Source organism: Uranotaenia lowii, chromosome 2 (assembly GCF_029784155.1).
Source record: "Uranotaenia lowii strain MFRU-FL chromosome 2, ASM2978415v1, whole genome shotgun sequence".
NCBI classification, from domain to species: Eukaryota; Metazoa; Arthropoda; class Insecta; order Diptera; family Culicidae; genus Uranotaenia; species Uranotaenia lowii.
The window spans coordinates 11,570,132-11,642,220 of NC_073692.1; the positions used below are offsets into that span (position 1 = coordinate 11,570,132).

At 36.0% G+C, this 72,089-nt stretch overlaps 5 protein-coding genes across 5 annotated transcripts; 2 read left to right on the top strand and 3 right to left on the bottom strand.

Moving 5' to 3' along the window:
- Positions 1–3,152: 3,152 nt before the first annotated feature.
- On the bottom strand, positions 3,153–3,928 carry LOC129749721 (titin-like). The gene is made up of 2 exons (XM_055744776.1): positions 3,790–3,928; positions 3,153–3,704 (listed from the first exon to the last, which is right to left on the bottom strand). The coding sequence occupies exons 1-2, from the start codon at positions 3,793–3,795 to the stop codon at positions 3,153–3,155; spliced, it is 558 nt and encodes a 185-aa protein (XP_055600751.1). The 5' UTR covers positions 3,796–3,928.
- A 3,541-nt stretch (positions 3,929–7,469) lies between these two features.
- LOC129749343 (fibrinogen C domain-containing protein 1-like) lies at positions 7,470–8,459 on the bottom strand. The gene is made up of 2 exons (XM_055744283.1): positions 7,820–8,459; positions 7,470–7,757 (listed from the first exon to the last, which is right to left on the bottom strand). The coding sequence occupies exons 1-2, from the start codon at positions 8,446–8,448 to the stop codon at positions 7,589–7,591; spliced, it is 798 nt and encodes a 265-aa protein (XP_055600258.1). The 5' UTR covers positions 8,449–8,459; the 3' UTR covers positions 7,470–7,588.
- Positions 8,460–15,697: 7,238 nt separating this feature from the next.
- LOC129749378 (titin-like) lies at positions 15,698–16,421 on the bottom strand. The gene is made up of 2 exons (XM_055744342.1): positions 16,314–16,421; positions 15,698–16,249 (listed from the first exon to the last, which is right to left on the bottom strand). The coding sequence occupies exons 1-2, from the start codon at positions 16,317–16,319 to the stop codon at positions 15,698–15,700; spliced, it is 558 nt and encodes a 185-aa protein (XP_055600317.1). The 5' UTR covers positions 16,320–16,421.
- Positions 16,422–17,653: 1,232 nt separating this feature from the next.
- On the top strand, positions 17,654–18,297 carry LOC129749380 (uncharacterized). The gene is made up of 2 exons (XM_055744345.1): positions 17,654–17,686; positions 17,746–18,297. The coding sequence occupies exons 1-2, from the start codon at positions 17,681–17,683 to the stop codon at positions 18,295–18,297; spliced, it is 558 nt and encodes a 185-aa protein (XP_055600320.1). The 5' UTR covers positions 17,654–17,680.
- An 8,366-nt stretch (positions 18,298–26,663) lies between these two features.
- LOC129749379 (titin-like) lies at positions 26,664–27,318 on the top strand. Its single transcript, XM_055744343.1, has 2 exons — positions 26,664–26,709; positions 26,767–27,318. Exons 1-2 carry the CDS (start codon positions 26,704–26,706, stop codon positions 27,316–27,318), a joined length of 558 nt encoding a protein of 185 aa, XP_055600318.1. The 5' UTR covers positions 26,664–26,703.
- Positions 27,319–72,089: the final 44,771 nt, after the last annotated feature.

Here is a 72,089-nt window from a genome sequence, read left to right on the forward strand (position 1 = left end):
AATTATTATTGGTGAAAAATAAAGGACGATAAATTCACGATACTGCTTCGACGACACATTTTATCAAAACATTCTTTAGCTCACTTATCTCGGGGTGAAAATCAAACAAAACATACTCTTAAGTTAATCTAAGAAGAACAAAGATTTCTGGACATAAGGGTCATGTCCCGATTAACTTCATGATTTGAGGGCCACAGAACATTTAGTTAAAATAAGTATATCATAGTTCGAAGCAGTTTGAATTAATTGTATAATTTTTTTTTTGACTAAATCTAGTTGAAAGAAACTTTCACCATTTTTCAAGCTTGGAGAAATGTCACATCACTGTTTGAAGTGATTCCAGAAACACTTGTCATGGTTTGAAATTTGAATTTTTTTTAGGCTTCAAATAACTATTTTCTAAATTTAGTCAAGGGACATAACTTACTTATACTCAATGATCTCGCGTCGATTCTCCGGCGCGTAGGGCCGAGATAAAAGACCTCCACTGTCGACGATCCGGAGCGTCTTAATTGGGTCCCATTCAAGATTTTCACCGAGGGTTCGGATTTCTGGGAATTCAGCCCGTGACGTGAAATCGCTTTTCCGGACTTTTCTGAACTGTTATCATTCTAGAAATCAACCAATTTATTTGAAAATGATAAAAAAAATGTAGCAAACGGTTGCAAATTAAATTTTCTTTCAAATGAATATAATTTGGTCATTAAAAAAATTCAAGTTGTTTTTGTTATGATCGATTATTTTTGTGACGTGAATTCACGCTAGTATTGACTATTTTTTTACTTCAGTACTTACATCTTTGATTTCCTGTTCTCTCTGTGGAAATAGAATATCGGTGTCTTGGAATGAGTTGTTGAAAGAACAATAGCCCACAATTTGATGTGCTTAACTTCACGATTGAACAACAACGAACGGAGTTATGCTTATTTGAAGTTGTGACGTGAATTCACTTTGTTTAAACAGAACAGGATATTTAATCGAATTCATGTCACGAAATATCAGAGCCTTCAAATTATATGTGCTTTTTTTAAGACGATATTTTGTTGTTCCGACTTTTAAAATCATATATTTTCAGTATTTTTACCTAAATTTTTCCTTATTTTGAATGGCACTTGAATAGCGACATATTGAGGGACCATACGTTGAAATTAAAAAAAAGACATACACCGTCTTAGCCGATTTAGGCTTTACAGACTGAATAAATGACGTGGACAACTTAAGATTAACATTTAACACCCAGTACCGAGATGGGAATCGAACCCATGCCATCAGTGGACCAGCGATTACCGTCTTACCACGCTAACCACCCGACCACCGAGACGTACAAATATTGTTTCTCGCAGTCTTCATTTAAAGATTTACAAAAAAAAATAAAATTATTTTTTTTTAATTTTTTTTGCATTTTTATTTTAAAATAACGAATCTATTAAAAAATCAAAAACTTTGCTCGATTTGTAAAAATCCGACCATCTGAAGGGTTAAAACAGCTTACAGAGCATATTCTTCTAATGAAATTTTACAAAAAATTAAATTTTGTGAAGTGAATTCACTCATTCTCGCTATTGTAACAAAGCTAGATTCCAATCGATTTTTATAAAATTTAGTGTTTTAGAATTGTCCTATCATTTTCAAAGAAGATCTCATTTTTTATGTCAGAAAATGTCTAAGTTTTCTCCAAATATTAAAAAGTTTCCTTTTTTTGTGACGTGTTTCCAAAACAAATTTATCCATATATTTTATTGAATTATTTTGGAAAAGTTGTCAAAATCACCACTTTCAACAAAAAATTTAATTTTCAAAATTATATAAATCATGTTGAAACATTTTTTTCTCTTTTTTCCGTTGGTTTTATGTGATTTGAATTATTAAAATTATAGACAAGTTTAAAATTTTGTGGAACGTGAACGAATGAAAATCACTTTTGAGCAGTACAAGCGTGCGGACTGTGTCTTAGGAGTTCTGTTCCTGGCTTGAAAAAAACATTTTCTACGATAAACCACACCATTATGCTTCGGAAATCGAATGATCTAGGAATCAGGGGTAACACGAATGCTCTTTTGCCAGTTATCTTGCTAATCGGAACCAGTTCTTGCGAACAATCCAAACTGCATGTTCGATTTCCCCAGGGCAGTAATCTAGTGTTTCTTCTCTCCATTCTATAAGTGAACGATTTGTACAAACTACGTTTGCATGGTAAGCCTAAACTGTTTGTTGACGATACATCGTTGTCATACGAACACTCCGATGTTAGGACAATAATTCCCCGGATGACAACGAATTTGGAAAAGTTGAAAGCTTACTTCAATGCCAACCTCCTTTAACATAACCTGGATAAGACCAAGTACGTCATCTTTAGCTCAACCAATCGGCTCTCTTCCTACCATGACCACTTCCATCACAAAACCACCCCCCTACAGCTAAAAGTTTATAAAAATAGAAGAGAATTGTAGAAAAGAAAATTGTCTAATCCAAGCATTGTAAAATTTTTGGAATAATATTGAAAGAAAAAAAAAATTTATGTGAGGAGGATATATGCCTTCGGGAGATTAGTTGGAAAAGAAGACTCCCGGAAGGTTTTTTTCCTGCTTAATTACAAAAAAAAGATATAATTACCCTTTAGAATCCAAGGTATTTCTCTCTGGAAATTCACAGAAGTTGTTTTTTGTGATAAGATAACAATTTTTTTTTACAAAAAAGGACATTGATGAAAATGTTTGATTTATCTAACAAAATATTTGAAGGCAAATTTTTATCTTATCATTTTTGACAAACTTCGGTTAGATTTTTTTTTATCAATCCAGCATCTTTATCACATAAATGGCTAGGTATATGAAAATATTTTTTTAGAACGGCAAACTATATGGCACCATGTTTTATGAGGTTTAAAAAATCATGATCGTAAGAAGCGGTTAGAAGATCCTGTGTTCTAATTATTACTTCTAGGATGATTTGAACTAACAAGCTTTTTTTAAAAACCAGCCACGTTTTCATACAGAACATATTGAAAATTCAGGATTTGTACACCAGGTCTTTGGAAAAAGTTTCACAAATTCTATGGAAAACGGTTCAAAACGATGCTAACAAATGCATTAATGAAAAATCTTGTGTGCTATTTACAAAACAAAACGAAATATATTTCGATCTTTAACAGTTTAGAACAATCCCCAGCCCTTCTTTTCGTGATGATGTTCCTTGACCTTGATGGTCACCGGAACATGCTTCTCGACGTAAACTGGCTTCTGGATGTAGACCGGGACGGGTTTCTCGACATGAACTGCGTACGGTTTCGGCACTTCGACGTACTCCTTGTGGACAACTGGCACTTTGACCTCGACTGGATATGGAACTGGACGATCGACGTGGTATGGAACCTTCTTTTCGACGACATACGGGATCTTCTTCTCAACGATCACTGGGACCTTCTTCTCGACCTCGACCGGGTAGGGAACCTTCACTGGAACGGCGACATGCTTCTCGACCTCCACTGGATATGGAACTGGGACTTTCTTGGTGATCGTTGTCACCTTCTTGACTTCCTTGTGACCCAGATGATCGAAGTGATGATGGTTGTAGTTGTCCAATTCCAGACCATGATGGTTTTCGTACGATCCCAATTCCCACAGGCCACGTTTGTCCTTCTTGGCGGATTCGTCAACTGCGGCTGCTGATGCAATGGCCAGGGCCATGGACAACACTACGAACACCTGTCGATGGAAGTTATCACACTGATTGGTTAAACAACAACTTCGATAGGTGCTCAGCTTGGCTTGACTTGGCTGTTAAACTTACCTTCATGATTGAATGCTCCGGTTGGATTGGTCTCAACAGATGAACTGTTAACAAGCGAATGATAACTCTACTCGATCAAGAGGTGTCTTTTATATGGTTCTTCTTCGCATTTCACGGCCAAAGCATCAATTAAGTCTGCTCATTGGGCTAAATTTTTCTGTTATCAATTGTATTCCTTCCTTTGGAAATCAATTTCACCTGTTTTGGTGAGGTTATAACGAAGAATATTTTCAAGTTACACACGAAATGAAGCATGGTATGCAAAACTGCTGATAACACTTGACTGTTATTTCAGAAACAATTTTTTCCGAATGAAGAGAATAGAAAGACGTGAAAATATTCAGTATTTGTAAACCTTCTTTAATAGAGCGAAACGTGAAGTAAACTTTCCCCATTCCTAAACCAAAAGGAACAGTTCCTATTTAAACAAAATTTCAATCCAGTCTCTCAAAGGATATTGCGCAAGACGAGACAGCAACGGGTGTGGTGCGACTATAAAAAGGTAATTTATTTTGCACTTTTTATTACTTTTTCGGTTAGCGTTTTTTGCTTCCTTCCCAACGTGAGATATTTCCGTTACAAGTCGTTCGAAAAACTCGGAAGCAGTTTTTCTTTCGATAGAGCGGGTGGCCCATGAATGGGGACTCTAGCTACTGCAAAGTGTGATGAGTCAACTTTTGGCGATCGAACCCTGAATAAGCGACGGATGTCTTCCGCTTGAATCTTTACCAATTGCGATAATGCAAAGTATGCAAAATACACCTTTATTTGTGTTTATTGCCTTTATCCCCGGGACATTACTTGGAAATATGTTTTTGTTTGTATTGAAAGAATGGTGCCGATTAAGGTGAGCAATATTCTTAAATTTGACCACAAACAGACAATTTTGACAATTTTGACAATTTTGACAATTTTGACAATTTTGACAATTTTGACAATTTTGACAATTTTGACAATTTTGACAATTTTGACAATTTTGACAATTTTGACAATTTTGACAATTTTGACAATTTTGACAATTTTGACAATTTTGACAATTTTGACAATTTTGACAATTTTGACAATTTTGACAATTTTGACAATTTTGACAATTTTGACAATTTTGACAATTTTGACAATTTTGACAATTTTTACAATTTTTACAATTTTGACAATTTTGACAATTTTGACAATTTTGACAATTTTGACAATTTTGACAATTTTGACAATTTTGACAATTTTGACAATTTTGACAATTTTGACAATTTTGACAATTTTGAAAATTTTGACAATTTTGACCATTTTGACAATTTTGACAATTTTGACAATTTTGACCATTTTGACAATTTTGACAATTTTGACAATTTTGACAATTTTGACAATTTTGACAATTTTGACAATTTTGACAATTTTGACAGTTTTGACAGTTTTGACAGTTTTGACAATTTTGACAATTTTGACAATTTTGACAATTTTGACAATTTTGACAATTTTGACAATTTTGACAATTTTGACAATTTTGACAATTTTGACAATTTTGACAATTTTGACAATTTTGACAATTTTGACAATTTTGACAATTTTGACAATTTTGACAATTTTGACAATTTTGACAATTTTGACAATTTTGACAATTTTGACAATTTTGACAATTTTGACAATTTTGACAATTTTGACAATTTTGACAATTTTGACAATTTTGACAATTTTGACAATTTTGACAATTTTGACAATTTTGACAATTTTGACAATTTTGACAATTTTGACAATTTTGACAATTTTGACAATTTTGACAATTTTGACAATTTTGACAATTTTGACAATTTTGACAATTTTGACAATTTTGACAATTTTGACAATTTTGACAATTTTGACAATTTTGACAATTTTGACAATTTTGACAATTTTGACAATTTTGACAATTTTGACAATTTTGACAATTTTGACAATTTTGACAATTTTGACAATTTTGACAATTTTGACAATTTTGACAATTTTGACAATTTTGACAATTTTGGCAATTTTAACAATTTTGACAATTTTGACAATTTTGACAATTTTGACAATTTTGACAATTTTGACAATTTTGACAATTTTGACAATTTTGACAATTTTGACAATTTTGACAATTTTGACAATTTTGACAATTTTGACAATTTTGACAATTTTGACAATTTTGACAATTTTGACAATTTTGACAATTTTGACAATTTTGACAATTTTGACAATTTTGACAATTTTGACAATTTTGACAATTTTGACAATTTTGACAATTTTGACAATTTTGACAATTTTGACAATTTTGACAATTTTGACAATTTTGACAATTTTGACAATTTTGACAATTTTGACAATTTTGACAATTTTGACAATTTTGACAATTTTGACAATTCTGACAATTTTGACAATTTTGACAATTTTGACAATTTTGACAATTTTGACAATTTTGACAATTTTGACAATTTTGACAATTTTGACAATTTTGACAATTTTGACAATTTTGACAATTTTGACAATTTTGACAATTTTGACAATTTTGACAATTTTGACAATTTTGACAATTTTGACAATTTTGACAATTTTGACAATTTTGACAATTTTGACAATTTTGACAATTTTGACAATTTTGACAATTTTGACAATTTTGACAATTTTGACAATTTTGACAATTTTGACAATTTTGACAATTTTGACAATTTTGACAATTTTGACAATTTTGACAATTTTGACAATTTTGACAATTTTGACAATTTTGACAATTTTGACAATTTTGACAATTTTGACAATTTTGACAATTTTGACAATTTTGACAATTTTGACAATTTTGACAATTTTGACAATTTTGACAATTTTGACAATTTTGACAATTTTGACAATTTTGACAATTTTGACAATTTTGACAATTTTGACAATTTTGACAATTTTGACAATTTTGACAATTTTGACAATTTTGACAATTTTGACAATTTTGACAATTTTGACAATTTTGACAATTTTGACAATTTTGACAATTTTGACAATTTTGACAATTTTGACAATTTTGACAATTTTGACAATTTTGACAATTTTGACAATTTTGACAATTTTGACAATTTTGACAATTTTGACAATTTTGACAATTTTGACAATTTTGACAATTTTGACAATTTTGACAATTTTGACAATTTGGACCCTTTTGACAAGAGTCCGCTCTTAATAGACTTTTGTTAACAAAAGTTTTGCATGTACTAAAAAGTTCCAAAATAATACATTTTTCTTCATTTCCTTCGTTCTCCACCTAGAATTTCCTTTCTTTCTTCCTATCTGTATGTTTTCGGTATTCAAAATATTTTGAATCAAAGTATAGAAACTTCATCAAGATTCCCTTGAGATAATCAACAGGAACATGAAATTGTAATTTACTATCTTATTAGTTGATGGGATTGGTTTTTAGTTGCTGTTTCTGGGATTGATTTCGAGCTTACCTTATATCTCTGCAAGTTTCGATACTTCAGGTTTAGTTAGTCTTTTCTATTTGTATTTTTTTAAGTATGTTTTGTTTTCCTAGACAATAGGGGTTGAAAGCGTGGACTTCAACTGGCTTCATCAAAAATTATCAGCTGCAAAAGCAAATTTTTGTTTACAGAGACGCAGATATAATATCAGCATATAGTTATAACACAGAAACAAATTAAACTTAAAAAAAATCATTAACTCAAGGCTAATTTGAATTATAAATTAAATTTATTCATGTTATCTGAGTATAACTGTTTCGAAAAGCTGCACTGATTACGAAATGTTCTCTAACATTCAAAATGACAGTGACAAACAGTGTTCAGATCTACAAATCCGTCCATTGAGGAACCACCGGCCAATTTCTCTTCCAGGGGCGGATCATCATGCGAACATTCTTCAGGGGGCTATAAGGCCAGCCAAGTCCCTTCCAGCAGACGACCATTCCACATTTCCATTCCGGTTTGATTTCCTTAACGTACCACCCATTTAGATTGCTATAAAAAATAGAGTTACCAGTTAGAATCAGATCGAATAATCCCCACTTCGCTAAGCTCACCTATCATGACAGCTGCGATGCCACCATCCACCCAAATACTTCTCGGCGCAGTTGAACTCCGGAACCAGATCGTTATCTACATCGTTGGTGGAGAATGGCATTTCGACCAGGCCACTTAGGGAATCGCCAGCAGTTCCGGTGTAGTTTCCAACACTTTTCAAGCGATAGGCATCGCTCGATTCACCGACCACGAAGTCGCTGTATCTGGCCTCCTTCACCAAGCCCTGGACATCTTCCAGAACGATCCGGAGCTCCCAACGCTGTCCATAGGTGAGTTGATGGATCTTTTTCAAACCGAGCCAGAACTCTCCCTCGATATCACCGAATCCGTTCTCATAGGCCTCCCAGTTCCGGTTGAAGTGAGTCCAGCCGTCCATCCGTCTCTGGATCACGATCCATCCTCCTTCCCAAGACCATCCGGGGGCACTATTTTCTCCTCCACTCACCCAGTCCTGTTCGCAGTAAACTTCGTACGGCTGGCCGAAACCACGATTAGGGTTGATCAAGTAGATTCCGGTCACGTTGACATTTACGCAGGACTTTGGAACCACAGGCCACACTGGCTTATTACCGGATGCCTCCGCGTGGACGCAAAGGAGCGCGATCGCCAAAGCAATGAAGGTTCTCATTATAGCTGGAGATTCTGGAACTGATAGGGGATTGATCGTCGGGCATCGCCATTTATAGTCTCGATGCGTTGCGTCCCGTCGTTCGACCTTGTGCGTTATCAGATTGACACTTTATTCTAATAGCCGATGTCCTATTGCATAAACCAGTGATTCTTGGTACTGAGCTGGATGACGCGAATCACGCGTGAAGCTACCGGAGGTAGGTGATCTATTTATTGATTCTTCTTGGAATCTGAATTGTGCGTTATTAATATACCATTTAGAAGATTATTATTAAAAGTCACTGATAATGCTTATAACAATTCAAAATCAGAATAATTAGGAATGTAAAATAGCCACTTCAATGATCTGTTGGAATCGTTAACAAACACAAATAAATATCCGGTTGATTACTGAGCTTCTTGTAAAAATCCATAGTAACAGAACGAAGAAACTTCAGTTTAAAGCAGAGGTTTACCGAGACAGATTCCATCCTTAACAACATGGACCAATATGTCTTGGAAAAATAGATAAAAGACAAATTCATGGACAATATAAAGTTTCAAGATTTGAGAGCAATTAATTTCTCTAATAAAATAATCTTTCCAAAAATCCAGTCATTCCTCAAAGCGCTTGAGGAACCATTTTATCTGGATTTTTGTAACCATATTCCATATGAATTGATCGAAGTAGTCATCGCCTGAAGAATGACGTGTTTTTTTATCGAGCTGTTAAATTTTAAGTTAATTTCAAAAGTGAAAATTTTAAAATATTAAGAATAATCATCATTATGCCGATCCTTAATAAAGAATCCCAACAAGTTTCGGAGGATTCTTCCGAGCCATAAGCACCGCCAACCACTACGGTCATTCCAACAAGCGGTCAACTAGTGTTGGCGGATCGCAGTTTCTTCTCAACGGACTTTAACAAACGGTACATGGGTGTTTGTTGCAGCATCTCGGTCGAATTAGCCAACGATGGACAAATGGATACCTGAAGCGATTTTGGAGCTTGAAACCAAATTGGTTCATTGATCAGCAGTATCAGTACAAAAGCTACATAAGTATTCGTGTTTATTTTATTTTCTTCTGCGTCTAAAGTGTTCGTTCTCTCAAGGAACATTTATAAAAATTCGTTCATCAGTACATTTGATTGAAGAAATGATCAAAATTCAATTGGATTATATGGATACAATAGGCGAATCAGTTGAAAACTTGAAAACGAAGCCATTTAGGAAGTAAGATAAGTACCCTTTCATTGAAGAAGTTCTAGTATCCTTTTAAAATGGTACGAGGTAAGATATTGAAAATGTGCAACTTTTTTTTATTATATTTCAATAATGAAAATAGCTTAACTCTATTTATGGGGATGTTGGGGGTTGGCAGGGCATCGAATGATCCGAAAACTGATATACAAATTTACAGCTGGTAGCACTGGTTCAGTTTAAGCCTTCAAGTGACTTTTGCGAAATGATGCTTTTGTTTACTTTTCGTAGTACTTTACTTGTCGTTTAAGTGGTTTATTGCGTTTAGTTTTAGTGAGAAAGCATAAGAATTTGTTCGAAACAATGAAGTGTTTTGCTAAATATTGCACAAATAAAACAACACCGGGATTCAAGAACATTGGGTTCTTTCGATTTGCAGCGGATGAAGACCTGCAAGTTGCATGGAAAAAGTTCTGTGGATTCCCAGATCATTCCGAAAATTACAGCTAGTTTAGAGTTACCATACGTACTTTTTTTTAGAGTACATGTACTCTTTTTCGATCAAGAAATGAGCGTACTCTTCTTTTTGTGAAATTTTACCAAATGTATTCTTTTTTTGGTGAAAGACATTTGATCAGAAAAACCTACCATTTCATGAGGATGTTTCAGACTTAATGCAAAAACTACGAAAGGAATACAGCTTAGAAGAAATTGCTTTACCATCTTGTTTTCATTAACATGCATATTTAGTCGCAATAAAGTGAGCGCGATAAGCGCCTTAAAGTACGCAAACAGTAATCAATATGTACACAGATCTCAAAGAATGATTGTGAAGGAAATGTACGCGTCCAAAAAAGGGACAAATGGAAATGGACTGTTTTATAACGTTTTTGTGGTTTTTCAGCATCAGCAACATCTAAATACTGCTTTCTCTTCGAATAATTCAACTTTTGCATAACCCCAAAAATTTACAGTATTTAGTTGAATTGAAATATCTCGGTTTCCAATTACAGTAAAACCCCGCTTATTCAAGGTAGTAGGGGCCTCCTCAGCAAATACGTGTAGAGTCGATATCAAATATTATGCGAGACTTATTATTTACCTCTCGCAGTCTTGTCAAAGTAGGCTGGAGAAAACATGCGAAGCAAGAAATGAGAGAACTAAAACGGACCATCCATCCTAAACATTTTATAAGAAAGAGAGAGAGAGAGAGAGAGAGAGAGAGAGAAACATGCGAAGCAAGAAATGAGAGAACTAAAACGTTCAGTTGACTGCGGACAGCGAACAGAATCAGTGCTATCAGAAGAACGTCCTACTGATTGGCATAGTTTTGAAGAACTACCAAAAGGCGGTTGATTGTCCATACTTGGAAGGACTCTACAATTTGGCGCAGCCGGTACGATGGTAAGCGTTTATTTTTTTTCCTAAGCACATCTCTGTAAAAAGGCATTGTTTTCAATTCGATCTCGGCGACGGCGGTGTTGATATTTTCAATGTGTTGCTTACCGCAGCAGAAATTTTATTTATTAATCGGGGGAGGAATGGATGTTAGAAGAAAACGAACCCGGTTGTTCAACTTGATGACGATGGAAAAAAAGAGAAGCTACTTGAACTTCAAATCAAAAGATCCGAGTCCGGCTGAGGGCCGAAGCGGCAAATTAAAAAGATCCGAGTCCGGCTGAGGGCCGAAGCGGCAACTGAAAAAGATCCGAGTCCGGCTGAGGGCCGAAGCGGCAAATGAAAAAGATCCGAGTCCGGCTGAGGGCCGAAGCGGCAACTGAAAAGATCCGAGTCCGGCTGAGGGCCGAAGCGGCAAATGAAAAAGATCCGAGTCCGGCTGAGGGCCGAAGCGGAAAATGAAAAAGATCCGAGTCCGGCTGAGGGCCGAAGCGGCAACTGAAAAGATCCGAGTCCGGCTGAGGGCCGAAGCGGCAAAAGACAGAAAGCGGAGGCACCAGAGGATAAATGAAAAGAGCCGAGACCATCATAGTGCTGAAGAGGCAACTGAAAAACGGTATGTGAAAGAGATGACTGAAAGCAAAAGATGGATAAAATGTTACACGAAGTTAGAATGGATAGACTTAATTATTGCGACGAAAATATATGTTGATTTTCAGTGGCAAGACTTTTGGGTTGAACTTGTTTCATTTAAGGTGAATTCACAAATGCTCAGAAGAGGATAAAGAAATAATAATGCGACAGTTTTGACGATTTGACGTTTCAAATATTTGCTTCAATTGTGATCCCGAAGATGTTATTTTGTCGTCTGTAGGGTGAAGCTCGTGGCGGTGTAGGCTCACGCTATTGTGACTGTAGACCTGGTCAAACTATCAGAATTTCAGATAGCACCATTGAAAGACTTGAGTTTCCTTTTATTGACAAGTGCAATGAATGTGGGTGAGAGCCGGTTATCAAAGTGGTTGACCTGGTCTCGGATGGATCCTACTGATCTTCAGACCAAGTGATGTTGAAATGAATAAAGAAGAAAGGATTTGAATAAACATAGTTTATCGACTTATTTGGTTACGAAATAAGGGTGCTTCAAAATTGTTTGCTCTCTTTAATTTTCGTCAGTGCATGGCCAAAAAATTTAGTTTTGGATGTATGTTACCGATTTTGAGGTTAAGTGTATAGAAATCAAATTTAAGTTTAGTACAACTAATGATGGAAGGTTTACGAATATAAAAACTACAGAATTTTCCTGTTTTGAAAGTTTGCTGAATGGCTAAGCATTTATTGATATTTTCGATAATGTTATAAATCAATTAACTTTTGATTTTGGATTATCAAGCAAATATTGAACTGATTGTTATACCATTTGTAGACCTGAAGGTTTTTAGATTTGTGCATCAATTTTTGGAACGCGTTTTCATGAAAGCCTAAGTATTGTCGCCGAATTTTCAAATCGGAGTGTTTTGTTAACATCAGCGACGGCGACATCACTGATGACATTTTATGTTGGCCAGATATCTATCAAACATCTTCCAAGTGTCAGAACCAAACAAAAGAAAGGGTTGCCGATTGCCGTGGTGTTTGATTAATTCTTCATCGTCGCTGATTGGCAAGGCTGCCAATCACCAGCGCGAAAACTTTGGATTTCAACTGTTGACAATATTACTCGGATCGGAGGTTTTGGTAGTTTAGTTGATGGCTCCATCTTCAGTGATTGCGCTGAGAGGAGTAGACTAGTAAATTGAAGGACCAGTGTCAAACGAAAGTACCCAAGAATAAATGAAGTTCTAAACTACAAAGGTATTAGTTGCGATCCGGACTGGAATACAAAGATTTCATAAATATTTGTGGCACTGAAACATATCTGGTTGGTTGAGATAGGTGAAACATAAGCAAAAGAAGGACCCGTTACACTCTGGTGGATCAACTGTGTGAGTAATTTTTTAAGTCAGTGTCAATGTAAGAATTACAAGAAATATTTTTAGGTAATTATGGTAGAATGAGAAACTAACGGCTCCAGAGAAGGCAACTTATAAAATATGTACCTACGATGGAAGTGATACTTATTGGGAATATTGAAATCGTTCTTGTCTTGCTGGAAGGGACATTTCAGTTAGTTGAAAATGGAAATTTAGTGTGTATAGAAAAAAAAAAGTTTGCGTTAGTGTTGTGTGCTTTTAAAGTTGTTTGAAGAATGGCAAAACTTGGGGTAGAACTATCATTGATTCGACAGTGAAAAAGAAAGAGAGAGAGAGAGAGAGAGAGAGAGAGAGAGAGAGAGAGAGAGAGAAGCTTTTGATCCTGAATTGAAATAAATCGAACGAAGTTTGATTTACAGATTAAAGTCTAAATACCTCAGATTTGTGAATACTTTCACTGGTTAAACTAAAATCGGCGACATTGTTGAATAGAGTCTTAATTGAATTACATTCAAAGGAACCCAGAGTAGATTCGTTGCGCAATCAGTCTTTGGAACATTCAAAGAGCACCTTAACAAATCTAGAAACTAAATTTGAATTTCTTGCCTTTTGTAATCTCTTCCAACGTTATATAGTTGCTTTTAGACGGACAGAGTTCTTAAACGAAAACCATATGTTTTAGGTACAATTTATGAAGAAATTTGAATCATAGGATTTTGATTTTTTTTTTTATATCAAGTTGTGTATTTTTTTGGAGAAGAGATGAGATGTAGAGTCGATATCAAATATTATGCGAGACTTATTATTTACCTCTCGCAGTCTTGTCAAAGTAGGCTGGAGAAAACATGCGAAGCAAGAAATGAGAGAACTAAAACGTTCAGTTGACTGCGGACAGCGAACAGAATCAGTGCTATCAGAAGAACGTCCTACTGATTGGCATAGTTTTGAAGAACTACCAAAAGGCGGTTGATTGTCCATACTTGGAAGGACTCTACAATACGAAATATGTACATCATTTTCCTTTCGTTTAGCATACCATCCGGCATAAGTTCCGGGTGCAAAGCTCGATAATTAAACGGACCTTGAATCAACCTGATGGCTGGGAGCTCAGAAAACCGGAGTTATATCGTTTCTCCTGAATTTTTGGATACATGATCTCAATGTATTCTTTTTGATGTTGCATGATCTGGTAACCCTAAGCTAGTTGTCGAGTGTGCAGCGTAAGTAAAAATCGTTGAAACATAATGAGCTAACTAAATATTTGCGAAACACAGTTCCACTTTCCAATATTTTCCTTCCGGCAAAGGAAAAATTATGCGGCGACGTACGGCAGTCCCAGTGTACGATTGAGTTCCACAGATTGCCGACTTTACTCTCGAAGAAGATGACCTGAGCAAAATAGACAAGCAGCAGGATAAACCCTTTCGGCAGTAGTTTGCAAAACATCCTATCAATATCAATCCTATCTAGCAATCTAGGGATAATACAAATATGGACCTTTTAGGAGCAAAAAGGTCCTAGATTTATTGCGATAAATTAATTAGAAATTGAACAGTCAGTTGCTTGAACAAATTTGAAACCGCCACAGTCTCCTTCGAAATTTCCAAAAAACCCGAAGGGAGAAATAAATAAAGTTGTAAATGAAGTATTTTATGAAAACTTCTAAAAATTTGTCAAATATCAAAATGTTGAATGTTTTCGATAAAAAATTACTTGAAATATAGGTTTTGTGCAATGATGTAGTATGCAATTTTGTTTGCATACAAGCTTTTCTGCAATTTATTCCAATTCATTAGTTTTTGCATTATTTTTCAATATCGAGGGATAATCGTGACTGTGGAATTTCAAACGGAAACAAAAATATGTATGTTTCTGATAGGTGTTATTTGGATACAAAATACTTTTTTTCTCGTTTGGCGAGGACGTTCCTCAAAGTACGTCCTCTCGCTGGCACTGTCTGTTCGTGAATGACAAAATACTTATAAGTTAATAAAAAAAATTAAATCTTTGCTCAGAACTTCTGAAAAAAATCTTTAATTTCCTTAAGTTATTAGCTGAACAGTCCTTCTTGCCGTTGACAAAGTTGGTTTAGAATACTGGAAATTTTGAATTTCCAAACTTGAGAACTCCCAACCACCAAATCGAAGTGAACATTTTAAGGAATATTTTTTGTTGAAAATTCTTATTGTAGGAAGATTTTCCCAACACAAGTGTTAGCGGAAACCTGCTTTTTGGGGAACATTTTTATTCCTTCTTAATTTGTAGAATTTCTCCCATGTATGTTGTTCGCTTAATAGAGATTTTGAACAATGCCTCGGTGGCCGTGTGGTGAGCGTCATTCGATGATAACAGCAGGTTCATTGTAGGTCTGGGTTCAATTTCCATATCTGCAGTGTTTTTTTTTTTTTTTAATTTGAGGGTTTCGATTTTCATTGCGGTACCAGATTTTTTGAGATAAACTGCTTAACTTACAGCTGTGCTCTTATAGGAGAGCTCAAAAAAGTTATAAAACAAAAATTGGTGAGAAAATTTATAAGTTTGGATATATTCGAGGCTCAGTAAAGACTCCAGTTATCCTTACTATTTTCAGTAGCATTGAGTATTCTTCACTTAGCCACTTGAGAAACTATAAACTAAACAAAAATAACTTAACTATTAACAAAACAAAACGAAATATATTTCGATCTTGAACAGTTTAGAACAATCCCCAGCCCTTCTTCTCGTGATGATGTTCCTTAACCTTGATGGTCACGGGAACGTGCTTCTCGACGTAAACTGGCTTCTGGATGTAGACTGGGACGGGTTTCTCGACATGAACTGCGTACGGTTTCGGCACTTCAACGTACTCCTTGTGAACAACTGGCACTTTGACCTCAACTGGGTATGGAACTGGACGATCAACGTGGTATGGAACCTTCTTTTCGACGACATAAGGGATTTTCTTCTCAACGATCACCGGAACCTTCTTTTCGACCTCAACTGGGTAGGGAACCTTCACTGGAACGGCCACATGCTTCTCGACCTCAACTGGGTATGGCACTGGTACATTCTTGGTGATCGTTGTCACCTTCTTGACCTCCTTGTGACCCAGATGATCGAAGTGATGATGATTATATTTGTCCGATTCCAGACCATGATGGTTTTCGTACGATCCCAACTCCCACAGGTCACGTTTGTCCTTCTTGGCGGACTCGTCAACTGCGGCTGCTGATGCAATGGCCAGGGCCATGGACAACACTACGAACACCTGAAAAAATATTAAATATTTTATTTTTATATTCGTTTTGTTTAACTGATTTAAGTGAAGTCACCTTCATGATAGATTTAGTCACAATTGTTCAACTGAAAGATCGTCAACGAATGATATGATTCGAAAATTTAGGTTGCATTTTATATGATTTGAGGAAACATTGTTGAACTCGCATGTTTTCAATTTGTCGACAATTTTCTTCGCGGCCTACTGATCTGCTTCAGTGGTTTCAGTTTCGCTTTTGGCTTAGTTGTCATCATTATTTTTTTCCTTCTTCAGACTTGTTATGGAAAAAATGTACACAAACAACCTATGGCTCTGTATCCTACATTTAACGATGTTGGTTCGAAATTCTTCTTCCCGAAACGTGACATTATTACCGTAGCTATCAATAAAAGATGAAAAAATACTCTCGAATAGGGGATCAATTCGTAATCCACACCTGTTCAGCGAGGGAAGAAAAGACGCATCACCAAACGACCAAGACGTCTGGAAGTGGTAAATAAACTTGGCAGAGTTCTATCAGCAGCGTGTATCCCCAAAACGTTCCCGGGGATCAAATTGGCTTCAAGAGAACGAGGAGAAAAAACTCCTTCCGGAAGCATCAGTCCATTGGACGAGGCGATAAAATGTGCTTACCTTGACGACGACGCCGCCAACTAAGATGAGTCCGAAGACTGGAGAATAAAAATAAAACACACGTGTGTGTTTGCGCAAACATGCGAATATCATCCATCCCTTCCCACCACCTGGTGACAAAAGTTCATTTTCAAACTAGTAGGTACCTTTATCGAAAATGAAAAAGACGAGCCAGCACAGACAAACACAGCGCGCCGCATATTGAATGTTTATTGATTTTTTTTGTGTGCCCCGGAGGCAAGCAAGACGACGAGAATCGACGAAACGTCATCCGGAAGTCGTTCTCTGGATGTGATCCCGAAGGTGGCATCTTTGGCCAGTCAGTGGATGTTTGATGTTATTTTTGGCTCTCGAGAGGACCAAATATGATGTGGTGCGGCCTATGAGCTGATTATGTTCATATGCCAATAAACCAAACCTGGCGTTGAGGAAATTGTAAGTTTTTTTTTATCAAAACATGCATGTATAATTTTTTTTTTTGATTTTTCGATTTTAAGTTTTGCCTTTTCAACTTATAAATTTGGTACTTTTCTATTTTGGACAATGTTCATAAAAGAAATTAATGAAATCATAATAAGCAGTGAAGCACAACATTTTTCAAAAATGAAATACAAACGACTTCCTGCTTAAGCCAATAAGCAGCCGTGATCTTGAGCTCAGTCGATCCAGAAATAGCTTTTGATCAATAACCGAACAACCATTTAAAAGTGAACCGAAAATGGCAATTGTTATCCATTCGATTTCTAGCTCTTCTGACGCTGACAAGTAGAGATCCGTTGGTTTTCAATCATGAAGGTAAGTCAATCAATTGAGTTGAATTGAAACTTTTCGAAATTATCGTCCAATGTTTTTAGGTGTTAGTAGTGTTCTCCATGGCTTTGGCCATTGCATCAGCAGCCGCAGTTGACGAATCCGCCAAGAAGGACAAACGTGGCCTGTGGGAATTGGGAACGTTCGAAAACCATCATGGTCTGGAATCGGACAACTACAATCATCATCACTTCGATCATCTGGGTCACAAGGAAGTCAAGAAGGTGACAACGATCACCAAGAAAGTTCCAGTGCCATACCCAGTTGAGGTCGAGAAGCATGTGGCCGTTCCAGTGAAGGTTCCCTACCCGGTTGAGGTCGAGAAGAAGGTTCCGGTGATCGTTGAGAAGAAGATCCCTTATGTCGTCGAAAAGAAGGTTCCATACCACGTTGATCGTCCAGTCCCATACCCAGTTGAGGTCAAAGTGCCAGTTGTCCACAAGGAGTACGTCGAAGTGCCAAAACCGTACGCGGTTCATGTCGAAAAACCCGTCCCGGTCTACATCCAGAAGCCAGTTTACGTCGAGAAGCACGTTCCGGTGACCATCAAGGTTAAGGAACATCATCACGAGAAGAAGGGCTGGGGACTGTTCTAAACTGTTGAAGATCGAAATATATTTCATTTTGTTTTGTAAAAAGCACAAACCACACTTTTTTTATTTTCCAGAGAAATTTCATAACTGAAATCTTAAGAATGAAATTAATAATTGGATATAATTTTTCTACTTCTTTCAATGAACATTACCCATTCCATCAATCCTAGTATGCGCTGCTCAATTTGTCTCCCGCAAGAGTAATCTTCTGATCAAAACAAACCCCTTCAATCCGAGTTACCAATGCAAGTTCACGATTTTCAGAAAAGCATGAAAAAAACCATCATCCCACCCTTCAAAAGAGCAATCAATCCATCATAATTTGCCGGCTGCTTGCCAGCAATGGCATGCTTCGATTATGTCGAAACGAAAATTATGACACAATTTTAAATGTGTTTTCTTAACATTAACATACCGGCTCACGGACTCACCCTCGTTGGCTGTCGAACATCGCACAATAAACGTCAAGCAGAGCCAAAAAAAAAAGGATGAGTTTCCAAACAGGAAGGGAGGAAAAGTGAAAGATGAAAGTTCGTGTCATCTTTGAAATGGATTGGAAACGAGTTGTTGCAAAACTGAAGGAACGAGGAAACGAGAAATGGATGCCTGCCGGGATCAATCTCGTCGTCAATCGATACCCCATACCGGAAAATTGGATGCAATGCAAAGTGGCAGCTTTTGGCAAACGGGATTGAGGGAGTAAGCTGAGAAGAGTAGAGAGTTTATCAACTTTTTCGATTGTCTGGAAGCAACTCCCCTTTCAAACGCTGAAGAATTATGCTGCCGGAAATCGGAGAGGAGGTGGAAAAACGCAAAATGTCAATTCTTTACACAACTTTTTAGCTACTGCTCCTCGATAAAGACTGAAGTTTCTGAATGAGTATTTATATTCCACATTCGATAAAAAAAAATAAAAAAGTGCGAAATTCACTAAAAAGTGACAAATTTCAGATTATGAAAAAACAGACACGGCGTACAAAAAAAACATAAACACAAACAAACATTTTTGTAGCTATATTCGCATGCTGTTCACGCATAGTCACGTTCCACATGCATTTCAATTCTCTAGCGACGAAAACTACAACAATTGGGCGTTATTCGACAGCTTATTCGTACCTATCGGAAGAATGCAAAAGAGCGCAAAATTTTGCTCTCATAGCCTTCAAATCCTCGCTAGCGACAATATTTTCCAGTTCTCTCATTGGTCAATATTACTCGATTCCCATCTGTTTTTATCCATTTGAAAATTTACAAACATGCCGAACTTTCTATCAAATCAGATTGAAACTTCCTTAGATGACATTTTAAAAGACATACACCGTCTTAGCCGATTTAGGCTCACAGACTGAATAAACGTGGACAACTTAAGATTAACATTTAACACCAGTACCAAGATGGGAATCGAACCCATGCCTCAGGTGGTCCATGCGATTACCGTGTCACCACGCTATCCACTCGGCCACCGAGACGTACATTTTATACGATCTTTTTACTATGCAGATGGAATTGCAATTTTTAACATCATTGTAAACGACTTAAATTATCATTTCTGATACGAATATATCTGAACTTCATCAGCAAATAAATGAACTGAACAGAAATCGCAAACTGATAAGATGTCGGAAACAAGCTTGCGAACGCCCTTGAAGGTAGGATTTGGAAAAATTATGCTTTAGGGACAGTTTCCGAACAAGTTAAGCATGTTACTATCCAATCGAAAGCCTTTGAAAATCTAACAAGAGTTGTAGAGCATTTCTTTTTTTTATTTTAAGCTAGTGCTATATCGTTGAACTCTTTCATCTAGTTATTTCAGTACTTTGATAAGACCTGAAACCGGAATGGAATAAAGATTAAAGATTTAATTTATAAGTTTAGTCATCTGCTACAATGATACCATCATTTCAAACGCAAATCAGTGCATAGTTTTTCGCTTTGCAGTTTAATTAATTTTTTGGGTCGAATACAGACGTGTTTGCTCCTTGTTCGTGTGTTTTTGACGCGGAATGTGCTTGACGTTTTTCAGCGGTGTACCCGAGAAAATGGATCTGGATATTGGAAGTGAGGAGCTGATAATTTAATTGGTTTTGTGTGTGAATTGTGACATTCTTGAATTTCGAATTCCTTCGAATTAAATTATGAAGGCCATTCAAAGCATGATTGAACGAGTTCGTTTGCAGTTGAAGTGTTACGCAGCCTACTTAGATTTGGTGAGGAAATTCCAATTATTTTCTATCGCTGTCCCCTTTGTTTTTCCGTTGACATCTAAATTTATTTATTTCACTTTTTTCTACGAGTGCAAGGGAGAAAAAGTGTAGGAATTTATCTGAATTATGGTTGGGAAGAGTTCCATTAGTCCTTATCGCTGGAAGCACCTCTTTTTCTTGGGGAGATCTGTGTTTCGAGTGGTTTCTTTTATTCCTATTGGGACTATTCTCAAGTAACAATTTTAGCTTTATTATGGTCAGCAAAATTTCGTTTGGACTATAGCATTAATCTTCATAAAAAGCTAAAGCGCATTCTATAACATCACCTGGACTCTAATAAAGCCAAAATTAGGCCCTACCCTAGAAACTTCATCATGACATATCATTGTTGGTCATCAATGTTGGTCACCAAAGCTTTTAAAAGGCTGATATTAAACATGTCAGGAATTTTTGTTTTTTTCGATTCTGTGAGTTCTCGGAGTTTTATTTTTATTTTTTCCAGCAACCATAATGGTTGATGAATGATGATTGCATTATTGAGATATTTATGATCTGGTAAAATTAATAGCCAAAATACCAAATGTTTTAACCATATTATGAGCTTCTTTTGTACTGCCAGTCAAGATTTTAGGTAAAATCTGTATGAAATGGTATCTTAAAATAAATGTGCCTCGTCAAATCTGTGATGGAATTGATGGAAAATGGGCCTGAAAAAATATTTTTCAATGCTTGCATTGTGAATCCATCAAAATGGCGTCATTTTGTGCCCTTCGATTTTGCAACCAACATGGCGTTAGTCAATTCGATTTGACGTTTCTCTCGTAAGCCAACCAATTACACGCTTAGGATAAGTTCCTCATTTCTGAGTTGTTAATCCTTAGTACAGTAAATGAGGACAGACATTTTAAATAAAAACGGATTGGTTGTTAATCACCCATGGAATAAATAATGAGTTGAAGTCAAATTTCGTTGTCTGACGCCATCTTGAAATCCAAGATGGCGGCTTCCGCTGATCTTTCAAATGTTGTAAATGACTTAAAATCGCATTAAACCCCATCAATATTGGTATTGGGTGAAAGGGCTAAACGAGTAGAAGTTGAATTTCGCTATCAGACGCCATCTTGAAATCCAAGATGGCGGCATCCGCTTAACTTTTAATGCTGTTAATGACAAAAAGTCGCATTCAACAACCACTATATGGGTATGGGTTAAAGGGCTAAACTAGAAGAAGCCGATTTTTTTCTTTTCGACGCCATCTTGAAATCCAAGATGGCGTCTTCCGCTGAACTTTGAAATGCTGTTAAACACTGAAAATCGCATGAAACTCCCACAATATAGGCATTGTGTGAAAGGACCAAACGAGTTAAAGACGAAGTTTTCTATCAAACGACATCTTGAAATCCAAGATGACGGCTTCCACTGAGCTTTAAAATTCATCAAATGACTAAAAATTGATTTACAATATTGATATTCGTTGAAAGGGATAAACTAGAAGAACCAGACCCTGATTGTTTTTGGCAACCCGCTCGAACATTTTGTGTTGTCAAAATCGAACGATTTTTTTTCCCAACTTTTTTTTTACTTAGTACTACATTTTTTATCATATTTTGGATGCATTTAGCACTTTTCGTGTTTTGTCGATAGTTTTTGTTTTTTGCCATATTTGCTATTTATGTTATTGCTGATCATGCTAATATGTCTTAATTGTATTGGTCCTATTAAAGCGAAAACTATAAGGTTATGTTGTTTCTGTTATTTGTTTGATTTGGGGACATGTGCCAAAATCGGATGTTTCCAAAATCGAATGCTGCCAAAAACGATCGGGGTCTGTATTGTGGTTGCTTTGTGCGATTTTGGGTCACTTAACTACAGCATTTCAGAGTAAAGCGAAAAGAGAAAATCGACTACTACTCGTTTAGCCCTTTTACCCAATACCATTATTATTGGGGTTTCATACGATTATAAGTCATATACAACATTTTAAAGTTCAGCGGAAACCGCCATCTTGAATTTGGATGGCATCAAATAACGAACTTCGACTTTTACTGGTTCATCTTTTTCAACTAATACCCATATTGTAAGGGTTTGTGGCGATTTCAGTCATTAACAGTATTTTCAAGTTGAGTGGTAGCCGCCATCTTGGAATTTAAGATGGTGACGGACAAGGAAGTTCGACTTCTACTCGTTTATTACTTTCACCTAATAACAATATTAGTAAGGTTTCATGATATTTTCAGTTATTTACAACTTTGAAAATAGAAGCGGAAGCCGCCATCTTGTATTAATGATGGCGTCAAGCAAAAAATTTTGTTCCTCCTATTTGAACCCTTTCACTCAATACTCATATTGTAGAGTTATTCATACCACTTCCGGTAATTCGAAGTTTTCATAGATTTTTATAATTTTTTATTATTTTAACTCAAAATCAACACACAGAACTTATCAAAAATGTGTAAAAGTGGAAATTCCAATTCAAATATGTGCTATCTAATCTAAGCGTGTCCTGTTTTGACATCTTGATCGAGAACTAAGTTTTATGGCGGTTTAATAATCAGGCACTGAGTGCTATTATAGAACATGCTAAAGAAAGCTTGGAGCAAACTTTTAAGTTTGTGTTTTATTATAGTTTAAACGTAGCATTCCTAACTTTTTCTAAATAACTAAAACAGTATGTTTAATGGAAGATTTATGAGCGTTTTCAAAACTATCTGAAAACAGATGGTCGATTCAAGAATATAAGCATTTTGCATTACCATAATAAAACCATCATAAAACGAGCTGCACAAAAAAAAGCCATAATAAAACCATAATATAACATCGAAATGCTAGTTAGCTTGATCTGTGTTACTTGGGTTGGTAATGGTGAGTACTGAGTTGGAGGCCTCTAGGTCGTACGCGTTGAATGTAATTAATGAAATGTAGGTATTTTCTTTATTCAATATATTATTTTCAAGAGTGCGAGGCGGATGGCAATAACACTTTTCTCAGGTTGCATAAGTTTCCCGTGCTTTGAAGAGCGAAATATGAGATTCCACTGGTTTTATTTCTTGCCCTGGGTCAATTAATGATGGTCAATGTTTTTTAATGTCATGGTGGGAAATCATCATAGTAAATTCAGAAAAAGTGGTTTGTTTCTATTTTTTTTATCACAGATATTTTAGTTTCTTTTAACTCTTCACGGATTAGAACTCTTCGCGTGATCAATTTTACCAGAATATTAAATAGCTTCATATGTCAGCCAGGCAATTTTGTCAAATACTATCAAAAGTGTAAATTTTTACATAATCTGCTGTTTTACATGGAATAGTTAAGTCTTCCAATTTTAAACAAATCGAATAAACGCTTCTATATCGGTGAGGACTGGGGTTCAACCAACAAATTTTGTCAAAGGCTTCAATAATTGAGGCCAAGTTCAGATAGGGACACATAATTGCTCTGAATTAGGTTTAAGCCTTATTAGTCTAATTCACTATTATTATTTTTTCTAATTTAAAGTGTGACTAATGTAAATAATCATAACTTGCCGCCGACTGTGGACTAGAGGATGGCATTGAAGTTTTCTAAGCCAGAGGTCATGAGATCGAGTCTCGGTCACGGCATACACAGCACTCTTTCTGTTGGCTGGAGGTGTTAGCATTAGTAAGATGTTAGGTGGATTATATTCTTGAAACATGTACGCTTTACTCTTAAGTAGATTTTAGTTCTCTTTAAAGAAACATTAAGTTTCACTGAGACCCTATATGTGTGATCGTTTTTTTAACTCTACTACAGTATATCTCACATTTACGCTCATACTTTATATCTATTTTGGATTCTATATTTATATGGCCCCCATAGAAGTTGTTAGGAGTTTCAATAGGAAACATAGAATTCAGGAGGTGTAGGAGCTTAGGTTTCAAATGGCCACATTACTTACCATAGTGATTTCCATGCCATACCTTTACTACCTTTACCCCCAAACATTCAGCGTGAGATAAGTGGAGGGTTATCGACTACACGGACTTGGCTGGCGTCGTTATTGGTTCATTTGAAAGTAAGAGATCCTCAAAATTGTACAGAAATGATGATGGGTGTGCCTAAATAGAATTAAGATTTTTTATTTCTAGCCTGCTTGCGAAAGCCGAAAGCCCTACTCTTCTATGATAATCTTTAAAGTACATTTTCTTTAGTACTATATTATTCAAGTCAAGGGTTATGAATAGAGGTTTACATTGATTCATAGGTTCTGACTGATTGAAAATAACATTTGAAATTGTATTTGTTTTTCACCATGCAGAAACAATCATAGGATATTGAAGCATAAAAACTTGTCCATTGATAGCAGTTAGATAAGGTAATTAAAAGAATCGACAAAAAAATGTTAAACTGCAAAATTCGGGAAAATATTAGATCAACCTATTGTTTTAACATTGTTTGGGGTACTTCTGATAACCAAAATGATTTAATACAGTTTCAGAAAACTTTACTTCCAGTTGCAGGCATGGTTTCCATCTGGTGAAGGATATAGAGTGCAAAATCGATAAAAACTTAATTTGAAAAACCCTGAGTTCTTTTAACAAAACGAGGTATATTTCGGAATTCAACAGTTTAGAACAATCCCCAGCCCTTCTTCTCGTGATGATGTTCCTTAACCTCCGGCACTTCGACGTATTCCTTGTGGACAACTGGGACTTTGACTTCGACTGGGTATGGAACTGGACGATCGACGTGGTATGGAACCTTCTTTTCGACGACATAAGGGATCTTCTTCTCAACGATCACCGGAACCTTCTTCTCGACCTCAACTGGATAAGGAACCTTCACTGGAACGGCCACATGCTTTTCAACCTCAACTGGGTATGGCACTGGAACTTTCTTGGTGATCGTTGTCACCTTCTTGACTTCCTTGTGACCCAGATGATCAAAGTGCTGATGATTGTAGTTGTCCGAATCCAGACCGTGATGGTTTTCATACGATCCCAACTCCCACAGGCCACGTTTGTCTTTCTTGGCGGACTCGTCAACTGCGGCCGCTGATACAATGGCCAGAGCCATGGATAACACTACGAACACCTTGAAGAAAAAAAAGGTTGATAATATTGGATTTATTTAAAAAAAAAAATTGATTGCAGTGTAACGATAATACCTTCATGTTTGGAAATCTATTGATCTCAACCTTATGATCACTGGAGAGTTTGAATTCGAATGATAGCTGATGGAAACTGTTGTTCACTTTAAAATGGTTCAACAGTTTTTCGCCACTGTTTTTTTTTGTGCGGAAACGAGTCTGTAAAAGCTCACGAATTGGTCTAAATAGGAAGCAGCGTTTTTGTCTCTTTGAGATGCTGCCTTGGGATGCATCAGTAGGCCTTGTTTCCAAACATTCAAAAACAACCTTGTGCTCGAAACGAAAAGCTGGAATCTAACAGTTTCGAAAAGATGTTCCCGGAATTGAAGATAAAAAAACTGTTTCTGTCGGATTTTCATGAAATAGGTTAAGAATTATCGAAATAAACTGAAATCAAATGAATTTTTGATTTACGTTTAATTTTTTATTTGTGTTCAACCAAACCATTTTCCAATTCAAAACATCTCATTTTCAACATGCTTTAAATAATTATATAGTTTTTTTTGGGTTACTCATAAAACGTGTTTGATTCAGTAAAATTTGCATTGTTGTGTTTATAGTTTTTCAGTTATCCTTGTGCAACAGTAGAATGTCTTCAGAATTCAATCAACGCTTAGATTAGTGGCTTCAAGATTTCAATCAGGCAGGATTTTACAACGTTGCATTTGCTGAAAATTATAAATCCACAATTTTATCAATTTACGTTACATACAACAAGTTTTGCTGCATCCAGTTAAAAGTCTGATGTTTGATTAACAGATTTTATATTTCTTGAGTGTCAAGTAACGTTATTTTGAATATACATTACAGAATCAATAGCCAAATACTGCACTCGCAACACTAGAAGGAATCATATTTCTCGATTTTAAAAACTACGCCTACTGCTCCATCCTCAAAGAAAAATCTTCTCAAGCCGGTTTCTTACGCCTTCTCGAGCCAATCAGTAGCCATAGTACATCATGCGTTCAATCAAACCAAAAATAGCTTTTGATCAATAACCGAACAACCATTTAAAAGTGAACCGAAAATGGCAATTGTTATCCATTCGATTTCTAGCTCTTCTGTCGCCGACAAGTACAGATCCGTAGGTTTTCAATCATGAAGGTAAGTCAATCAATTGAGTTGAAACTTTTTAAAATTATCGTCCAATGTTTTTTCAAGGTGTTCGTTGTGTTGTCCATGGCTTTGGCCATTGCATCAGCAGCCGCAGTTGACGAGTCCGCCAAGAAGGACAAACGTGGCCTGTGGGAGTTTGGATCGTACGAAAACCATCACAGTGTGGAATCGGACAACTACAATCATCATCACTTCGATCATTTGGGTCACAAGGAAGTCAAGAAGGTGACAACGATCACCAAGAAAGTCCCAGTGCCATACCCAGTGGAGGTCGAGAAGCATGTGGCCGTTCCAGTGAAGGTTCTCTACCCGGTCGAGGTCGAGAAGAAGGTCCCAGTGATCGTTGAGAAGAAGATTCCTTATGTCGTCGAAAAGAAGGTTCCATACCACGTCGATCGTCCAGTCCCATACCCAGTTGAGGTCAAAGTGCCAGTTGTCCACAAGGAGTACGTCGAAGTGCCGAAACCGTACGCAGTTCATGTCGAGAAACCCGTCCCGGTCTACATCCAGAAGCCAGTTTACGTCGAGAAGCACGTTCCGGTGACCATCAAGGTTAAGGAACATCATCACGAGAAGAAGGGCTGGGGACTGTTTTAAATTTTTTTTTTTAAACCAATTTACTTAAATATAGGTTCTACGTTTTGTAGATATTAGAATTCGTGCTTTTGACTTCAAATTTCCATGATTTTTTTCATGTGAAAGATCCACGAATACGAAATTGATAAACTGTTAATAAAACGTAGCTTTAAGAAACTGATAAGTTGAAAAATAACTTTAAAAACCACAAATTTTGGTGAAATTATTTCTCTGATGATTCTTCTGATAAGATTATTTCAGTTATCAGCGAATGTCGTTTGTCTTGAAAAATCTCCGTTATCCAACTGGAGAAGTGAAGTAGGCGTGTTTCGAAAAAGACGTGTTTTTCCCATCTGCCAAATGCAATTCTTTACCGGAAGATCGTTTCCAATTGCCTCACTTCAAGTCTTATGAGGTACTTTTCACAAGCGGGTCCATCTCTGCAGAACAACTGACCAGGGCTGTGAGTAATGTCTCACCTCTAGGCTCTTCTCTAAATGGTATTCTCGTCGACGATGCAGCTATCTTAAAAGCAACCGCCAAACTCAAAAACTCTACTTCTAAGGGCCCGGATGGAATACCAGCCACTTTTTTGAAACGGTTTATGCCGCATCTGCTAATACCTATCAGGCAAATATTTCAAGCATCGCTGGACGGCGCAATCTTCCCCGCTTTGTGGAAAGAAGCATATATGTTTCCTGTTTACAAAAAGGGAGATAAGAAGGATATTAACAACTACCGTGGTATCTCAGCTCTGTGTGCTATTGCAAAACTGTTTGAGCTGGTTGTGTTGGATCCCATTTTTTCATTCTGCAAGCACCACTTTTCAAACGATCAGCACGGTTTCATGCCTAAACGATCAACTACCACAAATTTACTGACGTTCACATCTTTTGTACAAGAAAGCTATGCCAGGAAGACCCAAACCGATGCTATTTATACAGATCTGTCTGCTGCATTTGATAAAGTAAACCACGAGATTGCTCTAGCAAAGCTAGGTCGCTTGGGCTTCTGTGGACCATTACTGGAGTGGTTTCGGAGTTACTTAACGGGACGAAAGTTGTCCGTTCATACTGGAGAATCCTTCTCGAGACAGTTTCTTGGCTCTTCCGGAGTGCCGCAAGGAAGCCATTTAGGACCAATAATTTTTGTCATCTATTTTAATGATGTTCTGTCGCTTCTCGATGGCCCAAAACTCGCTTATGCAGATGATTTGAAACTGTATCACACCATCAATGATAGAGACGACATCGATTTCCTGCAACGGCAATTCACCATTTTTGCTGACTGGTGCGACAACAACTGTCTACCGCTAAATCGCAGTAAATGCTCGATCATCACTTTTTCTCGCAAGCGACACCCTCTTTATGCTGAGTACATTCTCGGGGATGAAACAATTTCCCGGGTTGACCAAATCAATGATCTGGGTATTATTCTCGATCAACGGCTTGAGTTTAAGACTCACACGAACTACGTTGTAGACAAAGCCTCCAGAAATCTTGGTTTCTTGTTTCGCGTGGCTAAAGAATTTAAAGATGTGTACTGCTTAAAAAGCTTATATTGCAGCATAGTCCGTTCCGTTCTTGAGTATGCCTCAGCTGTCTGGTGCCCTTACTACCAGAATGGAGTTGAACGGATCGAGGCTGTCCAGCGGCGCTTCATGCGATATGCCCTTCGACACCTGAACTGGCAAGATCCTTTTCGTTTGCCCAGTTATGAGAATCGTTGCCGCCTGATAGACTTAGACACGCTTCAAGTCCGAAGAAACGCTACACGTGCTTTGGTCGTTGCGGATCTCCTTACATCGAGGATTGACTGTCCCTCGCTGCTGGAAGCTATTCCTCTCAACGTGCGACCGCGAGGATTGAGAAACCAGAATCTGCAACTCTATGTTCCCGTTCGGCTGAATAATTATGGGGCTAACAGCGCTCTTATAGGCATCCTAAAAACCTTCAACCGTTTTTCGGAGTACTTTGACTTCGGCGTTCCCAGAAATGTTTTCCGTAGAAAAATATTGGACAAGTCAAGATTTACTTAGATGTTCTTAGATTTTATGTCAATTTATATATGTAACCTATAATTAAGTTATCATTAGGATCTAAATTTGATCCGTTGATTTTTATACAATAAACAATAAACAATAAACAATAAACTGTTATTGAACGGAAAACAATTAAGCAAAAAATGGACCCGCAATGGAAGTTTCCTCGATAAGCAGTATTACGCTTAGGATTCAGGGTTCCGGAGATTTGGAAAGTAGTGATTTATTCGATGACTGCAAGCGGGATGACGATGGGGCTATCTGCCGGAACAGCTGCTGGTCATTTGGCAGGAGATTCATGGGAAATAGCAGTCCAAGAAGGTCTTAGTTTCAAATTATCGATGATGCAAAGCTAAGTATTCCCCTCCCCATCTTCTTTTTTTTTGACTATATTTTTTAATTTTTTTCCGAGTGACTTTGAAGTAATATGAAAAAAAAAATCATTGTATACTGATATTTAAAAGCATAAAAGATTAAAACTCTGTTTCGAAAGATATTTCTCATTCATCTTTTTATCGGACAGCGTAAAACTTTAAAACCATTGATGAACTTAAAAATAATTATTTTATCATGACAAGCGAAGTCGTAAATAAGTGTTGTTGTGAATGAATATAGCAAGTTTGATTTCAAATTTAAGAAACAAACAAACAAATTTAAAATGAAGAAAAATTTCTTAAATCAATAAACAAAACTATGAGACTTAACAGAACTTTTGTGGGACGTGATAGAACGTAGAACTTAACTCGTTGGTGGTTGGTACAGTCATCTTCTTTATTCGTTAACTTAAAGCTAGCGTCTTTTATGACTTTTGATGTAACTGTTAATTTTTGTCCATCACTGTCTTTTCTCCATTCGCTTATCTGTGTCACTTTTTTCTACACTTGTGCCACGACACGCCGGGCAGCTCGCTCTGCTATTCTTTCCGTGTGCTGGTGTTGAACCTTGCCGACAATGCGCACAATTATATAACCAACTAACACCGCTGCTATGGTGCAAATCGCTACAGCTTGTGCGATATGGGTGGTTTCACTCGTGCTGCTCGACACCGTGGGCGCGACGATTTCGTCCGCGGAGAACCAGCCCATCTTCACTAATTGATTTAGATGATTTACTATTGCTGTGATTTTAAGCTGTTTTAGCTCACACCAAGGCTGCAAATCTTGATTTGAATTCTTGTGATCGTTTTCTTGCACTCGCTCACAGTTATTCAAAATCATAGTAGCAGGGAAATCAAATCCCTTCGAAAGAAATTGAAGCGAGCACCAAAATCGATCAAAGCAAGTTTGCTGATACTCACACATCATCACAGCTGGTCGTGATGGTCAGTGAGCGGATTTTTTTCGAGCTTGATTTGGATTCAAAAAAAAAATCCTGGTGAGCGTGATCGAAAAAAAAATCAAATCAGCTCGATTTTTGATCAACAATTTAAAATGGGCTTCCGTCGCATGCCTTGATTTTTCTTTAGAAGGAATAATGAAAGAAGCATCATATGGTTCTTATGGTTTTGTTTGAATAAAGGTTAGTGCATTAAGAAACGGGACAGTTACGAATGCGTGTATCTCAAAAACCATTCGTTTGATCGAAACACTTTCTATGAAGGAAATAGAGGTAATTTTATGGTGATTCACGAAAAAAAAAAATTTACTGTTTTTGTGTGAAAAATATCTACTTTATTCTTGGTATCTCTCATCGGCCGGTGCACACTTTCTCAGTTATGACATTGTTCAGTTTTTCCAACTTATACTTCGTCTAATCTGCAATTTAGGGGGCTGCATTATCTTCCTTCAATTTCTGATAGTTTTCGGTCCAATACTTCTCTTTTTGAAGAAACTAAAGGCAATTTAATGGATACAGCTGTTGTAAATCAACAAAACTTGATTATTTTTGAGCCATTTAAAAGCGTTTTAAATGGAATTTCTGCTGGGAAAATCTGTCAATAATCCCATTGAGACGTGAGCGGCGGCTAGTTTAGCGGATAGTTTTTCTAATTCTGACCCATAGTCAGAGATAGTCTTGGATTGTTGTCTCTTAGACAACATTTCTTTTTCCACCGCCCTTGGTGTTACTTTGATCGAGAATTTGGCTTTTAGTGCATCGAATGCCTCCTTGACGGATTGTGCATTGTCGATTGCACCATGGGCTGCGCCCACTAACCTTGTTTTCAAAAATTTGATTATGGCTGCTGGTGGAACATCCGTGGAGTATTCCACCAAGAGCTCTACTGTCTCTATGAACAGAGACTGACCGCTTCTGACTCATGGTTGTAAAATCACCAATATTGTTTTTCCTTTTTTTATTTTTCACGAATTTCTTCCGGAATGCAAATAACTTCACACAGCAATTTCTTGCTGGTTTAATTAGTCCACTGATAAAGTTTTATGTTTTTCGATTGTTTCTTACACATCGGCACTTAAATTGTTCATTCGCACCGTTCGAGCTGTTACTCGCTCGATATGCTGCCTATTCAATTTTACAATCCCTTGGATTGCTAAATAGCTTAAAGCGGCTAACGCTAGCGCGCAAATTGCTACCGTTTGGGCCGTTTGGTGGCCTTCACATTGGTTGCTTACGGTTGGGGCGACGATTTCGTCCGCCGAAAACCAACCCATAATTTCTAAACTTTTATTCACGCGCGAACTCTTTAACTGTTATTAACTTGGTTCGATCGATGTGTAAACTGTTTTCGGTTCACTAATTATTCACAAACTGGCAGGATCGCCATGTTAGGGTATTAGACTTTTTACCCGGGAGCTGTGATAAGAATTGACTACACTGGTTAGAGGTTCGCTTAAGACTACTTTATTTTCTACTTTCTCTACAGTGATGCGTGCGGTGACCGACCGAACATAGTACAGTCCTAAAGTGCGGAGTCAGCGTCTTGCGCTGAGCCCTCACATTGGACTTTGTTCGATATACAGTTTGTTTATGCTTTGCATGCATAAACGAACTGTAATATTGATAAATACAATGTTGCGGGTCCACCACACCTTTTGCGCTCAACCGTCTGCCACCCGGTTGGCGCTTCACGTGTCCTCGTCCGGCACTCCGGAGCAGTGAGCAAGCTCACCACTGCCTTGTTTGCCTTCACAAACATAGCCATCATGTTTGCAAGTTTCTCTCGCACCTCCTTGTGGATGTTCGACTTCTTCCTCACACAATCCACAAGGTCTTGCATCCCAGCCATCGCGACAGCTAGTTCAGCAGGGGTTTCAGGGTCCTAAAGCTCCGGGGAGCTTAGGAGTTCCTCGACTGCCTGCTGAACCTGAGCGAAGGGGTCTCCGCTCTCCCCACTATCGACAGGCGTCCTCACCGGCTCAGCGGGTTGCCTAACCGGCGAGCGCCTTAGCCCGCTCCTGCCAAACGGATTAGGACAGGTGTCCCTCTCCGCATCACTCCCTTCCATCCGCGTTCTATTGTTTTGTCTGATGTTGTTATTCATTGTAAATCCCACGAGTAGCAAGGTAAGTATACGGTCCACTTTTCCAGTGACCTGCTTAGCGCAGCAAGGACTGGGATACTGTTGGGTGTGTCCCGGTGCCCCACAGGCTACCGTTAGAGACTGGCGTAACTTAACGACCCGCCAGCGAGCCGCTCTCTACGCGACTCGAACGCACACTCTGGTGGTAATCCACTTTAAGCGATAGTCATCATACGTTGAAAACTATTAGGTGAAATATTTAGTCCAAAAGGTAAACGATTAAATTCATAATGACCTGATGAACTTGAAAATCCTGTAAATTTCTTAGAATCTTCGTCAAGTTCAATTTGGTGGAAACCTGACATCAGATCTAAGGTTGAAAAGTATTTGGCCCTACCTAAATTATTCAATATTACATCAATGCGGAGTAGAGGAAATTTATCCGCAATGATCTTTTTATTCAGTTGGCAGAAATCGATGACTAAACGCCACTTTTTTTCATCGGAATTCGATTTTTTGGGTACTAAAAAAATTGAAAAGTATTTGGCCCTACCTAAATTATCCAATATTTCATCAATGCGGGGTAGAGGAAATTTATCCGCAATGATCTTTTTATTCAGTTGGCTTAAATCGATGACTAAACGCCACTTTTTTTCATCGGAATTCGTTTTTTTTGGGTACTAGAAGTACTGGTGAGTTGTAAGGAGAAACTGAATGTTGAATGATTTCTGCATCCAGCATCTTCTTAATTTGTTTGCCAATTTCGGTTTTATATGTCTCTGGTGTACGATAATTTTTTATGTACACAGGACTGTTATTTTCCATGTTAATTGTTTGCTTGTAAAAATTATTTGCACTCAAAGTATCATTTTCTAAAGCAAAAATGTCATTATAATTTTCGCATAATTCGATTAATTTGGCCTTTGCTTCTGTAGGCACGTTGTTTGTATTTACCTCGCGTTTTAATTTGATTATTGTTTCCTTGTTGCGTTTTTGCTTTTGCTCTTGTTTAGTGATTTGTACTTTATCGAATTTAGATAAAAAATCGTTCAACGACACTGTTTCATGTCTATCATTAATGTTCATTATATTTAAAAATTGATAATTTTTATCAATCAAAGCATTTGAATAAAACACTCCTAGTTTTATTTCGTTGGATAGAATAACACTATCTTCTGTTATATTTACCAATTTAATTTGCCTAACTTTTTGGCAACGTGGAAGTATGATAAAATTTTCTTTGCATTTGTCTTGAATAGGAATTTCGAATTTCTCATGGTTTCATTCGAAAGTTAATAACCATGTTCTAAGGCATATGTTACATTCATAGTTTACAAGAAAGTCACGGCCAAGGATTCCATCTGCAAAGATAGGAAATTCCTTTGTAACTGCTTGAAATTTGTGTGGTATTTCAAAATCATTTATTAATACATTTGTATATGTACAACCAATGGTTTTTAATTTGCCATCGGTAACTCCATTTATTATACAATTTCCATCTATGTAAATATTTACTAATGGTTCTTTAATCCAATATATTCACATTACATTATTCCATTCAAACAAATATGCTCTGGATAAAAATTAAATTGAGAGGCATATTTTTATATGATTTAATTTACTTCAATGAAAATTACCATAATAAAAAAAATTAAAATTGAATAATCTTCTTGAATTGCAGGAAATATTTAAGTATAAGCGATTATTATATTTATTATTTGTCTGTCTTCCATCAAATGTAACACCGACATAATATCCAGTTGTTTTTTTAAATTTTTCAAATGCTTTCATATTTACGGAACTGAAGTGACATACAAATCATCAATTAACAGTAGATAAAAAATAATAAAAAAAATATTCACCTCAGCACCGGATTCTTTTATTTTCAGATATTCATGGAATTTACAGTTTCAGTTATTAGTACAATTAAAATTGTGCAGATTCTATTTCCTCGAATCTCACTGCTTACTATTTATTTATATCGCAATTTAGGTCTGAATTCCATGTAATTTAATTGTTTCTTTCCTACAGCATGTGCATCGCCAACAAAATGTAAACAATTATTAAAACAATTTTTTTATTCATTTATTTTAACAATACAATTTCCTTGAATTATTATTAGTAGGACGTGGTCATGTTTACTGTTCTTAGTTTTTTGTACTTAAAATAAATCTATAATTTTCGATATTTTGTTTCCTAATTTTGCCTCGCAATTTTTTAATACTTCAAAAATTGTTCATTTTAGATCAGACGGAAATAAATATGGCTATGATACTGATTAAGGTCGGTTACAGCTAAAGGTAAGCTTAGTGTGTCTTGAGGTAAGTTGGGTATAAAGGTGAGTTTATTCTGTTGTATAACTATTTCATTCATTGATTATATGATATAAGAACGTTCAATTAGTTGCCAGCTGGGCAGGTATCTACACGCATGCGGAATACCTGTCGAAGATTCATAACACTGAGAATGTTATGAATTTTATACGGTTGCGAAACTGTTTGCTCGTTCTACAAATAAGACATTCACATACACGAAATTCATTCATTACATGACAGTTCACACGAAGCCATGGTGTCGGGTATGTGTTAATTTGCATTGAAGATTGGCCGAACTTATAATCTAAAGAATGCAATTTAGCGCATACGTTGGCGAAACTGCGGTGAATCCGTGCACCCATGGTGGATTATCTACATACATACATACATACATACATCAATAAACAAAACTATGAGACTTATATTACTACTGCTTCATTCTTATATGACAGACATTACTGTAGTTGAAAACTTCTTTCTTTTTGAATATCGTATAATAAAATCCTCATTTCACTTTAAAAAGGGTTTGCTTTTGATTGGTTACGGTTTTTTAAACATGACAATTAATTTTACTTTGTTTTTTATTTCTTCAAAAATTGAATAAACTCTTTAATCAGCAGTTCTTATTTATAGCTGGTTCACTGGTGTTGGGAAAAAGTGGTAGAAATATCGACGCTTTCGGCACATTTTGAAAATTTTGCCATGCAAAAACATTTTCAAGATCTGTGGCCTTCTAGTTTTTTTACAACACGTGTCGTATTTTCGAATGCTGTGATGCAAAAAAAGCAATATTTCTATCACATACGGCTGAAATAGAAACAGTGTTGTAAAAAAATACAACGCCACAAGATCTTGAAAATATTTTTGCATGGTAAAATTTCCAAAATGTCAAAATTTCTACCACTTTTTCCCAACACCAGTGAACTTGTTCTTTTAATGATAACCATATCAAATGATTGAGTCGCAGCAAGCCGTGCTCGAGAACAGACGCGAAAAAATGAATTGAGTTTTATTTATTTTGGGACTTTCATTTCGATCGATAAATTTTGCATCGAATCGAATCGATGATTGAAATGCATCCGAATTACTTGCAGATAAATGCAATAGGTGATTTACTGTGCTGGAAGAATCGTGCGAAAATGAAGAGTTGTGTGAAGAATTTTCTACAATAGTTGTGAGTGTCATTAAAATTTGACCTAAATAAGTGGATGGCTCAGAGTAAAAGAAAGGAAAATAACAAACTGATGCCTGAACAATATTTTAATTTGGCTTGTTTGCTCGTGTTGTCCCTTGTTTTTACTAAGGTTAGTGCAAAAAAAATGTTTGACCGGAACCAGGAAAAAAATTAGGAGACAGCGCAAGCGGAAACCTATCACTTTGCAATGGAGTTTGGTGAGATCGTATCTTTTTGAAAATTTGTTCTTCAATATCATATTTTTATTATTCTTTTGTAAATCCTTCCTGTTTACGAAATAGGATTTCCCATGAAAAGTTTCCTTTCCTTTTCTTTCTAAAAACAACTGGTTCGTATGAGTTCTCGGCACCTGAACAGTTCATTTTATTGTATCAGATTATCTTCTATATGATAACATTGATTTGTCGTGGTGTGCAATAAGGTACTGTAATCCGGGGTAAGATTGATCACTTTTTTCAATATTTTTCGATTATTTTTCTGTTAAGGGGAATGCAGCATGTTTAATATTTTTAAAACCAGTGTTGGACTCCTATGAATGTAAAACATGATTGCAGAAATTTAATAGACTGCTCCAAGTTTTATTTTAAAATCGATTTCTTCTCTGTTTACAATTTGATGCTTTGGGATAACATTGATCATTCTATATATTGACGGTTTAAACGAGTTTTCTTGATCATAAAGGATACAGAACAGCTCCTGAATTTCTGTTTTTTTTTTGGTTTTTTGATATTTCTTGGCGGTCCAAAAAAAACAACATCGTGGTCCTTAATGTGTTAAGGCTGAATAACAATTAATATTGAAAGATTGAAAGAGAGACAATGATGTTGCATAAATTCAGAAGCTAAATTTTTTAACAGCCCTAATAACATTTTAACTTTCAAAAACAAATGAAATTTTGCCTTCATTCAATTCCCTTGGCCTCGCACATTTCAACTTTTTTTCGTTCAAACTTTATCATTATTTATTTATTAATGTCTTTGATAGTAATCACACAAACATATCTTAAACTAAACAGGTATTAATTTCTAGAACTACGAATACTATTTTTAAATAAATCTTTGGAAATGTGAAAGTTTTAAAACGTTTGACACTTCATTGAAAACACGACAACAGTTATACAGAGGATGATTTTGTGCGAAGACGGTGCGGCTGTATGGTATCCACAGAAAATTCTGTTGACGAAGTCGTCTAGCTGGCACGTGAATGTTAAAGTTTTGCAGCAATTGAGGACAGTCTATATTATTCGTTAACAAGTCAAAAACGAACATTCTTTGAATGTACGTTCGCCTCCAGCCAGGGGCGGTCCTAGAGCTAGAGCTCTTGGGGGGGGTGATTTTCCAAGTTTTCAAAAATCAGTCAATAACGTAAATATATTGCGAAAAAAACGTTCATCTGGAGAGTGCGAGTGGGGGAATGGGGGGAGGGGGGTTATTGTGCAGTAGGGTGGCCCAAAATTGTACTATGTCTGGGATGTTGGGGGCTCAAGCTTCAAATGATAGCTTAGGGTGTAAGAAACAATATTTTATATGGCGGCGACTCAGAAAAATGATGTTTAGAGGTCGCACTGGTTCGATTTTTGAAAAAAGGTCATTTTTTCGAAGTTTTGTCCTAATAACATTTTCAGATCTTGAAAAAGTATCAAATTGTTTCATCCTTTTCTCGATCCTTAAATCACCAGAAAGAACCATTCCAAGTTTCTAGATTTTTTATTGATTGAAGGTCGTGTTACCCATACTTGAGTGACGGTTTGGTGAATGTGTTATGGCTACAACTACAAAAAAAATTTAAAATAAAAATCTAGAAACTAGTCATGGTTGTTTCTGCTGATTGAAGGATCGATAAAAGGATGAAAAAGTTTGATATCAGAAGTTTATTTGGTTCTTAGATTGCTCGAAACTCAACAACATCATAATATAGAACAATTCTTAGCAAAAATTTGAAAATTGTGACTTTTTTCCACAGTGAAACTTGAATTACTTTGAAACGACAAGTCATAGCTATACACTTTCTTCTGCAAAGTTACTCATTTTAACGTCGCGCATCTTTTGAATTCAATATTGATTAAAAATCTTAATCCAAAGTACACTTTTTTGTTAATTTTAATTATTTTTTTTACAAAAATTCACAGTATTGTGTAATTAAAAAAATCATACATACAAATTGAGAGTCCAAAATAGTCCCAATAAATTTTTAGTTTAAAACTTACATTATACACCCTTCTTACACCCTAAACTATCATTTGAAGCTTGAGCCCCCAACATCCCAGACATAGTACAATTTTGGGCCACCCTATTGTGCAGTTTCAAATGAGACTTTAATATTTGCTACACACCAGACCCGTGCAATGGACACGTCCATGGGTGAGGGATTTCGAATTTCAAATTTTGTTAGAAATTATAAAATACCAAAAAAAAAAGGACAATAATAAGCAAATTGATTTCTAAAACCATATTGAAACCCATAATCATCACACAAACTCGAAAAAAAAATACTGGTACGAATCAAAATAAATCAGAATCAAAATTTCAAATCAATTTTATTTCCGGTTAGTCATTAATAATTCATTCGAAATGTTGATACTTATTCTGAACAAAAAAAATTCAAGCAAGTAAACGGAATGCGAATTAAAAATTGGAATAAACCAGAATTTGAAGCTTCGGGCATAACAATCAGATCAGAGATCAGAGATCAAATATAACACCAGATTTGATAAGAAATTAAACTCGAATTCTTACAAAAAAAATCAGATCAGGTCAGAATATTTAATTGATAATAATGTAAATTATCAACCATATTAATTTACATTTCTGTTCTTCAATTTCAATTTTTGTTTCGATTGAAAAATTCCTCTGTAATGTCATCCATTTGAAATACTATTCAATCACAATTTGAAATGTGAATTATCGACGAGGAAATTATATCCATTTTGAACTTCAGAGAATTTATTCGAAATTAGTAGATGATTAATTTAAAAATGAAAATAATTAATTCTATCAAGTTTATAACTTTATGTATTTAAAATACATCAACAATTCATCATGACAAAGTACAATTCGGGAAATGGAAGAGTTCTTGAATGATCAAAAACGAAACTGATCCCTTTTATTTATTCATTTATTCATTTGTTTATTTTTTTATCCATGAGGAATGAATTGATGACATGTGATTAAAATGCTTCTTATAAAATTGTACTTTCTCATGTTCCATATTCATACATTTCTAACTTTCTATTTGACAAGAATTTTCATAATGTTGAAATGTTCTTAGTTATGTTCTTTTAATTTTCATCGATAAGGTCGATAAATAAAATTAACAAACAAAATCACGGTAATTAACTCTTCATGAATTTAAATATAATACGAAGATTAAAAAGATTAGTTAATAACATTTGAAACTGATTTTTCTAATAAAAACGTCTTTCCAAAATAATGCAAGAGATAGCATTTTGGTGTCTATGTTTTAATGATTGATTTAGTAGAACTCGTACTTCAACTAGATTTTGTTTATCACCTCTCGTTTTGGTAATATGGAGTTTACATATATAGAGTTTTAAAAAGAATCAGTTTTGAGTGAAACCAATCATTGATAATTGATGAACTTACAAGTTAACATGAAAAAAAAAATTGATTCTGAACTTGTTTATTATATTTTATTCAATTAAGAAATACTACTTTCATGATGATGAATGATCTTAAAAAAATCTACAGTGTTTAATAATTCAAACACAAGAATTTCTGACATGATTGACTAAGGAAAGTTGTAAAAAACAAAGATTTTATTTTATTTAAAAATTTACTGAAGTCTGAAAAACGATTTGGTTTCTACTTTGAGAAATATCTTAAATCCTATGTAGTCATTACTTCTTTAAACATTCATTAAAAGTCTATTATTTTACAAGTTTGGGAACAGTAAATAAAAAGAAAACTTAAATAAAAAAAAATTCACATAAGTCAACATTACTTGCGTTCTTGAGAAAAGAAATGTGATATGAACCCTTATTTCGAATTTTTATTGTAATGTTTAAAAGTTTTGTCAGAAAAGTGCAGAATTTTCTTGAATAATGTTTAACCTATTTGAAAATAATTTAGGGCACCAACATAAATCAAAATTAGCTCTTAAATTCTTTTCATTTAAAAAAGTTTTAATTCTGTGGCTATGTGAATTTATAAAAAAAACCCTTTTGAATGTGGAGTTGAACATTTAGATAAAAAATAGAGGCTGAAATTGGGTTCTTGATAAAATATTTCATATCTGCATAAAATTTGTATTGATTCAAACAATTTTTTGGATTTATGTGATAAATCATCAAAGTAATGGATGAATTTGATTAGATGTACTTCTTTAAAAAAACAATATTTCACGACCATGATGCACACTGCTTCTTCTCTTCCCTTATAAATTTCATTTAAATTAATTAGAGGTTTATATTTTTAAAAATAGTTAGATATTAGAGAAGTTTAACAAACTTTCTTACATACTTATTTTGATATCCTTTTAAGTAGCATATACATGTAGCAGTCATCAACTATCATCATGACTTGCGATACTTAATGATTGCTGCATCCGTGGTGAATTGCACACACTAATGTAACCTATTGTTCGCAATGGATTCTGGATGGCCTTAAGCTAAAGTGAGATGAGAGATTCAGTAAAGTTTTGACTACTAAACAGACAACGTCTTTTTAATTATCTATTTAATAATCTTTTTTAGCACATGCTATATACATCCTTTAATAAAACAATCTGCGAATCTTTAATATTTACTGCGATCGATGTGAAAAAATCTCAAGTTATCTACAATATTTTAATATCACAGTAAAACTCTCTCCAAAATTTTAGTGATTCTCGTTTTCCATAAATACCTTTTGAAATCCAAACACTTATTTGAGAATGTGTTAACAATTGCTATGAATTTAAAACTGAATGTTTAATTATTTTTCAGAAGTATATTGCTGAATCGGGATTCGAAAAAAACTAATTAATATAAACTCTTGTTTCGATTCTTCAATTTCTAAATATAAATTTAATTCTAAAACAAAACAAAGACCTGTTTGACAGAGGCTCCGAAAATTTCAAGATTTATCAGGAATAATCGTGATCGAGGTCTCCAATTTTCGATTCGTGATACCGAAAATGACTATTGCAGCAATTAGGAACTTGACGGAACTGGACGGTATTTTCAGCAAGGAAATGATGGAGGAGTTTGGGGCTATTGAAACTTGATTATTCCTGCCTGTTAGGTTTCCGATCCTTGAATTGGACGATTTTCCTTAAGGAATGCTCTCCATTAGAAAAGCGGATAGCACAAAGCTAAGTACTTTTTGAATTTTTAGTCTTTTAAAGCGTTTTCGTATATTTTCCACTGACACGGAGGCAGTAGCAAATTTCATAAACAAACAAAATCGCCGCCCGGGACAGGGTGAAGATTTTGTTTGTTTATTAGGAAAAAGTGTGCCCCCGTGCCAGAGAAAATTAGACGAAAACGCTATAAGTTAGGTCAGAATTTGAAAAGACACAGTTCACAATGAAACAATTTTAGCGTTTTAGTGGAAATGGAAAACTTTGACTTTCATTTTCGTCGTTTAATTGAATTGAGTTGATCGTATAGTGTAGTTTGAGTTTCTGATTAACGGCCTAAGGTATCGTTATATTTTTTAATTGTCTTTAATTGCCATTTTTACATTATTGTAAAACTAGATACCTTTTTTCACTAAATTTCCCCTCAAATAAACTAAACAATCAATCGATGTTATTTCAGGAAGTTAAAAATCTCCAGAAAGTTGTACTTTTCATAGGAACTCCAATTTTGATAGGATCATAAATCCTGGATTCTGATAATTAATTATTTTGGAAACATAAAACTAATATTTTCGTAATGGAAAAGTTTTGACAAATTTTTCACAGGGATTATCTGATACATATTTTATACATGATGTTGAAATTTAATATGTATGATGTATTTTCAAACTTTCGAGAGTCGTTAGGAAAAAAACAGGAGCGTAGCAGGATTTTGTTTTCCACATCATTACACTAGTCAAAAGTGTATCCTGCTCATATCCTTTTCTCCCAAACCTCCAACCTTAAATTATTTTGCTAGGATGCAGAGGTAACCTCGGTCCTAAAGCATAAAATTGATCTTTCATTCCTTTCTTTCTTTTCCAATCTATCCATTGACTACTAGGACGTGGCCGGCGCCGTTATTGATGTTCAAAGAGAGAGCATCTGTTTTGTGCATTGAAGATGAGCTGCTAATCCCAAGCACCATTCTTTTGACCTTTGAACAAAACTGATGGCCTCGGTCAATCACGGAGTAGCAACCATTGGCGATGTGGAATTCGTTCTACTGAGCCACGCCTGCGACAATGGAGTTCGAAATGCTTTAAAAGTAATGTCTGAGCAATAATGGAATCACTTAATGATATATATAAATAAACCTTACTATTGAGGTAGAAATTTATGATAAAGTATTTCGGGTTCCATAGTTCAAGGTGGATGTGAGTAGTCAATCCAGCTAAGCTAAGCTAAGCTATAAATTTAATTCTAAAACAAAATCATTAAAATCAAATTCTTAGGTATGCAACTTCCGGAACTTTATTTTTATTTGTTTTCTCTTAATGCAGCTCTCATAGATTTTAAAATTTATTGTAACTGAATCGAAAGATACAGTTACAAATTTGAAACGAATGATTTAGTAAAAAAGTGAAAAATAGTATTTTTGCTTCATGCATTTAATATTTTTAAACATAATTTAAAATGAAAAAAAAAAACAACAAAGGGTTCATTTCTTATAGCTTACACTATTTTTCAAAGAAAAGTCCTTGTTCTCGAGAAAATAGTCGAGTTATGACGGGATATTCAACACTGTAGGTGCTATAACAAAAGTAATTTGGTGAAACTTGGTCTAGGGGATTGCAAGTTACAGCGGTATTAGTTTGGCGGACCGATTTTTTTCAATTTTAAGACGTTAAAAAATTAATAAATTCTTTTATTTAACAATCACCCCCACGGAGTGGATAATTTTGAAAATTCCATAGAACATTCACTAGGAAATGTTCGAACTTTTCATAGAAATTCTAGCGTTTGCGAGTACTTTGTAACGGTTTTTTGCCGCTTGGGGGGGGTGATCACCCCGATCACCCCCCCCATAGGACCGCGCCTGCCTCCAGCGAAGGGTTTTAGTTTAGTTTATTCATTAAAAAGAAGCGTAAGATAATTGTCTTTTCATGATGCCACAATGACGATATAGTAATGATGGAATGCACTTGGAAATTAATTTACATTTCTCTAACGATTAAACCTAATGCGATTTACAATTTACAGTTTTCTAATTGAATAATATTGAACATTGCTTCTTAAATGTGCTTAAATTTAAAATATTCTTAATCGAGTTCGGCAGTAAATTCCAAAGAGCAACACCTTTGACAAAAAAATGTGCAAATATAGAAAGAACTTGAGTGGTTTGGAATAACAAAATTTCTTACTCTAGTGCTATCGAAGGGCTGAAGGATATTGAACAGATACGAAGGACATTTCGTAGTGACAATTTTATGGAACATAATATTTGACCTTACTGTAATAAAATTATAAAATGAATATCCTAGCAACTTGTGTTGTAAATGAGTTACCCGATCCAAACGAGTAAGATTGAAAACAAAACGGACACACGAATTAAGCGCTATTTTTATTCTTTCAAGAGCTCTTGCAGAAATTGTTGGTAATTAAAAAATCGCTCGCAATAAAATATGGTGAAATTAATGTCTTGAAAAGTTTCAACTTGATGTTCTGGTTTAAGAAACCTGACTTCAACTTTATGTTTCTAAGGACACCGTATATTTTTCCACATTGGTTTAACACATGGTTATCCCAATCAAATTTGCTATTAACGATAAATCCTAAACTTACGGCTTTGTTAACAAAATTTATTTCATTTGAACGGTTTTTCTGTGCACACAGTTCGAGTTAATAGAAGAGCGTTTGATTTACCAGCATTCAACGTCATTAGATGATTCTGAGCCCACGTATTGATAGCTTCTAGATCAGTGGTTTTCAAAGTGGTCCCTACCGCCCCCTTGGGGGCGTTGAGAGCTTCCAGGGGGCGGTGAGCTCAATTTTGAAATTTGGGGGGAGTTGGAAGCGCTCAGGGGGGCGATGAGGTCGTAATTCACATTTTCACAAATTACGAGACAACGTAGATTAACAACGAGTTAGTTCGATCCAAAAAATTAAATTACGTTACAAAACTAGACATCAGGTTGAAGACAAAAAGTCTATGATTTTACAGAGCTGCAAGAAATTTTTTGTCCAGTATCTCAATAATTATTTTTAAATTTTACTAAAAGATTTTTTTGATATTGTCACTGATTTTGTACACGCTCTGTTGATCTTGTTTGGTAAGAATACTTTGGGTTATACTAAAAAATGAATAATTTCAGATGGCAATGCTTGATAATCTTTGAAATGTATTGTCTCCAAAAATCTGCTAAACAGAAAATACCTTCGAAAAAATCTGTATTGAAAGGCGTCATCTGTGATTTGGTGATGGATTTTTTTTAAAGAAAATATTTTGTTTTTAAGAATTATTTTAGGTTAGAGAATTTTTATGTTAAGTTCTTATTTGTTCATCTCTATTTCAATCGATTCATAAAATTAATTGTGCCATTTGCCATGGATAAACTTTTAATCTTTTCGGTCATCACTAAAATTGCCTGGATTTAGTTATTAGAATCTTATTTAAACTTTAAGACCCGTGAATGCTGCATAACTTCGAACAGCACTTAAATTCAGGTATCGAGAAGTTATACTATTCTTGTGTTTTTTACCGGCTTAACAGTATTTGTATTCAATAATGCAATTAATTCACTAATGCAAATTAATGGTAAATAGAAAATTTTGTTTACCAAAATTTAAGATATATGATTTTATACCAAACTTATTAATTAGTTCAAGTAAGTGTCCAGAAAACTTTACATAGAGTAAAGTGTTTTCTTGAGGTTTGAAGCAATATAAGGCCCTTGGAACCAAATGGGTATAAGTTAAGGTTGCCAGATTGCCAGGTTTTATCCGGGTTTGCCCGGTCCGGATTTCATTGAAAAAAGCCCTGGTTTTGCCCAGAACTATCCACTTTATTTGCCAAAACAAACAAAATAAAAACAAAATGTGTTGTTCATATTTTTGTTTATGCGTCAAAAAAGAAATCTTTTGAACAAATTTTTTAGAAATAATTTTGAAAAGTTTTTTTAAATTTTTTTTTTGATTTATTTGTTAAGAAATTCCTGGTTTTTGACAAAATTTGCCTGGATATTATCCGAGTTTTTGGTCGACAATTTTGTTATCAAATGCCCGGATTTTTCCAGGATTTTAGATAAAGTATCTCGGATTTGTCCAACTCGGGTACATGCTGGGAAAATTCTGGCTGAATAAAAGCAAATTTCGAGTAAACAAGTAAACACGCTTTTAGTTTTTTATGTTTGATAATTTTCCATGTATTTTTCGAAAAAAAATGCATTTTTCTCTCTAACAAAACAGTATGTAAATAAAATTCTAAAAATCTGAAATTTTTTTAAATATTGTTCAAAATATAAGAATCATTTTACATTATTAAATTAAAGTCAACAATTTTTACACTTATAATCAAAGTTGCCGAAAAAAAATCTGTGTTTTGACGAAAAAAAATTCTGTCTTTCTGTGATATTACCCAAAAATTCTGTGACGGTTTTCTGTGATGCTTCTCTCATTAATTTTATTCAAAAGTCATGTCAAAATGCGTTTTTTCTACATGTTACTGAAGAAAATTCTTTTAACATTACCGATTTTATCATATTTTTCTAATTCAAATATAATTTTCCAAAATTTATATTGGAATAAAAATTGAATTTTGAAAAAAAAACGTCCAAAATTTTAAAATTCTGTGAAATCTGTATTTATTGCTGAAATTCTGTGCTCTGTAACACTGTGATGAAATTTGGATGATGACTGTGAACACTGTGATGAAAATCAAGAAAATCCAGAAAATCAAGAAAATCAAGAAAATCAAGATAGTCAAGAAAATCGAGAAAGTCAAGCAAATCAAGAAAATCAAGCAAATCAAGAAAATAAAAAAAAATTAAAAAAATCAAGAAAATCAAGAAAACAAAGAAATCAAGAAAATAAAAAAAAAACTAGAAAATAAAGAAACACCAGGAAATAAAGAAAGTCGATGAAATAAAATAATCTAGAAAATCAATAAAATCAAGCATGTCAAGATTTTTTTAAAAAAAAATTAGAAAATTAAGAAAATCAAAAAAACAATTAAAAAATTAAAAAATCAAGCTTTTGAAAATAAGGAAAATGAAAATCAAGAAAATCAGAAAAAATAAACTAAATATAAAAAATCAAGAAAATCTAAAAATTCAGATTCTGTGATGAAATTTGGCTCACATTTCTGTGAAATTATAGATTTTTCTGTGATTTCAGCAACCTTGCTTATAATACCCCGTTGGCTCTGAGGGCATCATATAAATTTGAATTAATTTTGAATTAAGCCTTTCCACATTATCGAGCCAACAGCTAATAGTTTTTTGACGATCCAAAATTACATTTTTTCAATAGATTTTCTGAAAATTTGCTAAGGGGGGCGTTGAGTTCGAAAATTTTGCAAAAGGGGGCGATGAGTGAAAAAAGTTTGAAAACCACTGTTCTAGATTGATGTTGACCAACTGACAAGTTTTGATAAAGCTTTGTTGTTTACATTTTAAATACAGCTGGATATCGTCCGGGAATAAATGGATAGTGCAATGTTTCACAACGTTTGGTAGATCGTTTGTATACATTGTAAACAATAAAGGTCCTAGCACAGATCCTTGCGGCACTCCAGAATTACCCGGTTGAAAATTTGAAAAACAATCATTACTAAAAACTGCTTGTTCTCGATCTTCTCAATATAAATCAATCAATTTAATAGCTGCTGGTTGGAAATTGAAATTTGTGTTTAATTTTCGGCAAAGCTTCTTATGAGAAATTGTATCAAATGCTTTGGAACAATCTAGCAACACTAAAAGAAATTTGTAGCCTTCATCAATGAGTTTTGAAATGTCGTTACATATTTTAAGCATTGCTGTTTTTGTACTGTGGCCTGGTCTATAACCAGATTGATTGATTGATTGAGTTTCAAGAGATATCAGATTGCATCTTTCTGCATATGGTGGCAGTCGAACGGCATCATTCCATGGCAATCGACGGAGTGCGAATTGTAGGAACCTCTTTTGTACCCTTTTCAGTCGTTCGATTTGTACTGCCTGATGAGGGGTCCAAACTGCCACGGCATATTCTAAAACGCTACGCACCAGAGCACAGAAAAACGCTTTCAGTCAATAAACATCTTCAAAGTCTGCAGCAAAGATAGTAGATATAAAGATACCCAGCTCTTGACATTTTTCATATAAATTCCAACAGACATTCTTTCTACAAACATCAGCACCACCTGCTGACGGAAAAGGTCAACATTTCTCACAAATTGTGTTTAAAGATACGAGCGTGCAGATCATGATGCACTCTGATATGTTTTCAATAAATTTAAAATTATTCAAAATGCACTCTGAAGTAATTTGATTAAATTTTGCAGAAACAAATGCTACTGACTCAGTAAAATTGAGCTAACCGCATTCAGATTCATCGATTGTGAAAAAACTCAAACTTAAACAGTTAAAATAATAATGAAAACATCAACGTTCACAATGTTTTTAATTTGATTATTTATATCAGCAATGAATAAAAAAAGTGTATAAAGAAAATAATAATTTAAGAATACTTTACAATTTATAATTTAAGAACATAGTGAAAAGTTGAATTTCAAGCCAGTCTCAGTGTTTAAAACTTCTTAAGATTTTATTTTTTGATTCCCTCAATGTGATAATATTCCTACGGTTAAATCAGAGAAATCGAAATTAAAACATCTTAGGAGGTTTTAAGACCAGTTAAAAATTCATCTTTCAACTATTTTTAGTTACTGGCTAGAGAAGATTTTTCATTTTCACCTGAGGTGTATCACTACCTTTATTTACTCTGTTAAATTTGTACATAGAACTAAATTTAGCTAAATGGCCTGCAAGAAAAAAGTTAGAAAAAACACAATACTCAAAGTGCTGCATGATAGAAACAGCTGGATCAACTAATAAAACTGTGGCATTTTACTTTATTTGAAGTGTCGTGTTAAATTTTGAAGAATATTATTTTATTATTAATTTTGTTAATTTTGTAAATTTTGAATCTTCTTCAAAGTGAAACAATCATGCTGATATTTTTTTTTTTTTGGAAATTTGAATATTGTGCAATCTTTTGCTGTCACAAAAAGCGGTTAGCGAGTAGAAAAATTTAAAAAAAAAACTAATTTCAATAGGTACTTATTTGAAATATAGCACAAATGTCACAATCCACAGATCTAAAGTGTGCAGTCCCATTTTGTGGCTGCGCATAAAATAATCCACACCCTCATTTCTGACACTGGAGATTTTTGAGTGCACAAATTAGTTATTGTTAATGGGACTTTTGATTGCTGTGCTTAATAACTTTCAATTGAGTACATGTGTCCCACCGTGTGATAAAAACTGATTAACATGAGTTTTTTCTGCTAACAGTGTTCACTGTGTTTTAGTTGCATTTCTGCCGTCATATTTGATGGTGGCGCTTATGTTTTTTGTCTCCCGGTTTTCATAAGAGTTGGGAATCTTTATATAAACTATTTTTGTCTGCAGTGTTCCTACGGATGAATCCCAAAATAGCAAAACCTTTTGCAGTAGAAGCTGCTATGTGTTCCGAGGAATCCACTCGTTCCATTTCCACTGTGTCCATTTCATAGTTAAAACGAAACGGTTCTCTCGTTTTACAGAACGTAATGCATCTACATTTACTAGTATTAGCTACCATTCCATGACACCTGCACCAATTCAGAAGAGTCGAGATGTCTGCTTGAAGTGCTGCACAGTCCATAAGTGATTCTATATTCCTGGATATTTTAAGGTCGTCCGCGTAGATTAGTTTTGAGGATTTAAGTAACCAAGATCGTTCACAAAAATGATGAAGATGAGTGGTCCTAAGTGGCTTCCCTGAGGGACGCCGGAGGGAACTTAAAAAGGCTGAGACTGGATTCCCCGTAAGTTTACAAATGTTCGTCTATTTGTCAGGTACGAGAGCAGCCACTTTGTAGACCACGATGGGAAGCCATAGCGTACAATTTTACGGATTGCGATCTCATGAGGAACCTTATCAAATGCTTTGGAAAAGTCAATATAAAAAGCGTCTACTTGTTGCTTTTTGCTAACAGCAGTAGGGGAAAGGTTTCCTAAATGGGCCTATCGGGTTAAATGACCTTACGGCCGTTTGACGAAATGGATAACAAGACAACATATCTAATCAATGCATTTTGAGGGTAATACGTTTTGAACATAAGGCAAGAAAGAATTTAATGAATAAACCAACTCAAAAAAATTTAAAAATTCAAACAAGGTTTTGATACCTTTTGATGTAATATATTGACTTTCAAAAATTATACGTAAAGAAGCTTAAAACATAAAATTGGGTCGTTTTTGTTTCTTATTCAAATTAACCTTAGAAGAAAAACGAATTTAAGCTGCTATAATGGTTTCATAATGAAAGTGGAAAGTGGAATAAGAGAGTGTTTTTGTATGCCCCCTTCATGTTTGTAAAATGCCGCTATCCTAAAATAACAGGTTAAACAGAATAAATATATGGTTTTTATAATTAAAACTTCGAATTCAAGCTCTAATTAACACCTCTAGAGAGAATTAAAGATCTCAAAACCGATTTGATAAAGTTTTTCTTATGAATGAATTGCCTCCATAATATGTCAACCCTAACTTCTGTTTTATTCTTTAAAATAATAGAAGAATTGATTTTTATAAAACTTCAGCTTTGTCGAATGAAAGTTATCAGTTTCTAGCATTTCCAATGAGAATATACGAAAATATCGTCAAAATAACAGAAATTTTGCCTAAAACATAAATAGGCGCATTTAGCCCGCACGGTTTGAGGTTCGGCAATTTTGACAACAGTTATAATAAAATCAATTTCTCAAAAACTGAAGGAGATTTAAACATGAAAATTACTCCAATGTATAGAAAACAGATGCCTGCTTATGTGTATATAGTTTTTGAACACATATTCGATGCAATATTTGAGAAAATCGGTATTCTTCTTAATAGGCGCATATAGCCCGCTCCTCCCCTATATAGTGTAGCGGAATAGCTCATAAGATTTGAAACCGTAGATCTATTCTTCATGAAACCGTTTAGATTAGGATTTCTAGTCTTTGGTCCTAGACTGGCTATTGTTTGAAAATGTCTTTATTTTTTAAATATCAAAAATTTACCCAAACTACAACCAAAACTATGCACTTGTAACTTACTAAGGAAAAAAGTTGAACTTTCGCATAAATCAACCTGTTTGCTTCTAAACGCTCATCATTTCATCAGGAGGGGTGTTAGATATTTCAAGATTTTGAAGTTACATTTTTACAACCATTTGAAATTTTAGAAAACAAACCAATTTTTTCGCAATTTGGAACTCAACTCATAGGTTTTTAAATGCAGAGAAAAGTTTTGAGATATTTCAACTACAGACTTAGTTATTGATAATTATCTGTAAAAAAAATCATGTTGATCGAAGTTATGATTATTGTTACCCCGTTTTACGGTACCACACTTATCTTTAAAATCTACACTTGAAATGAGTTATGCATCCATATACTCATTTTGGCATCTTGTGTTGCAACGCAAGATATGTGTAGTCACCCAATGCTATGCTATGATAAACAAATCAAATGCTTGAAAATTTAATAAATTTTAATACCAACTGGTAAAATGTTCTAACAATATATTATCCCCAGCAAACATTTAAAAGCGTATATCGCAGGAACAACAGTTTTTGGGCTTCAAATGGTGGGTTGACAACCTGGAAGGAATGACAAACATAATTCTGGTCCTCACTCGTTCCTACCTCACGCCTCCACGAGTCATATGATCACAAATGACAGCCAGCTAAAAGTCTATACGCAGCTGGCGGCGAAGCCCGGGCAATGTTGTCAAACCGACAATAGCCAAGTGAGGAGGTGCCCCAATCCTAAGGCACCGTGACGATAGGATGTATGGCTGGAGGGAATCTCAGTCGCTAACGGAACCTGTGGGGAACCAGGGCGCACCCCACAGTATACAGCCCTTACTGTGTTACAGCAGGGCACTGACACAGCTGACCGTTACTTCCCTAGCAACTCGTGGGATCAAAATATGAACACAAACCAACAAAAACAAAATTATACGAGTGCCGACTGCTCGTCTCAGCCGGAAAATATGGAAGTCACAGAAGGTGAACTCGAAAGACAGCTCTCTAACGAGTCATTCACGGGAGTGCCTTCCATCTCATCTTCCGCTTTAGACTCACCTGCGGAAGTCGACGACGAGAGCGACGATGATGGGGTTAATGTCACCATCAAATCAACAGAAGCGCCGAATAAAGAGAAAAATCTCGACACACGGCAACTAAGTGGTGCGGCCAAGAGACGGCTAAGAAAGCTTATGGCCAAAAACGTACCATACGAAGAGGCAATGCGCCTAATTTCCACTGCAAAGGATACGCCCCCTGCAAAAAACGCAAAACGGGCGCGCAGTGGAGATAACGCTGGTTCGAGCAGTGTGGAAAAATCGAAAGCCAAGAAGGCTAGAGGGCCACTAGCCCCAACGAGACGGCCATACTCAAATGAAACAAGACAAGCTCGACCACACGCCAATGATGCTCGTGAAGGTCTACATAGGGCCAGTCGCCCAATAAGACCAAAAGAGAAAACAAAAGGCAAGTCTAAGCAAAGGTCCTCCTATAGTGAGGTTGCTGGTTCTGTGAGGGTAGGCATATTAGCCAAAAATTACCCCAGCACACAGCTGAAAACAGAACAACTTAAAATGGTACAGCAGGCGATAAAACGGGCTGTTCTCGGTCAAAGGCAGGAGAAACTTAAACCGAAGTTCGCTCAATGCTCGTACAAGTCTGGCTTCATGGTTGTGACGTGTTTTGACCAGGCTACATCGGACTGGCTAAAGCAAGTTACACCAACAATCAAGCCATGGGTAGGAGCTGAACTAGTCGCCGTTGGAGATAATCAAATCCCAAGATCGGAGATCCTGAAGGCTCACCTACCTGGAGCTGCCGAGGACGATATCGGTACGATTCAGGCTACAATTGAAAGCCAAAACGATGAGCTTAGTACTGAAAGCTGGAGATTCTACGATATCCACAAAAAGAACGAAGCTCTCGAAGTGGTTTTCACCGTAGACGAAACCTCGATGAAAGAGTTGGAGAAGAGGAACTTCGTCATATACTATGGATTTGGTTCCAGTAAAATCTGGAAAATAACCAAGAAAAATCCAGAAAGCAGAACTGTTGAAGGGAACACCACCGATAAAGCTGCTCAAAGACCTGGGCAGCTAAAACAGGGCCTTGTAAAGGACCAGTCGGCGATAGAACAGGTCCAATCCACAGAAGGAGAGTCGATTTGCAAAGAAAGTACCTTGGCGACACTCAATCTCAATGAACCAGAGTCGAAGGACCAGGGCCGACCAATGGACCAGGGACAAGACTCAGGGACAAACGGGAGAAATGAGAAAAGCCTCAGTAAATTCAATGCAAATTGCTTACCGGAAGGGACTAGGTTGTTGAACATGGGCCCATGTTTGGAACAAGATCAACTTAAACCAGGCCCGAGTGTAATGAGCAGTTTTAAAGGTAAAGTAACCATCAACAAACCTGCTAATACAAAATTAAGAACTACTAAGACTGGTTCAAGAAGCCTCAGCACATGGAGCAAACCAAAACGAGATAAGCAAACATGTGCAAATGGCAAAAAGCCGGTGCCTTGCCCCACCACCACGGGCAAAAAACCACAAAAATGAACACTCTAAAATGTGTTCAGGCGAATCTTCATCATGCAGTAGGAGCCTCGAGTACACTACTGAGAAGATTCGTCTCAGAAAACCTGGACCTTGCCTTTATCCAGGAACCTTGGGTTAACAAGGGTAAGGTACAAGGGCTTTACACGCCGAATGGTAAGATTCTTTACGACGATAGAAGCGCTCACCCAAGGGCTGCTTTACTAGTTAATAAAAGAATTAAATTTACTCCCTTTACAGATTTTATCGACGGAGACATCACGGCTATACGAATGGAAATACCGACACCAAGAGGTAAGCAGACGGTGAGTGTAGCCTCGGCGTATTTCCCAGGAGATAGCACCGATATACCCCCACCGATGGTAGTAGAATTTGTAAGAAAATGCCGGGCACAAAACCAGCAGATTCTCGTCTGCTGCGATGCTAACGCACATCACACGCTGTGGGGAAGTACAAACATCAACAATAGAGGTGAGTCTTTATTAGAGTTTCTTTCACAAAACCACATTGAAATATATAATGAGGGAAACAAACCAACGTTCACAACCGTGAACAGACAAGAAGTCCTCGATTTAACTCTATGCACACCACTGCTTCTAGGGAAAATAAATAACTGGGAGGTGTCGGATGAAGAATCACTGTCTGATCACAGACATATTACATTCGACATAGTGGGAGGAGAAATAATCAGGGACGTTTATAGAGACCCTAGGAACACCAACTGGGATCTCTACAAACACACACTTGAAGCCTGTAAACCTTTGTTGGATGGGAAAATACGCACATCAAAGCAATTAGAGGAAGCTTCAAACAGTTTTACAAATAAAATCTTATACGCTTTCGAAGCAAGCTGTCCACTGATGGAACGTGTTTCAAACAGAAGAGTTCCTTGGTGGAACAGACAACTAGAAAAGATAAGGAAAAAAACAAGAAGACTTTTCAACAAAGCAAAAGCTGACTCAAACTGGGATGACTATCGTAAGTCCCTAACTGAGTACAATAAAAATATTCGAAGAGCTAAAAGAAGTAGTTGGAGGCACATGTGTGAATCCATTCAAACTACGCCAGAAGCTGCCAGGCTCCAGAAAGTTCTATCTAAAGAACACTCAAATGGACTGGGTCAATTGAAGAAAAACAATGGGGAGCTTACTACAGACCCAGAAGAAACACTTCAATTACTACTAAGTACGCATTTTCCAGGATCCATCGAAGGGTTAGAGATTATGGACACTCTGGCTGGAAGACCCAGTCGAAGTGTTAGACGCGAGGAAGCACTCCGCAAATCGCGCACAATCTATACACCGTCAATGGTTAACTGGGCAATAAGTACATTCGAGCCATTTAAAGCTGCTGGTGAAGATGGAATTATGCCAATCCAGATACAGCAAGCAAAACAAATGGTAACATCTGCCTTGGTAGAGATGTTTGTCGCCAGTATGACCCTCTGTCATATTCCCACCCAGTGGAAAAAGGTGCGCGTTATCTTCATTCCGAAACCAGGAAAAAAAGATAAAACTCAACCAAAGGCATTCAGACCTATCAGTCTGACATCCATTATTTTGAAAATAATGGAGAAGATACTTGACGAGCACATTAAATCTCAGTATCTTAGCTTTTGTAAGCTGAACAATTTTCAGTTCGCTTACAAAAAAGGTATGTCAACGGTTACGGCCTTACATACCTTAACACAAAAACTAGAAAAGACAATGGAGGCAAAAGAAATAGCACTTGCTTCTTTTCTAGACATTGAAGGGGCATTCGACAACGCATCTCATTACTCAATCGAATCAGCTATGAAAAGACGAGGGTGCCACATGGCAATTGTTGACTGGACTAGTACCATGCTGATAGATAGAACCATTTATGCAAGTTTGGGAGGACTTACGATCAGTGCCACTCCAACTAAGGGATGTCCCCAAGGTGGGGTTCTATCACCGTTGTTGTGGTCACTGATTGTGGACGACCTCCTAAACAAACTTGTATCTATGGGATTCGAAGTTATTGGCTTTGCTGATGACGTAGTTATTATAGTTCGGGGAAAACATGAGAATGTGTTGTCTAATAGAATGCAATCTGCTCTTAATTACGCACTATTCTGGTGCAGGGAAGAGGGACTGAACATTAACCCTTCCAAAACTACTGTGATAGCATTCACTATGAGACGAAAAATTGCATTAAAACCTCTAACACTAGATGGGGAAGTGCTAAACTTCGAATCACAGGTGAAATATCTAGGAATCATACTAGACTCAAAACTATCATGGAACCCACAGTTAGAGCATGTAATAGCCAAGGCTACAACAGCTCTATGGGTTTGCCTCAAAGGAGTAGGGAAAAAATGGGGACTAAGGCCGAAAATCATCCATTGGATATTTACAGCTATAATAAGACCCAAAATCTCCTATGCCTCCTTAGTATGGTGGACCAAAACTGTGCAAGCTACGGCCCGGAAGAAATTAGCAAAGCTTCAAAGAATAGCAACGCTATCTATAACTGGCGCTATGCGAACCACATCAAGCGAGGCTCTGAATGCACTACTAAATATTCTGCCACTACATCAATTTATTGAGTTAGAGGCAGAACGTAGTGCCTTGAGACTCTCAAAAATCAAAACTCTCTATGAGGGGGATCTAACAGGACATCTAAAAATCCTGAATAAATTTAAAATAAACTCACTTATTGTAAGGAATGATGACTGGATGGAGCCCGTTTTCAACCTAGACATACCATACAATGTAACTATCAACGATAGGGACGTGTGGGAGTCAGGTGGTCCTAAGGTTCCTCCCGGATCGATTAAATTCTTTACTGATGGGTCAAAAATGGATAACAGAACTGGGGCAGGGGTGTTCGGACCTAGACTCAGGATCTCAATTCCTATGGGAAACTGGCCAACAGTATTCCAAGCAGAAGTTCAAGCAATTCTAGAATGTACTTTAGCCTGTTTGAAAAGAGGATACAGGTACACAAGTATCTATATATTCTCTGACAGCCAGGCCGCTCTCCGAGCACTAAGTACGTTCACATGTTACTCCAAGCTAGTATGGGAGTGTATTGTTGCACTAAGAAACCTGGCCATACGGAACAGAGTATTTTTACTCTGGGTTCCAGGCCACTGCGGTATCCTAGGGAACGAAGAAGCAGACCAGCTAGCTAGGGAAGGATCTCAGGGCCTGTTAATTGGACCAGAACCCTTCTGCGGAGTATCGAGGAGTGCCTTGAATATGGAGCTCAAGAACTGGGAAAGCACCACTATTGTCTCCAACTGGAGAACAGCAGAGGGAGCAGCTCAGGCGAAAAGATTCATTGAACCAAGCGCACGACTCTCCAAAAACATGTTGAACTTAAGTAAGCACGAGTTAAGTACTTACACAGGTGTCTTGACCGGACATTGTCCAACAAAACAACATCTCAAACGGATAAACATTATTCAAAACGACGACTGTCGGTTCTGCGGGTTCGAAAAAGAAACTGCAGAACATCTTCTATGCAACTGCTGCGCTCTCCTTAATAGGAGAGAGCGTGCTCTTGGGGCAAAGTTAATAAGCGCACAAGACATATGGTGGCATATCAGCCCTAAGAAGGTTATATCATACATCTTTGATATCATACCCGATTGGGATAAAATGCTTAGTCAGCAATCAACTGTCACTTTAACCCATAGTGCAGGTGAGCCTGATAGCATACAGTAACGCGGGGTAATTACCACAATAGATCAACTACTGGTCGCAGTGGGCTCTCCCCTACAAGGAAAAAAAAAAAAACAACAGAATTATTCAAACAATTATAAATACCAGATGAAAAGATTGTATTAAACTTACAAAAAAGCATATAGCTACAAAAGTGAAGGCGATATATCTACAATGACAATATTCCAACGATTCGATTTCCCCACAAAATGCAAAATATACGATTTTAAGTAATTCGAGTAAAACGAAGAAAACAACCCTAACCGAGATTAGAACTAAAGATCTTCGAGTTCGCAGTCCGGTATCTTGCCACGATGCCAGCTCATCAGTTGATATGATAATCGCTGTAGCTCTATATGTGAGATTCTCTTTTTACGAACATCAAAGGAAGAAAGCGAGAGATCGGATAGAGTTTTAATCGATGGACTACCGATTTATCGTAAATCAGTTCACTCAAATCGTAAATGTCGAATTAGCATATTCCCAACTTTTTGGAGACATATTTACGAGTTGACTAAACTGCTATCCGATTCAACTTTTTTTGAATTATAGAAAATCCCTCAATACTTGTTTACGAAGGTTATTGAAAATGTCTTAATATTCGATTTGGATTATCATTTCTATTACGATTTCATGTTAACTGGGTCACTTCAATTATAACGAAAATTGTTAATCAATATTCGAAATCATTTAGAAAAAGATCAGTAAAAAACAAATGATTTAAGAGAATTGATTGATAAATTTGTGAAAAACAGGAAAAAGACTTGAATGAATAAAGATATCAAATTTGTTTTATTAAAATAAAGAAGTTGAATACATTTTAATAGAAAATTGATTTGAATTTCAATTTCCAATAACTCAGATCATGTTTGTGTGATAATCATCTGATTTTAAAACACTATTGTTTTTTTTTTGTTAGGGTGAGATTTGATAAACTAAAAATTTCCCAAGATTATTGCTTTGATGGTTCGATGGCAGAAACTATTTTACAGATAGATGTAACCACTAGCGCGTAGAGCTGTAGCTATATTCTTATGCTGTTTTGATTTACGTTCCATAAACATTATAGAATAATCGTATGAAAGTTGAAAAAACAGCATTTACCTACCAAAGTGGAGGCAATATACCATACATAATTTTCATTTATTTCTGGAGCGACGAAAACCACACCATTTAGGCGATATTCGGTACCTTATTCGCTCTTATCGAAAGAATGCAAGAGAGGGCAAGATTTTTCTCTCGTAGCCTTCAAATCGTTGCCAGCGACAAAATTTTCCAGTTCTCTCATTGGTCAATATTATTCAATCCCCATCAGATTTTTAGCCATCTGGATGTACTGCTGCTTGCAGAGAGATCATGGCGATGATTTTCACATTTGAAGCCCTGAAGGGAGCAAAATCATTTCAAAATTTACAAACACGGTAGATTTTCTATCATGTTCAATTTAAACTGACTTCAGACGACATTTTATACGATCTTTCCACTATGCATTTGGGATCGCGATTCGCAACACCATTGTAAACGACTTAAGTTATCATTACGAACTATAAATAATGAAACTTTAGAATGGCACAACCATTCAGCTTAGTTTACAGTCCGAATCAATAGTTTCAACAGGGAACATTTCAGCGGAAAATTTCCTTTAAAGTATTTTTAAATTAGCATAAAAACCATGAGTAGCCTTGGTTCAACAGAAGAAACAAAAATGATGTTGATTTTTCAGAACAAAATATTTAATTTTCCCATACAAACATATCATTTAAAATTTGCCCAGGTGAACGTTACATTAAAATTCTAATAAAATATGCATGAGTTTCTAACCAAAAAGAAGCTTTTTAGACCCCAGAGTTTAAGATATTTCAAAATGACTCCAAATCGACACAGTCTGTTGTATCAATCGAAGAATTCATTAAACTAAACTTCCTGCTATTAGATTGTATCTCATCGCTCAATCTCGATTACTTTTGATTCCGATTTATGAATCCATCTACAAAATCAAAACTTTCATTTGAAATATCCAGTAAGACATCCGTAGCTGGCAAAAATTTCAATCTATCATCAACCTTTTGTTCACAATGTTGGGAAAGAAATGGCATTTGTTGGGAATTTTGCCGATTATTTTACCAATATGTTGCCAGCAAAATCCACAGTTGGTAAACTTTCTGATCACTTCAATAAAGTACTTGGCCAATAACGAACCAGGAGTTTTTCGATGCATTTTCGTGGACTTGAGAGTACGTCACGCCTTTGATGATGCCATTGGAGAGGTTCTGGAATCGCCCGAGCTACAAAACATCGTTAAACTGGTCATCGATGGGACGTTCCAGGTTCGTGGATCCCCTCCTTGGCTCAACCCAAATTTGGTTGTAGTTCACGTGGGTAACATCAACATATACGAAAGAATGAAAATATGGTTTGATCAAACTTTTAAACATTGGCTACCGGAAATACGGCTGATGGTGGTGGTTGAAGAAAAAGGAATCTTTCTTCCAGCCATGAAGTATTTTGTCAAACAAGCCCGATTTACAAAAGTAGTATACCTGTGTGCATCAAGTCAGTGTGTTTTACGATATGGCTATAACGACACAGTTGAGCTGAACGAAAGAAGTTATCCACCACCGGAAGTTATTTTTAAAGGCGCTGCAAAAAACTTCTATCGAATGCCATTCAAGTACACTATGCAGTACCAAACATCTGGTGGATACATCGAATCGGATTATAGGTGTGGATTTCTGCCAATCTGGGTTAAGGTAACCTGTGACCACGTTAACGCCACGCATTATCCACTTCATAATCCTTGTGATGATCCACTCGACATAAAGTGCTATTTCAGGTTTATAAAAGAATTTTCTATCGATATGAATTTGGAAACATACCATGTTGATAGCTACCGTCATGATACCATTATAGGAGTTGTTCCTGATCCTTCGCTGATCTTGGTACCTCGACCCCAGCTGCTGAATGTGGCTGAGCTGATTCTTGCACCATTCGATTGGAGGGCTTGGTGCATCGTCGGCACTCTTTTAGTAATTGTAGAAATAGTGAACATATCTAGACCCAATTTATTTCGAAATGAACCAATTTTGCTAGCTCTCTGTGGCTTCGAACAGTTTAACCTCAATCGGACAAGCCGAGTTGAACGACTTGCATTGCTCTGTCTTATATTTTTCTGTTTTTTAATCACAAATGCCTACGAAGCTAAAATTGTGGCCTTCATGGCCATCAAACCTACCGCTAAAAGGATCAGTTCAGTTCGGGATTTGCTGGATGTTGGAATGCCAGTTCAGACCCACGCACAAATGTTTGATGACTGGAAAGAGACAAGCGAGCTGTCGCCACTTTTCGTCTATGATCCCGAGATTCCGGATGAGCTGAACACATCAATAGCTTATCTGGTCCCGAAATCTACTGCCTTGTTTCTTCAGTCGTCCGTCGAAAACTACGATTTTCAGCTGCAGCGGACAAAGTTTGAGATACTTGATGAATCTCTCGGCATGCATGTGTACTCCATAAGCCTCATGAGTAGGATTATTTTGAAAGAAGTTTTAACCCACACCCAACAAATATTTGTGGAAACAGGATTCATGGCAAAATGGGACAGCGTATGTCGACATGCGTTCTTCATTGTTGAATGGAGGGTTTATCGGGATGAGTTCGACTTTAAGAAGATCGGTTTACAGTTGACCGATCTTTATCCGGCTTGGATTGGATTGTGCGCAGGATTGGCTCTAGGTTCATTTGTTCTGATGGCTGAAATTGTTGCTGAAGTTGTTACTGGAATCAGGCAATCGACTAAATTTCGTAAATTATATTTTAAAAATTATTTTCGACAAAAGAATATAACATATCGGCGCAAAAATTTTAGAAATAAACAATAAGCAGATGAATTTGTATTACTTTTAACTGTGTTAACTAAGTAGTAAATAAGGTGCAACCATGCCGGAGCAAATAACGCACAAATGAGAACTAAACTCGAGGGAAGATTTCTGAGATATGCCGATCGCAGTTGGCAAGCAAACAAACGACGTTGCTAAGGAACACAAGACTGTTTGGTTGCTTTTCTAGATCTTGCGCTTGAGCTCTTTCAGTCACCTACTCAAATTACAACTAAACTCAAGTTACATACACTCAAAGAACAATAAAAAGCTACTAATACACAATTCAAGTTACTTTCTATTAGAAGCGAACACGAAATTATTGCGACACTGAAAATGTCTTGCCAATTTTTTATAATGTTTAGAATCAAACGAAAATTTCGGGCAGTTTTATACATATATTTACTTTAAAAATCAGATAATCGATTGAGTGTAAAATTGAACGCATTTTCGCTTAAAGCCCTCCATCAAAGTATTTCTCAGTTTTTTTTTTCCATTTTGTTAACATGTCCTTTTCGTCTTTGACTGTCTTCTTGTTCTTCCGAAGTTCCCGTTTCATTATTGCCCAGTTCTGCTCTACCGGGCGCAGCTCCGGACAGTTTGACGGGTTCATATCCTTTGGAACAAAATGAAAAGAATTGGCCTCATACCACTCCAGGACACTTTTAGTGGCATGATGTCAAATCTGACCAAAATAGCGGAGCTTCGTCGTGCTGCTTCAAGAACGGCAAAAGGCGCTTCTCGAGGCACTCAGATTTGTAGATCTCTACATTTAATGTGCCCTTTGTCACGAAAGGCTCACTCCTAAGTCCGCAAGAGCAGATGGCCTGCCAAACGGGCTATTTGGAGGCGAACTTCGACATTTTCTTCTTCTTAAATTTGTCTTCCACATCGAACTTGCTCTTGCCGGTGAAAAACTCCAACTCCGGAATTTGCTTAAAATCGGCTTTAACTAATAGACGTTTCGTCGTCCATCACACAGCAGCCATATTTTGTCAGCATCTTCTCGTAGAGCTTCCGTGCCCGAGTTTTAGCCGTCGATTGATGACGTTCATCGCAATTTAGGAAGTTGTACCAACCTTGTATGTATGTAGTCCAGCTCTTTTCTTTGCATTCTGGACGTAGCTCTGCGACATGCCGATCTTTTGAGCCAAATCCCGGCTGGGATTTGCTTAATCATCCGCTTCATTTTTCCTCCGTCTTTTTGTTCTCCGGTCACGGTTTTCTTCCAGCTCCTTTGCCGTAGTTCAACGTCAAACGCTCCTGGAATCGCTTCAACACTCTGGAAACGGTTGAACGGTGAATGTTCAACATTTTTCTCAACTGCCGGTGCGACAGGTCAGGAAATTCCAGGTGTTTGGAAAGAATTTGTTCTCTCGACTCGCGTTGGTTCACCTTCATTTTTGTTGAATCGAAAAACATGACTTCGAGTTTGACAGCATGTAAACAATACACATTGATGAGAAAGTGTGCAAAATTTGGTTAATTTTTACCCAATTTCGTGTTCGCCTTTAAGGTCAACTTTTAGAGTGTTTTTTAATAATTCTTTATCTCATAGTAAAATTAATGTTTTTTTTTAATAATTTAAAATATATACTACGGTTTTAAATTTTTAAATTTTTATTTGCCTAGTTAACCGTCTCCCGGCATAAACTGATGAGCATAATTCCTTAAAACACTCGGTCGTCGTTTTTTCTCTGCTGAGTTTCAATTTAGAAGATTTTTAATTTGTAGTTGGTTGACGTTAATCAACGTTGTTCTTATTAAAAGGAATTGTGTTCAATTGGGTAAAGCGCTGTTAAAAAAAATCCAGTTTGAATTCAAGCCGGAATCAAAAACATTATTGTTCAAAGATCAAGATTGTAATTATCAACAACGACTGGGGAACGAAAATATTTTCTGGTGCTATTTGCGTTGAAAAATATTTGGGAATTGTATGGTTTTTCAATAAGTTAAGTAAATTTCGAAAATTTTGTTAACGGAAATTACCGTGATGCCAGAATATTTTAATATTAATTATTAGCTTAATTATGAAGAATAAAATACTCAAAACAGCAATTAAACAAATATATTTTTTATAAATTACTTTTTCAATACCTCAATCAGCTTAATTTGCCTTCTTCTCCACCCTTGGGAACAAGTTTACGAATAAATCATTGAAAAACTTTTGATTTGTGTGTAGCGAGCAATTGCGAGTATGAAACTCTCTCGGCCGATAGGCCGTTCTCTGAGTCAATAATCTCCTTACATCGTGCTCACTAAGTCACTACACGCTTAAACACGACGGCTGAGATGTCGTGTCCAGTGATGCCACATTCAAGGGTGATACGGTCAAAATTTGGTCAATATCAACTTGACGTATTTCTTTCAATTTTCAGTTCCTCCTCAGCCTCGAGTGAAATCGGATGTTTTTTTCCTTCTCGCAAGACATTGGCAAAAATACAATCTTTTGTAATTAGTGGTGAAAAGTTTTAGTGCTGTGATGAGTCCATCACCGGGGGACCACCCTGATCGAACGTTACCAGAATGGATGGATTTGCAGAACCTACACGGGCGTATGTTTTATATGGTTTTAAAAGCAGCTGATGGACATGTGCTCCCGAAAAACCCTTTCATCATTGGTCGATCCGTCGAACGTTACGGAAAGGTGGAAGGTGCATTCTACGAGAAAACCCAAGGATGGTACGTTCTAAAGATCCGCAACAAAAACTTAAGAACAGAATTAGCCAAGTTAAAGAATTAAGATGATGGTACTCCTGTCAAGATCGAGCATCACCCCAGATTGAACCAGCGCAAATTCGTTGTCACGTGTCCGGAGGTCGAAGGTATGGCAGACGACGCTTTGTTATCCGAACTAGCATCTCAAAACATCATTGAAGTCAGAAGAATCACGAAGTAGATATCCAACGAAATCGTAGGCACTAATACCCTAATCTTATCGATCAGTAGCACGGTAATTCTCGAATTTATCAACTTTGGGCTTCTCCGAGTTCGAACTCGTCCATATTACCCGTTGCTTTTATTATGCCGAACGTGTCTCAAATATGTTCATCCGAAGAGCAAGTGTACATCTCCTATAGCTTGTAACCGTTGCAGCTCCCCTAGTCATGATAGTCAACAATGTAAGAAGAATCCCTACTGTGGTAACTGCAATGAAGAAGGAAACACGCCGATAAGTCGCACAGTCGCACATGCCCAATCTGGACAGCCGAAACTGCAGCACTTAAGCTTAGCACAGAAAAAAGTATCTCAACCGCCGAGGCTCGAAAAATTGTACAGCAGATGAACAACAGCAGCACATACGCGAGTATTTTGAAATCCATCCATACTCCAATGAAAACAAAAGGTATCGATAAAATCGTATCAACTCAGCCAAAACCGAAAGAACAACAACTTCAGCAGCATCAGCAACAGCAGCAGACAACTCACTAGAAAAGGCCTACACCAGCTGTACGATCGAACACCGCTTCTCCTCCTCAGAAACGTTCTACCACGGAATCATCGCCAGTAGATTCGTCAGATAAGACAAATGATAATCTTAACACCCTATCTAGGAAAGTGATCCCCTCAAATACCCCTTCACCCTCCCAACTCCCATCCACTCCACCAAATCCCTTCCAACCCCTCCCTAGTATTAGTAAAAAATATGACCCTCGGCTCAGAAAAACTTGTAATAAGTAAATTGGCCTTAAATATATTTCATTGAATAAAAAAAAAAAAATTCTTTCAATTTTGCATTTAAAAAACCTGAACACCCCTCATTTTGAAGGTGTGTGTGTGTAGAATGTTGCTCATAGTTTGATTTTGGAATTCACTCTTCAGTTGTCAAAATGCCGTCCAAGGAAGAAGAGCAGCGTATCAAAATTTTGCTCGCGCATCGCGAAAATCCGAGCTACTCACACGTAAAGCTGGCAAAATCGCTAAAAGTTGCCAAATCAACCGTTACAAATGTAATTAAAGTGTTTGGGGAACATTTGTCGACAGGCAGAAAGTCTGGATCGGGGGGAAAACGAAAACCGGAAGCCGCCGAGACGACAAAGAGAGTTGCCGGTAGTTTCAAGCGAAACTCTAACCTCTCTCTCCGAGATGCCGCAAATAAGCTGGGTGTATCGTCTACAACCGTGCATCGAGCCAAAAAACGAGCCGGACTATCGGCTTACAAGAAGGTAGTGACTCAAAATCGCGATGATGAAGAAAATACGACGGCCAAAGCGCGATCCCGGAGGCTGTACACGACTATGTTGACGAAGTTTGACTGCGTGGTAATGGACGACGAAACCTATGTCAAAGCCGACTACAAGCAGCTTCCGGGACAGAGTTTTCTACGGTAAAAGGGAGGGGAAAGGTAGCAGATATTTTCAAGCACATGAAACTGTCAAAGTTCGCGAAGAAATATCTGATTTGGCAAGTTATCTGTACCTGTGGCTTGAAAAGCAGCATTTTCATAGCTTCCGGGACTGTCAACCAAGAAATTTACGTGAAAGAGTGTTTGAATAAACGTCTGCTGCCTTTCCTAAAAAAAAACACGGTTGTTCCGTACAGTTTTTGCCGGATTTGGCATCTTGCCATTACGGTAAAAAGGCCATGGAGTGGTACGCCGCCAACAACGTGCTGGTGATTCCCAAGGATAAGAACCCTCCCAACAGGCCAGAGCTCCGCCCAATTGAGAAATACTGGCTTTCTGCGGCGAAGAAGGTGGACAAGGTGGCTGTACAAAATCTGATGGCAGGGGTTAAGTGTAAGGCCCGGAAATTCGGATTTGGAAAAGCGGAAACATGACTGAATATTTTTCCTGAATTTTATACTAATTAAACTTGAAAAAAAAAATTTAATTTGATTTTTTAAATAAACGATATCACCGATTTACACGCGTTTTCCCTAGACCAAATTTTAACCGTATCACCCTTTAAGTACATTTATTATTAAATCAACTGAATCAAAGCAATCGAAAAATTCCTTTTAATTCAACCACGGTAAATGAAAAGTTCATATACTGATATTTCGATAGCAACTTACTACCTTCTTCAGTGAGCGTTTTCGATTGATGAATGTGAATCTAATCCCTCCCTTATATTGTCCGAGTTAGGTAAGCTACTAGTAGGTAGTAGTAACCCAATCAATCGAATACGTTCACTGAAGAAGGTAGTAAGTTGCTATCGAAATACCGGTGTATAAACTTTTCATTTACCGTGGTTGAATTAAAAGGAATCTTTCGATTGCTTTGATTCAGTTGAATCATTCAACCAAGTAGGCGCACAACACAATAGAGTGACATTTATTATGATAAATATTTAATTTTTTTGATTGAAACGTTTCTAAATCAAGTGGATTTGTTCTCTTCGAGATCTTTCGATAAAGATTGGTTACCATCAAGAGGGGGATGTCCTTTCACAAGAAACAAGTTAAATCTAAATATTCAAGACTATCGAGGAACTGTTCTGTTGCAAGCCTTATTTTGATCGCAATTGTTCAAAAATATTCGGAACAAATCTGCTTACAAGTTATGATTACTCATATCCAATGCGGACTTGTCCTCTTGCAAGCCATCATTTTTGTTGTGATCATTGATCATCGCTGGCTCCGGATCGTCAACAGTGGAGGTCTTTTGCCACGGCCCTATGCACCGGAGGATCGGCGCGGGATCATTAAGTAAGTAAGTAAAATTGAAACAAAGGGTACTTGTCGTCTAGCAAGCCATTTTTAATGTAATTTTCTTTCAAAACATTGGGTACATGTCCTCTTGCAAGACATCATTTATTTATGATCATTCAATAATAATAGAGACTTGTCCTCTTGCATGCCATCTTTTGTTACATTTTAATAAGAAACAGTGGGGACATGTCCTCTAGCAAGCCAGCCATCTTTAATTTAATTTCTATTCAAAACCATAGGGACTTGTCCTCATGCAAGCCATTTTTTCATTTAATTTTAATCGGAACAAAGGGGATTTGTCCTCTTTCAAGCCATCTTTTATTTTTGATCATTCAAAACAAAACGAACTTGTCCTCTGGCAAGCCATCTTTTGTTTAATTTTCATTCAAAACGATAGGGACTTGTCCTCTTGCAAGCCATCTTTTATTAAACTTTCATTAAAAAAAAATACATTAGGGACTTATCCCCTAGTAAGCCATTTTTTATTCAATTTCAATTAAAAATGATAGAGACTTGTCCTCATGCAAGGCATCTTTTATTTAATTTTTACTCAAAGCAATGGGGATTTGTGCTCTTGCAAGCCATCTTTTATTTATGATCAGTCCACATTTACTAAAAAGCGCATTTACTGATTTCAAGCGTGTTTGAGCACTCCTTGGTGTTAATCTTCTCATACCAAATTTCACTTTTAAAAAAAGAACTTCCTAGATTTAAACGATTTTCTCATTCTAGTGGAAGCTTCAACAGAAATTTCAGCCACTAGAATAGCAAAACCGAGAGCCAACCCGGTGCACAGTCCAATCCAGGCCGGATAAAGATCAGTCAACTCTAAACCTTTCTTAGTGAAGTCGACCTCATTCCGGTGCATCTGCCATTGAAAAAATAAAAACGCATGCCGGCATTCACTGTCCCATCTGGTCATCAATCCTGTTTCAACAAAAATCAACTGAGTCCGTGTTAAAACTTCTTTCAAAATAAGCCTGCTCATGAGGCCGATGAAATAGACATGCATGCCCAGCGATTCATCGAGTAGTTCAAACTTCGGCCTCTGTAGCCGGAAATCGTAGTTGGGAACGGCCATTTGAAGCATCACGGCAGTAGATTTCGGGACCAGATAGGCTTGTGAAGTGTTCAGCTCATCCGGGATGCTGACATCCTCGATGAAAAGTGGAGCTAGCTCGCTTGTCTCTTTCCAGTCATCAAACATTTGTGCGTGGGTTTGAACTGGCATTCCAGCTTCGAGCAAATCCTGAAACGTGCTGATCCGTTTAGCCGTAGGTTTGATGGCCATGTAGGCCACTATTTTGGCTTCATAAGCATTGGTGATAAGAAAACAGAAAAATATAAGACAGAGCAAAGTGATTCGTTCAGCTCTGCTTGTTCGATTAAGGTTACACTGCTCAAAGCCGCACAGGGCTAGCAAAATTGGTTCATTTCGAAAAAACTCAGGCCTAGATATGTTCACTATTTCCACAATCACTAAAAGACTGCCGATGATGCACCAAGCCCTCCAATCGAATGGCGCAAGAATCAGCTCAGCTACGTTTAGCGGTTGAGGTCGCGGTACCATGATCAGCGAAGGATCCGGAACAACTCCTATCAGGTGATTGTAGCGATAGTTATCACAATGATATGTTTCCAAATTCATACTGATACGGGATTCTTTCATGAATCTGTAATAGCACGGTATGTCCAGTTGATCAGGACAAGGATTCTTTACCGGAATAGGGGTAGCGTTAACATAGATACAGGTCACTCTAACCCAGATTGGGAGAAATCCACACTGATCAACATTTTCTATGTATCCACTTGCTGTTGGATATTGCATCGTGTAATTGAAAACCATTCCGTGAAAATTTTCTGCAATTCCATTAAAAACAACTTCTGGTGGTGGATATTCTTCCTCGTACAGCTCAACTATGTCGAAATAGCCGTATCGTAATACGCACTGGCTTGAAGCGCACAGATACACAACTTTCGTAAAACGAAAGCCTTTGACAAAGTATTGCATGGCTTCGAGAAAGACTCCCCGCTCTTGAAATATCACCATCAGCCGTGTTGCCGGTTCCCACTGTTCAAATAAATTATCATACCATCTTTGCGTTCCATCGTACATGTTGACATCACCGACGTAAACAACAACCAAATTTGGGTTTAGCCATGGATGGGATTCCTCCAGGTGGTACGTCCCATCTACGACCAGTTTAACGATGTTTGAAAGCTCGGAAGATTTCAAAACCTCTCCAATGGCATCATCAAAGGCGCGATGTACTCTCAAGTCCACAAAAATGCACCGAAATATACCTGGCTCGTTTTCGGATAAGTATTTTTTTGACTTTACCAAGTAGTTTGCTAACGGTGGATTTTGCTGGCAATATATCTGCAGAAAAACTGACATAACTTCCAACAAATACCACTGTCTACGCAACATTTTCCTTTGATGGCAGGCCCAATCTAAGTTTTTCGCTCCTGATTCTTAATGGATTTTACGAATGATTGTTTCAATTTCGTAGATGGATGTATTGATTCATATTCCTTAAAAGTTATTGATATTAAATTAAGGTTGCCAGAATTTTTCCAGCACGTATCGGGGTCAGACATATCCGCGCGATGGTATCAACCTGGCAAAATCCAGGCATTTCATTTCATAATTGTCATAAAAAATCTGAAAAATATCTGGTTAAATCCCAGAAATTACTCAATAAAATTAAAAAAAAAAAAAAGAATGATTTTTATCAAAAGTTATCAGTAGATTTTTCATCGTTTTTCAAGCTTCCAAAAAATCCTTCATGATTATTTAAAAAAGAACTGGCTCAAAAAGTTTTGGACACATAAATGGAATGATTTTCTACATAAATTGTGTTTTTTATTGTTTGATTCTGCATACAGAGTGAATAAATCCGGGCAAAATCTGAGCTTTTTCAAAGAAATCCGGGCAAACGGAGCGGATCTTACTTTTCCTCAATTTTTTCTATTAAATATCCGGGCAAACCCAGATAAAACCGGGCAACCTGGCTACCTTATATTAAATGGCTGATAAAGTTAATGACAGCTGGATTAATTTTATGAATCCTTTGATATAATCATAAACTTTACTTTGAGAACAAAACAAATTAAAATAAATCTCAACCGATTTTATGTTCACCTTGCAAGTTCAAAAGACCGCTGAGGTGGGCTAGAAGATAGGCTGGCGCGAGTTTGGTAAGCCAGGCGTATTGGGTTCGATTAGCGGTATAGGCAAGAAAAACATATCCTATAAATATCTTCTGTATATATAACAATGTATTTTTGTATGTCTCTCTGTTTCCTATAGACTCGAAAACTACTGAAACTATTTTCTTGAAACTTGACAAGTGTGTGCTTTTGAGGCCGGGGAAGCTTCCTTTTACTGATTGTCATTTTTGTCATTTTTGTCATTTTTGTCATTTTTGTCATTTTTGTCATTTTTGTCATTTTTGTCATTTTTGTCATTTTTGTCATTTTTGTCATTTTTGTCATATTTGTCATTTTTGTCATTTTTGTTATTTTTTGTCATTTTTGTCATTTTTGTCATTTTTGTCATATATGTCATTTTTGCCATTTTTGTCATTTTTGTCATTTTTGTTATTTTTTGTCATTTTTGTCATTTTTTGTCATTTTGTCATTTTTGTCATTTTTGTCATTTTTGTCATTTTTGTCATTTTTGTCATTTTTGTCATTTTTGTCATTTTTGTCATTTATGTCATGTTTGTCATTTGTTTTTGTCATTTTTGTCATTTTTTGTCATTTTTTGTCATTTTTGTCATTTTTGTCATTTTTGTCATTTTTGTCATTTTTGTCATTTTTGTCATTTTTGTCATTTTTGTCATTTTTGTCATTTTTGTCATTTTTGTCATTTTTGTCATTTTTGTCATTTTTGTCATTTTTGTCATTTTTGTCATTTTTGTCATTTTTGTCATTTTTGTCATTTTTGTCATTTTTGTCATTTTTGTCATTTTTGTCATTTTTGTCTTTTTGTCATTTTTGTCATTTTTGTCATTTTTGTCATTTTTGTCATTTTTGTCATTTTTGTCATTTTTGTCATTTTTGTCATTTTGTATTTGTCATTTTTGTCATTTTGTCATTTTTGTCATTTTTTGTCATTTTTGTCATTTTTGTCATTTTTGTCATTTTTGTCATTTTTGTCATTTTTGTCATTTTTGTCATTTTTGTCATTTTTGTCATTTTTGTCATTTTTGTCATTTTTGTCATTTTTGTCATTTTGTCTTTTTGTCATTTTTGTCATTTTTGTCATTTTTGTCATTTTTTGTCATTTTTGTCATTTTTGTCATTTTTGTCATTTTTGTCATTTTTGTCATTTTTGTCATTTTGTCATTTTTGTCATTTTTGTCTCATTTTTGTCATTTTTGTCATTTTTGTCATTTTTGTCATTTTTGTCATTTTTGTCATTTTTGTCATTTTTGTCATTTTTGTCATTTTTGTCATTTTTGTCATTTTTGTCATTTTTGTCATTTTTGTCATTTTTGTCATTTTTGTCATTTTTGTCATTTTTGTCATTTTTGTCATTTTTGTCATTTTTGTCATTTTTGTCATTTTTGTCATTTTTGTCATTTTTGTCATTTTTGTCATTTTTGTCATTTTTGTCATTTTTGTCATTTTTGTCATTTTTGTCATTTTTGTCATTTTTGTCATTTTTGTCATTTTTGTCATTTTTGTCATTTTTGTCATTTTTGTCATTTTTGTCATTTTTGTCATTTTTGTCATTTTTGTCATTTTTGTCATTTTTGTCATTTTTGTCATTTTTGTCATTTTTGTCATTTTTGTCATTTTTGTCATTTTTGTCATTTTTGTCATTTTTGTCATTTTTGTCATTTTTGTCATTTTTGTCATTTTTGTCATTTTTGTCATTTTTGTCATTTTTGTCATTTTTGTCATTTTTGTCATTTTTGTCATTTTTGTCATTTTTGTCATTTTTGTCATTTTTGTCATTTTTGTCATTTTTGTCATTTTTGTCATTTTTGTCATTTTTGTCATTTTTGTCATTTTTGTCATTTTTGTCATTTTTGTCATTTTTGTCATTTTTGTCATTTTTGTCATTTTTGTCATTTTTGTCATTTTTGTCATTTTTGTCATTTTTGTCATTTTTGTCATTTTTGTCATTTTTGTCATTTTTGTCATTTTTGTCATTTTTGTCATTTTTGTCATTTTTGTCATTTTTGTCATTTTTGTCATTTTTGTCATTTTTGTCATTTTTGTCATTTTTGTCATTTTTGTCATTTTTGTCATTTTTGTCATTTTTGTCATTTTTGTCATTTTTGTCATTTTTGTCATTTTTGTCATTTTTGTCATTTTTGTCATTTTTGTCATTTTTGTCATTTTTGTCATTTTTGTCATTTTTGTCATTTTTGTCATTTTTGTCATTTTTGTCATTTTTGTCATTTTTGTCATTTTTGTCATTTTTGTCATTTTTGTCATTTTTGTCATTTTTGTCATTTTTGTCATTTTTGTCATTTTTGTCATTTTTGTCATTTTTGTCATTTTTGTCATTTTTGTCATTTTTGTCATTTTTGTCATTTTTGTCATTTTTGTCATTTTTGTCATTTTTGTCATTTTTGTCATTTTTGTCATTTTTGTCATTTTTGTCATTTTTGTCATTTTTGTCATTTTTGTCATTTTTGTCATTTTTGTCATTTTTGTCAT

Bases quoted from the DNA above. Each gene is read 5' to 3' on its own strand.
- LOC129749343 (XM_055744283.1), bottom strand. From the start codon at position 8,448: ATGAGAACCTTCATTGCTTTGGCGATCGCGCTCCTTTGCGTCCACGCG. The intron at 7,758-7,819 runs GTGAGCTTAGCG...TATTTTTTATAG, and splicing joins CATCGCAGCTGTCATGATAG to CAATCTAAATGGGTGGTACG.